We start from the raw sequence: 72,089 nt of genomic DNA on the forward strand, positions 1-72,089 counted from the left end.
TGTAATTCATTGGCCAACAGGCTGCCTCTCCCATGAAAGCTCTGGTAATTAATGCAAACACACCATACGCCTCAGATCTTTCCTGTAGTGAAGCTTGATGGTTATGGGAATATTCGCATCCCAAAACAGCGCTTCTCTACTGCTTCTTCCAGGCTGCAGACAGGACAGAAGCAAAGAAACATCTCTGTGCAGCACAATCTTGAGAGTAACATCTTTAGTAGAAAAGGGTGGGAGAACAGAAGCTGGAGATAAGGATCAACATGAAATAAATAGCTGAGCACCTGCATTCATACACCAGTGGTAGTATGGGGTATTTCTGAGGGTCTTCAAAAGTAAGAGGAAGGTCTGGCCTTTAGGGTAACTGGGTGGAGTATCTCAGATACTTAGACTTGTCTTTTTAGTTCAGGAGACAAGGGCACTGTGGTTTGATATTGGTAGTAAATCCATTCCACAAATTCCTTATAATCCCTATGAAAAGCAATGACAGAAAAGAAACAGATTTTGAAAGTAATAAAAGAAATTCCGAGGTTTTAATTGCTTTTTGAGGTATGTGAGCTTTGTGTGAGCCACCAGAACATCCAAGGACAATGCCATATGGGAATGATGTCTGGGATGCAAAGCTAAACATGCTGCTCTGCAAAAACATGTTCCAAAGAACAGTATCTGTTACTGCAAAGACTTGTGCAGTTTCAAATGAGTATGTGGGATGTAAAATATTTGCATTAGGTGCTGAGAGGATCTGGTGAAGTCCTGGTCACATCTGTCTCAGACATAAATTTGGGTAGCAAGATCACAGGAAGGGTTTGTTACTGTAAAGTAAGATGTTGATAGATCAGATAGTTTCAAGGTAAATGCTTGTATGGTGGTAAGTCAATGGACAGAGTTCCCTTCCAGGTGGGGCAGAGGAAAAATCAAGTGGATTTAGTGCTGAAACAGGATCCAACAGCAACACTGAGGCTCCCTCTCTGTGGCTCAAGGGGGATATACCACCATAATGGCAGCTTCTTCAGACAAAGACCAATGCAGAAAGCTCCTCTTGAAGACCTTGCTAACTCTGAGGTGTTGAGAGATGTTTAGTTGGTTTTGAGCTTCTGAGGTTACAAAAAACAGAAGCAGATTTAAAGAGGTGGAGGGGAAATTCCATCTTAAATGTGGAGGCTGGAGACTGATCAAAATGACATGCAGAAAAGCACATTTGAAGAGAAGCTGGGAGTGGCTAAGGGGACTAGAATCCCAGTGGCACTGCTGTATGGTTTTGGGCAAGGCAAAATGCCTGATCTTGGCAGATGGCATGCACATACATCCCCAGTAAAGTGCACATTGACACTGTCTAAAAGAATAATCCAGGTTTTCCAATTGCTGTTTTAAGACAAGATCAAAATTTATAAAAATAAGTTATTTTATAACTGTTAATTTAATTTATACAGTTAAAGAGAACAAGTGGCATCACAAGTTTTGAATTACAGTTGCCATTTGAACATTTCTTCTCCAATAAAAAAAATTGTCGCTATTATTTATTTGTGCCATTGCTGGAGATGTACATTGCTATTTGGTATTACAGACAAAAAATCTAAGGGAAGAGAACAATTATTTTCTGAAAAATATTACTTGTATATAGTTTCATATTTATTTCAACACTTTGAATTTTAGAAAATTATAGTGACCAACAGTAGTTTATTTAACGAGCTAATATAAAGTAGTTTTCAGTAGTTAGATGGCTCTTGCTAGTCTGTGAGTCTTTTCATAGTGTATTGCATCAGGAATCAAATCTATTGGATTTTACAGCTGGGGTTGATATGAAAGATCCATCCAAACCTTGCCAGACAGGACTGTGTTGTGAGTGCCTCGTTCCTGATAGTGTTCAAGGCAAGGTTGGATGGGGCACTGAGCAACCTGGTCTAGAGGGAGTTGTCCCTGCCCATGGCAAGGTGGGTTGGAACTAAATAAATCTTTAAGGACCCTTCCAACACCAAGCATTCTATTGCTTCTGTGATTCTATGAATAGGTCAGCCTGAACAGTGAAACTGTGGTCTACATTTTCAGTGCTGTGGGTGGTCTGACTCCATTTGCCCAGTAATGCCAAGCTAAAGTGTCACATATCTTCAAGTGAATACAATTATTTTTCTACTTTGTCTCAGATTTCTACATACTGTTGGTGCAGCCACTGCATCCTACCCCAACACCGGCTTTCCAGCAGGATTCAGTGCAATGTTTCAAGCCCACAGTATGTTCAAGCACTGTGTGTAACCAGAGTTAAAAGTGCCACCTATAACATTACCAGCCTGCCTGCACACCCATGGTAGCCATTCAAGCAATTTTCTTAGACCACTCTTGCTCTTGTTCCCTGAGCTTACAAACCCACTGGATTGCACTTTCCATAAAAATTAAGGAAAGAAACACTATGAACAGCAATTGGCAGAGCTGCTTCTTGTTTTCTAGACTGGTTTGTTCATAAATAACCTGAAATCAGATTCTACTTATTAAAGTGACAGATTTTCCCCTTGCAAACCTCAGAACAGAACGAGCAGAAGGGGTTGCTGTGCCCTGTCTCACCAGGACGCTCCTGCTGCAGATGCTGTAGGAAGCTGCCCACAGAGTGTTTGCAGAGGTTTGCTCCCCACCCCCTGAGGGACTGCAGGGAGTCTGTGTACCCTCTCCTCCTGCGCAGAGATTTTGACTAGCTGAAGAGATGGAGCTGTTGCTCCTGTGTTTCTACAGGGTGCCAGTAGAGGGCAAGGATGGCTTTAGGCTTGATGTGAGCAATCACACAGATTGCCCGGCAGAGCAGACAAATTGCTTGAGCTAAGGGAAAAGGAAAAAGAGTATGGGAGTCTGGGGAAAAGAGTGCCCAGGAACTCCGTCTCAGCTCCATCTCCCGTCTTGTGAGACAGGCAAATGTTGTGGATCGTGGTGGTGAGCCCACGGTGCAACAAGAGCCTTGCAGGACTCAGGCACAGGAGCCTGTCTGTCCTCAGTGGGACAGACGTGCCCCTGCCTGCCTGAGGTGCTGTCGGTCCCCTCCATGCCTAGGGAAGGGACAGGCCTGGCTGCTGTATCTGTTGTGAACAGAACCTGCTCCGTTACACTGGTCCAACCCCCACTCCTTCATCAGCTTTCCCACTGTCTTTCCTGAACTGCTGCCTAACATGAGCTACAAGGAAGAGTCTTCCACTGGTATCATATGGGACCTCATTTCCCTTTTCTTTGCCAGAAGACTTTAAATACAAGGGTAAAGAAGTTTTTTGGCTCTATTCTAGGGAAATAGAATTAGCTGTAGTATAAATAATCTTTAAAGGTTTTGTAATCCAAATAACCCAATAGATTAAGAAAGGCAGCTCTTATTTAGATACTTTCTCAAAGCTGAATAAAACATCATTTATGTCAGTAAGTACTTCAGATAGTCTCTAATATACATTAGTAAAGCATTATTTTCTCTTTTCACTGCAACTTCAAGACCTATATCCAGTTGATTTATAAGTTCATTATAACATGCTTCCCTTCTCTACAAGCAAATCATAAGTGTCGGAAAAGATTGGTAATTCCTCTGCTCCAGAAACAGAAATAGTGTAACGTTTTGTAAATTTGCCTGAGTCAGTGTCAGGAGCTGATGTAAAACCCTTCAAAGGAGAAAAAAACCCCACAAAAACAAAACCAGTGATAAAAATGGAAGAAAATTGTAAGTAAGCTTCTTGCTTTTTTTCCTGAAAGAGCTCTTTTCATAAGACTTCCCAACAGTCAAAGGTTTTGCCAGCTCTCTCACCCATGAAGGGAGTGATGTTCCTCTGAGATACCAGTTGCTGCTTTTTAGCTGTGACTGTGCAAAACATCTGTGCTAGTCTTTTGCTAGAAAGACAAAGCCTTTCACAGAATTTCTTACCTCTTTTTCCATCCCTTCTATCAAGCAGTGAGGTAAATGAACAGGGACTTGTTTTGCAGAAGTGAAAGGCCACCAAATTTAGAATCCAGAGGACTATACTCAAGAGATGACTTTTGTAACTTTACATGCCTGACAACTGATGTACAGAACAAACATTTCATCTGAGTCATATAAATCCATATATGTGGCTGAAAAAGCAATGGAAGATGACTAAGGAGTGTGAGGAAAAGTTAGGCAAGGAGGACATACTGTTCAAGGAGAAGCAGCTTGAAAACAAAAAAAAATCATTCCTTCTTTCAAATGGAAAAGCGGATGGAATACACTGGCATAGACATAGCAGTCTTTGCCTCAGCACTATTATATCCAAAAACTTGACATGGGAGAGTCAGACAATGAACTAGAAGATCCCAACAGCACCTTTTTCCAGTGGCCTTGACAACTAAGGAAGTGCAGGAAACAGAAAGGATATGAAGTCTCCTTGTCTTTTTATTAATTGTTCTCGTTTATGTTAGTACAGTCTAACCATGTTGGGGCAGCCAGTTAAGGAAGTAGAAGAGAATATGTTATTTCTATGATGCATATGAAATACCACATCTGATTTATAGAAGAGTCTCATTAGCCTGTGTAACCCTATACACATAAAAGCAATAATTTAGAGAGTGATAAAAACAGATCAGACCTCTTAGAATGGACACAAACTACAAAAGCATAGATAAACTTAGAATGGACACAAACTACAGTTGAAAGGGACCTCAAGAGATAAGCGAATATGACCTTCTGTACTGGGTGTCTGTACATGTAGCGAGACCATCCCTGACAGTTTAGCTGTTTGTCTAAACCATTTGCAAATCCTCCAAGAATTTAAAGTCCATGACCATCTAGGAGTTTATTGCACTTACAGTTGCAAATCATGTTGTTGTAGCACTAGGCTCTGTCCTGTTTATTGCAATGTTGACAGATTTCTTTATTTTCTCCAAGGCCTACAAAAGAACAGTTTAGCCCCTGCTTAGTTGTCTTCAGCAGTCTTTTACCCATCAGAAGACTTATGTGTACTGGCTCTTTTGTTTTTCTTTTTTAGTCTGAATAAACACATTTTCAGCCTTTTTTAATGACTTTCTCAAATGTCTTTTTTAATGACTTTCTTAAAACATTTTCTTCTTGCTGTAATAGAGACTGTTCTTAGTTTACCTACAGCTTCCTTAAAATCTGATGATCTGATCCCATGCAAGAGTCTGTATTAGCCCCACCATCCTAGGAAGTGGAACAATACTTCTCATCTCTCACACTTTCTAATTTTGCTCATACATCCCAAGAATTGTGGCTTTGGAAGCCATCTGACGTATTTGATGGGGCTTCTTTGACACCTCCCAGATCCTTTCATACAGTAGTAATTCTGATGCTATTCTAGATATTTTATCTGATTTTAATTATCTTTGAAGTGTTTGAAATTACTTTCTTGAAGTGGGAGGATGGGATTTTAAGAATTTCCTGATATGGGCTCTATACTGGTGCATGTTGGTTTCTTTCTCATTAATTCTGTTTTTAGTTTCTTCCTATTTTGCTGCCCAGAGGCCTCTGCACCCAGGACTGTGAAAAATTAATATGAAGATGAGAACAGGAACCAATTATTTCTACTTGCTAATGGGAACATAAAATGATCACAAAATTAAACTTCAGAGAGTTGCATGTTACGCCTAAGAAAAATTACTACATTACCTGAAAAAAGAACCTGCTGAGGGAGGTGGTGGAAACAGCACCAGTAGATCTGGCCAGAGCTGCAACCAGACAGGTATTTGTTGTCAGCACAGCGTCATTTGGGTTTGCTCATATGACTGCAAAGAGTCACACATTAGTGAGGAAAGAGGTCTGCTCACACTCCATGACCTACCAAGGCTTTAATAGCATTGAAAATGGGCAAGAGCAAATGAACCTTGAATGAGGGATTCTGCAAATAAGACCTACCTAGGTTCTGGTCCGATCCTGAGGGAAACAGCACCACTGCCTCCCTTGTGAGAAGATGGGTGAATGTAGAGCAGCAACAGGATGTGAGACACTTCATGGTCTGTAACAACAGGGAACAGGGTAATCGCTCCAAGAATTGTCAGCTGCCCTCCGGGAGAGTCTTCTCAACAAGAGAGGGCTGTATGCTTCTCATGAAGCATATGGACATCATTCTTTGTTTTAATGTCATATAATGGACCCCTTTAGAATAAAGATATAGGTTTACCTCTTTTTTTACCCTTGAAGATCACTGCGGTGATTCAGTGGGAGGGAGAAAAGAACTCTTTCTGTTGAGGTGATGACAATTTTTTCTTCTTCAAAGTCTTTTCCCATCAGGTAGCATATGGTGGCACATGCCCTCCCCTCCTTGCCTGTGGACTTCTGAACAAGTCCCAGCCCAGAGTCCCAGTGCACAGGCATACTTCAGGGCCTTCGGCTGCAACAAGAAACACAAGAGACAGTGTTCTAAAACTGTTGAATTCACCCAAACTCATGTTCTTACCCTTCCCACTCCAAATATTAGCCCAGCCTAAACATAAGACCAAGCGAAGGTCTGTTTGGCAGGACATGGGGATGTAGAAGAATCTTCTTCATCTATAGTTGACGTATGGTTTCTTATTCCCCATCATGCAGAGTACCTGCTGTGTGCAGGTGCTTTGGAGTGAGGGTTGCTCCATTTTCCTCCTCCTTTTTGAAGTTCTAGATGGTGACTGTCTCTGTCTAGTCCTGTTTCTCATTCCTGGGGTTTTGAGTACAATGACTTTGCTGCTGCTAGATATCCCTGATACTTGAGGAAGACTCCTCTTCCTCAGTTCAAGACTAGCCAGCCAAGAGCGATGCAAACTGTATGGATATCTCAAATAATTCTGCCTGGGGCCACTGGCAGCTGCTATTCATAGTCTGTTCCTCTGTGCCTGTAATCGTCAGCTATTTGTCCTGTCTGAAATGGTCCCTCTACGCTCCCTGGCACCATAACACCCTAGAATTCAACTAAGGCACATGGTACCAGCAGCATCCATCCTATGAGCTTGTACTCTCATGCATTATCAGCTTTCTATTGACTCCTTCACAACACAAGTAGCAAATCACATGGGTGGGGGCTTCTGCACAGAGGTGGTGTGAGACCTCATTCCCAGTCCTCCCCTGTCACTGGCATTCTGAGGCCACTTACAGTCAAGTGTTAGACATAAATGGTTCCTGACATTAATCTATGGTATTTTTAAAGTCAAAGCTTTGGCATTTATTTGGAATTACTGTAACTGGGAAAGCAGCACATATGGATTTCTCTACTGCTTAAAGTGATTCCACTGTGGGAGTTTTCTGTACCCTAAAGATTCGATACGTAGGCTGTCTAGATTATATTGGTTGCCATCTGGTTTTCAGTCCCACTCTTTGTTTTCAGTCTCCAGGCCACTATGTCTTTAGTAAATAATCAAACATATTTTGTTCTATTCAATTTCTTTTCTTCTGGTGAATTTTTGATTAGGAGCCAAAGGCATATTTAAACAGGTGATAGCTTTGCTGCTTACTTAGTGCATTGGTAACATGACTTTAGGTCACATCAACAAAGACAAATGTAGTCATGCCAAGAGATCTGAACACACAACAACAAGCTAAAGTGTATCTAAGCCTTCTGAAGAGTTCCAGATTAGAAAGAGCTAAGCTTTATCCTCCCAGTTCAGAGGCTGCAGCAGTAGGGACCACTGTGGTTATGAAATGGGGTGGAGGAGTGAAGGAGTGGTGGTAAATGGGAACTGGAGTGGGAAAAAGGGGAGGAGGAACATGGACCTAGAAAAAGGTACAACTAAAATTAACAATAGGCGTAGCCTCTTTCAAAACTTGTTTTGAACTGGACCCTCACAAACAAGTCCCTGTATTTCAGTAGGCTTGCCAGTCCACTTCATTGCCCCCTAGTGAAGTTCTACACATGCCCTTTACTGAACTACATCCATGCACATCTTAGTCCCCAACAGAAAAAAATAGCATGGCTTGAAGTGTGCAAAATCTTGAGTTTTTCACTGCAAGAAGCCATGACTGCTCAGCTGGGCTCCTTGGTTGTCCAGTGCCTGCCTCCTGTGGCTGAAGCAGTTCAGACTGACATTGTTTGAGTGGAGAAGCCAAGTCTATCTTCAAGCCATCCACCTCAAATGCCAAGAGGCTGCTGTGCCCTGCCTACAGGCAGCTGCGATGTTCCTAGGGGGCATGGGACAGATGCAACACAGCTGAGGGAAGGGGAAATTAAGACATGTAAGCAAGAAGACAAGGGATGGGAACCAGAAGGTATAGACCAAAGGGTTGGAGGTGGTATCCTTCCTTGAAAAACTAGTTTGGTCATTACTGCATAGGTCTGACTAGAATGTGTGTTTGAAACCAGTCACAGTCCTCCCCACCCTGAGTCTTGTTGATACTGCTTTCAAGAATGGTCATTTTACAGTAAATATACTCTGACAACACCAAAGTCTCTTCCCCCGTCTCTGTGCCAGAGTTTATCCCATGTATTTCCAAAACCACATAGCACATGAAGGCACAGTAATATTTGGGGGCAGAAGCTTTTAAATAAGAGCCAGTTAGAGATACAATCCATCTCCACCTCATTTTTATTTTTTTTATTTTCCTTGCATTCTTTGAAAGAATTCTGTCTCAAGCCTACACATTTTAAAAGGCTGCCTGTTCTTTCCTGCAGATTTTGTAGCTTTCAGCTGTTATGCCTCCGTAAGATTATTCTTTGCATCTACTGACAAACATCATAGAATTAAACTCCCCCAGAGACATCAATATCACTCGGCCAGACAACATCTTCAGAAAACTGCTTGAAATTATTTGCCAGAAAACTAATTTCCTAGTGTTTTAGAGCAAATCTCCCCACAATTAATAGATACCTCGGCTACTGTAGTTCTGATTTCTTCCTGTACTTGATACAAATTTTATCTCTCGCCCTAAAAAAAAAAATTTCTTAATTCAGCACTCTGTCCTTTCAACTTTGCCTGACTGACATGCTGGGATTACCAGAGTTGGGGCTAAATGTCAGGCTCTCTCAATTTGAGCAGCTGTGAAGGATAGAGAACTTACACCACAAAACTACAAATAACTTGAAGGTTAAATTTTAAAAACAGGTATTTACTTTACCTTCTTGCCTTCACCTAATCTCTATCATGTATCTCAGAGTCTAGTCTCACAATTTACATCAGTGAATTTCACTTTCTGAAGATAAACAGCACAGAAAAAAACCCTTAAAACTTGAGTCTTCTTCATTGTATGAAAGAAAGCCATCCTTGCAAGCCTTTCTCACTTTAAGCCACACATTTTCTATCATTTATTAAAAACTAACAGCCACAAAAACAGCCAAAGAGTGCAGTGTCCCCCACAGGCATGCAAGGTGTGTTGCTTACTCCTGCTTTTGTATTAATTTCCCATTCTAATCAGCAATTAAAAAGCAGGCCAATTAGCTTGCTGTTTTTCCTTCCTTTCCAGCTGTGCCAGAGATGAGTTGGCAAAAGTCCCAGGATGAGAGGAATAGAGTATATCAACAGAGATTGTCTGCATCTGAAGTGTTAATTTGTTCCTTTACTTTTTGCTAGCTGCCAACAACTCATAAGCCACAAATATGAAAGTTGCAAGAGAAGGACAACAGAGCTTTATGAATAAACACTTATACTTCAGCTTCAGAAGCTTGTGACTTCTATTTCAATGTGAACACAGATTTATTTCACATTGGTATGCACATATTTTGCAGTTCTGCCCAGCAACCAGGAGTATGTAGGAACAAGTGCTCCTCTGCACAGTTTATTTTGATCAGTATGGATAGCGCCCAACCCACAAATCAGCACAGAAGAGGATTTTTGTCTCTGATCTTAGCGGCATTAGGAATTATGGTACTTCCTTATACACGCAAAAGCTTAACCAGATAAACAGAAATGTGATCAACAAGTGCCCAAAGCCAAAAGTCCACAGAACAGGACACAAAGCTGTTGACAGGCCTTAAACAGGAATTTTTTGTTCTTGGTCATTCATACTGAGTACATTAATTCTCCTTACAATTATAGGCATATTATGGTGCCACAATATACTTTTATATCAAGTAAGATTAAAAGTGTGTCTAAGTATTTGCATTTAATTAATAATGCATAGCACTCAGTTGAAAACATTAGTGCTTTTGTTTAGCATATTTAGGAGAGTAGCCGAAAGAATGTTATTAAAAGTGAGCATGGGAAATTTCAAAAAATGTCTATAGGAAAAATAGACTTGTATTATGACATTTTGTGTATTAACCTCCTCACAGAGGAGAAATTCATAGTTTCAGAGACTTTCAATTTTTCAGAATTTTTATTTTCTTTTTTTTTTTCTGCTTTGTCATTTGCAGCCCTACCCCAGTAAGGAGAAAAGAGGGGACAGGGTATGTTTTCCACCATCTCTCCATGTAGGAAACAACATAACCATCAAAATATGGAGACCGAGTTATCACTCTTCTGCTCTTTCCTATGAGCAGCAAGGAGTAACAAGAGGGAGAGAAATTCTGGCATCCCATAAAAAATATTCTAAAAATAGAAGACCAAAACTCTTTGACTTCACAGTTGTTTCAGTTTAACTTGTAAAATACAGACTGCTTATCAGAACATTTTAATCAGAATATTTCTCATATGTTAATATATTTCCCATACATCTACTCATTTTTTTATTACCCAGAAGGAGTTCTGGCTCTGGGCTGTACTCGTAATCTTGGCTATCAGAGGAAGCCCTCCCAACTACAACATGATATCTGCCTTTCAGGGAGCCTCGTGCAGGATAATGCCTCCAGCATCCCAGTCCACATTAACTCTCCCTTTCCAGTGAAGCCCCACTGATGTGAAATAGCAAATTCCCTTGGTCAGTTAGATGAGTATTTGTGGGTGTTCTGCTTTGGACCTCTATGCTCCTATCAGATGTGGCACTACTCCCTGTGCTAGGCTGGCTGTGTAGTCCAAGATAACCAGCGGCTGCTACTTTGCTCACCCCAAGATGCACGACACCTGCTTGGACACCTACTGTCCACAAAACATCAACTCCCCTTGTCCCCCCAAAAACCCCAGCCCCTTATGCACCTGTCTTCTTGGGAACTGGGAATAAAATCAAGGCAGTAAAGGGCAGTCCTGCATCCTTTTTTCCCTAAGTCTTTGCTCTCGTGCCACAAATCAACAGCAGTTGCATCAGCTGCATCACAAAAGCAGGTATTTGCCAAAAACAAAGTGACTATCCCTCACCAACCCCTTCAAGTAAACCAGGCTGTAACAGGGTATGTGGAGGAGGTCCAGTCTGGGTGCAGGTAAAGGGAATCATCAAAAAAAAAAAAAAAAGAAATAAGAATCTAAGGAACGTTGTACTCAGCACAACCTTTTATTCTTATATGTCACAGTATTAATTATCTCTACCAAGAGAAGGTTGAGGTGAAAAATATGTTGAAAAAAAAAAAGTAAAAATCAACCAACCAAAAACCCCCCAAAACCAGCTAACCCTTGCTGACAGGCACAAGGTACAAGTTAAGTAGTTAAAAAGAAAATGTTTTCCTCTTTAAACTATAGGCAATAGAGCTCCACCACCTCCTTGCGTAAGAGTTGAGAGAGGTATTTTATGTATTCTTTAGGACCTGGGTACAGCTACACAAAATTGCCCTGAATGGAGTAGCATTTCCTTCTTTAAAATGGTCCTGAACTGCAACTTGTCCTGCTTTCTTACTGTTTTAATCTCTCAGAATTAAAGGTGTTCTCTGTGATCAGGAGCTGCAGGTTGCTGGTATCGTGTTGCACCAGGCACTGTAAAGGCCTACCATACACATTCAGTGAAAACATTTCAGGCTCTTTAAGTGTCAGCTGGCTGATAAAAATAGATTTTATCTATCTATTAAGCTATTGTGTTCAGAGAACCCGCAACCAGGCATGGACCGTAAGAACAGGCCTGTAACAGATACAGGTTTGTCCTGTTTTCCTACTTCTTGCTACCCTCCCCTCTATAAATTATTGACACTACTAAAATTCCAAGGGCAGAAGGTGAGTAACAGTCTTGAACCTGCTGGGAGCTGATAGAAGTATTACTAGGTGCTTATCAGACTCCATGCCATGTGCTGCCCTCAGCTCCATAAGGAGCTGACACCTCCCTCTTTGGCTCTTTTTGGCATCAGTCACCAGTCAGGCATTTCCTCCTTCACTGCTCCTGTGGTAAGGTTGGAGGAAAAGCAGAGATTGCCTACCCTCACTCAAATCTGACAGCATCCACCCTTTTGCCCCATGCCCATGCATCTCCCCACTTTCCTAGCTCGTGCCTCAGCAATTCCACTCAGAGTTGTCTAAAAGCCAAAGTTCAGTCTCTTCCTCCTCAGGCCGAGGTTATTCCAATTTCTTCAGATGGCTCCATCTCTATCATGGGTATCACCAAGTCACATTTTGCTGCCCATTAAGGCAGGTAGTTAGCTATTTTGCAGCATGTTGCCAAGGAAAGTGCTGGAGTTGTAGGACTACAAATACTTCTAGCCTGAAAAATGGTGAGCACTGCTACTAGAAATATTGTGAAAATTCATAAACAGCCACTCAGATATTTTAGTAGCTCTGGCATGAGATTCAGATACCAGTCATAAATGTGCAGTTTATTTTATCACAGTACTGATTAATTCTAACACTTTCCATCTCTGTGCATCTTCTTTAAAAGCAGCCCACTGATAAAACACAGCCCTTAAAATAAGCTTCAGTTTATTTTTCAACAACTGTCCAAAATCCACATTGAAAAATACTTCGCTATGCTGTATCTAATTGAAGACCAGATGCCGTTGAACTGAAGTCATCAATACCCCATACAAGGCATCTGCTTGCATAAAACAACTTGCTTTTTTGGCTCTTTACTCTCCAGCTCTTTGGGCCAGGACCAGTCTCATCTGTAAGGTGCATTAGAAGTGTAGGTAGCTGTAAAAAGAAATATTCATTGCCATTCTTCTCATGACACAGAGGATAAATTGTAATTTTTTTTATTGCAAAATATTAAAATAAATTACATTTTACAAAGACTTAGCAAATATTTACATACAGTGTGATTCCAGTGACAATCAGCAACAAAGAACAGACAGGCATATTATGGAGTGATAAGAGTCAGAACTGCACAAATGTCAAAAGCCATATGAAAGACAGGCTAATTTTTAGAAGTTAAATCCATCACAAATGGAATGAATCCCATGAGGCACAAAATTTACACGTCTACAAAGTTCTTTTGTTTAGTCAGCAGACATATTGCTTTTTGCACTCCTCGTCTGTCTCTACACACTCTCCCAGATCAACTGGAGGAAAAAGAAAATCTATGCATACACAGCTGTGTCACCATGGATCTGTTATCAGTCTGGTTTTAATTCTGCATGCTGTGTGATATCCATTGCCAGCAACAGAATCACGAATCATTAGTTCAGAAAAATTTAACGCTTCAATTCTGTATTTCCTCAGTGACTTTGTACCAGTGTACCAGATGTGTCAGGCTGCCTGATGTGAGACAGGTACCTGAAAGTGACGCCCTTCTGGTAAAAATTGGCTTCAATAGCATGATACAACCCAAGAAGCATCACAACGATGTCATGAAGAATGGGGTCACAGTCTTACAGCACTTAAAAGGCCTTTTGTAGGAACAGACTTCCATGGTCACATTTCAGGATTTAATTTTTGAAAAAAAGAATAAAACTGAAAATACTGGCTCATCTTGGCAAAATTAGTAAGTGAACCCATCCTTCACGTGATGTGAGTGGAAATAACATCAGCTTGTAGGCATTAACAAGAAAGAAGAGTTTTCATTACTATTCTATCCCTTCCTTACACATGCTTTTAAGCTTTTCTCCTTCTTTAAAAATTCCCCTTTCCTCTCTTTCCAGGAAGAGATCTGTCTCACCTATAAAACCAGTTCCACAGCTTTAAGAAAACTGTTAACATTATTACTTAGCCAAATGAACTCAACTGGCATCCAAAGAAAATGTTTCCAAATTGACCAAATAATTGAAATAACTACAAGACATAACCAGGTGGCACTGGGGAATTCACTCAGAGACACTTTTTGAGCTGAACAGAACAAAATCCAGCCTGACACCCCTCTAAGTCACTACATGTAAATCTGAAGGCAGAAAGACAATTAGTTTTAGATCCCCCAGGCAGTTTCTTTCCTTAAGACATGGAAGACAGGCAGGCAAAAAGCTGTCTTGTTTAGCACTTCGGCACTTTTGAGATGGCACCATAATTTTAAAAACCCTGGGAATGGCTCAGCTTTTTGGAGAGAGCCACTATGAAAGCTATGCACCAACTAAACCCCTGCAAAACTCTGAAACATGTAGGGCTTAACGAGATCAATTCTGTTGGCCCCTGTGTAAAGAGGAATTTTTTCCCAGTGTTAAGATTACATTAAGGCACATGGTGGGATATCTTGAGAACAGTTTTGTGAGGTGTGATCATGTTTCCCTGAAAAACTGGGAATATTGTACTTTGTTTTAATAAATTTAAACTATTACTTTAAATCCCATGATACTTATTATGCAGACTTATAGTCTATGCTGACTACACTGGGAAAGGCCAGAGAGCCACATCTAGCTTGATAATATGAAACAGATCCCATCTATTCTCAGCTCTGGCATACAAGTGCAGTTCACTACACAGAACAGAGTCTGGGTTCCAGTGTGCAACATCCCCTCCCAATCAAAGCAGCCCAGCCAAGTGTCTGGGTTGTATTATTTCGGTATTATAGAGAATTTTTTCCTTCTTTTTTTCTTGTTTTTTTAAAATGAAGATCGGACTTCGCTTTTCCATTTCACGCACTTGCTGAAAGTCTTTTCTCTCCTCGTTGTCCTGTAGCTTTCTACCTGTTATTAGAACTTTGATCTATGCATCAACAATGGAAGACAAGTTGGAGGACAACAAAAGCGAAATGGAGTGCTTTCTCATTTTCTTTTAAGTTAGTGTGGACTTTTTTAAACAAAAAATATTTTTTTAAAAAAAGAGAAGGCTAAACGGACTACAAAAACATCCCGTGCATATGCACATAATCCTACCTAACATTTCTTACAGTTATAAAGTACAGCTGTCAACCACAACTCTTCAGATATAAACACTTGAAGGGCATGGAGTAATTTTAGAAGAGTGGGGATTAAGGTATCTTACTAGAAGTAAGTAAGAATCATCTTGATATGGCCTCTCCCTCTTTCCTGTCATGTGCAAGTCAAATTTGTCCAGCCACCCATGCTCCAAATAGCGTAAAGAGAATAAAATTAGATTACAAATGAGAATCTCTCTTCCACAATACTATCACAGATTTCAGATTAAATACAAATCAAATTATGTTGACTCCACAGTTGTTTAGTATAACAGAAGTGGACAAGATTTGGCCACAATTTGGCCATTGTTTTTACATTCTATTTGAAAAAATGTCATATATGTGGAAAATTCTAGGAAAGAAACAGAATAGTAAAGACAGTCTGTTGCTTCACAGAAGGTAACTTCAAAACTTCCCATCTAAAGGCTATCCAACCAGAGTGCCAGCTTCCCATATATCCTCCTTCTTCGGTGAAACAGGCCAGCAACTGAAGCTGCAGCCAATATTTGTAGTTATCAGAAATAGCCAGTATTTAAAGATTAGCATTGCAAGGTTCCAAAAGGTCTTCTTACAGAGCTAATGAGTCTGCCAGTATTACACTGAAAACGAGACTGAGAAAACTTTCAACTGTTCACTGAACTTTGGAAACTTTCGGACATACCAGAATGGCTTAAATACTACTCTAAAACCAAACAGATCAGCAGAATCTGACATGTTAAGTTTAAAGGTCTTGGCTATTTTCTGTTCCAAGTATACTGGAGAAAACTGAAGTCAGTACCTTTTGGCAACATATAATCAAGAGCCTCATTTGAAAGAGTTGTCAGGGTTAATGCATAGATATAGAAAAAGAAAGAAAAATAAAACCATGGTAAAATTTCTTTGTAGCCAAAACAATTTGGGCATACATGTTATGAACAGACATGCTTCTTTCTAGTGAGTAGCCCATCTCCAAGTCAAAAAATAATACTTTTAGAAGCTTAGAGCCGAAGTTCCTTCTAAAAAAGTGCCTTATGGCCTGAAGTCACTTGATCACATCTCAGTTTGCCCAAGGTTTGATATTGCCCAACCTTCTATCAAGTGGGTTAGAATAACCATTGTATATGCAAATAGGTCAAACTCTAAAAACAACAACAAAAAATATACAAAGTGTAATCAACTGTTTCAAAAATCATCTCCCATTCAAGTCATGTCTGAAGTACCAAGGCAGGGAGGAACATCAAACAACAATACTGACTAACACACTGCCCGTATCAGCAGCAGTGCTACAGGTCCCTTCTGACAGGCATTAGAGCATTTGGAGAGTATCTGTGCTTCCCAAGGTGATTTTTTCCTACGAAGAACAGTGTCAATAAAATTTCACCTGTACACAGATACTGTATAAGGTTCATTCAAGTATTTCCTTTAGGAAATGGACAGTGGAAGGACACTTTCAACACTAAAAAAGTTAATTGCATCCTGCTTGTGCTCATACATGCTTTGATCAATAAGTCTTCTAGTCACTTTACTCTTTGACAGTTCTGGGGCTGATGTGCAGCTCAGCAGCCCAACTGGCGAGCTTCATCCCAGATGATTTTTCCTTGTTAGAGGGCTCCTTCTTGATCCATTCCGTTGGAGCTCTTAATTTTAATATTTTATTTATGGAATTAGAATTCACTATAATTTGACAAGCACTGACGTATTCTACAGAGATGTTTCAGAAGCTTCCTTCTCAGTTTACCAGCACACCTCAACTCAGATCTCTGTGTCCTGGCATTCCATCCAAAGTTTCTCTTTAAGTACAGCGTGCTAGTGCCATATTTTTGGCAGTAGCAACTCAACAATGGGCAACCCCCTTGATTACATTTGTGATAAAAGCAGGATTCAAATCCAGGTTTTCAGAAGTGAAAGGCTAATGGAGTAACCGAACACATTTGATGCCCAAAACAGTCTTGCAACAGTATAGTTACACTCCCAAACTATTTCCTCAATGAAATGCATGAACTCAGAGCAGATCCAGTGTATTAACTAGTCTTTTCTATTTTGTTCAAGAACCATAAAATCTAAAGAAGGAGTGGGACTCCAGATTCAACTGTTATTTTACAAGTCTTTCAGAAAAGCAAAGCTGACGGGCTCAGAAGCCAACTTAGGATGGCAAAAGGAGACTGGAGTTTCTTGGTTTGGGGCTTGCTTTTGTTTTCAAAGAGACAGGAGAAGCTGCAAACATACTTTTCTCCTTGCTCTATGTTCAATATGCACTGACCACTTTCAGAAAACCATTGTCTAGCATGCTTCACGTGGCAGCCTTCACATTGCTTACTGTATTATATTCATTCATCAGTTGTTCATAAGGCACAGAAAGTTCTAGCTCATTATTGGTAAAGGTAGATTCATCAGAGGATGGGAATTTAACCAATTTTTTTGCAGTTTCAGATTCCTCTGCAAGATTATCATCCATAGAGGATTTTGACGTTTCCTCATCATCTGAGACATCTTCCTCTTCATCCTCATCTTCATTTACAAATGTTATATTGGCATTCTCAAATATTAAGGGTCGATAGTCTCTGGAATCCCACACTTCACCTTCTTCTTCACTAATCCTGTCCAGCTGGTTCACAAACATGGTTCCTTCTAGAGGGCTGCTGTCTCCAATACGTTTGTCATGGAGGGGCCTCAGTACGTGACCATTTTGAATGTCCAGGGAAGCCTCATCATACTCAAATGACTCTGTCTTTTTGTAAGTCACCTGAACATCTATACTGGCATTCATTTGTTTGCCATTTTCCACTATAATCATTTTGTCATTGCTTGTCTTCAGGGCCTTCTTCCCAATTTGCTTTATAAGGTCATTGTAGGTCTCTTCCTTCTTTGAAAGAAAGCTGAAAATGTTGACATCCTTTGAGTTACCCATTTGAAGGGGTTTTTTAGACCGAGGATGGTTGTCAAACGACTCTTTTCTTTTTTTCCTCCGTTTCTTGATTGCTTTGTGCACTTCCACAAACATACTGACCTTCCAGTTAACAAAGAGTGAGAGCCAAGCCAGTCCCAGATAGATCCATAACTCCACAAAGTATCTGTAGAGTGCATGATAGTTTGCATCTGGATTTACACCTACAGGAAATTAAAAACAAAAACATTACTGAAAGAAGACTTACAGCTGGTAAATCTTTGAAGATATGACCCTGAGAACTGCTCTCTTCCTGACTAAAAGAGCCTTGTTATTTGAACACTGGTCAGAGAGGTAGCAAGTGGGGAAATGAACAAAAAAATTGATCCCACATCTTCCACTTCTTGGCCACATGTATTTTGACCACTGAACTAACAAAATAAAAATGAAGCATATTTATCCTCTCCTTACAAGATATAAAAGTGAACATTTTCCTGTTTGAAAATTACCAGTCTTCCTCCTGCCACTGAAGTATGTACATATAGGTACCTCTCTTGAGAAAAAGATTCAGAATTCCACTTATGAGAACCAATGGGCTGAACAAAGAAGTGGATTTTAGAGAAAGACGACGTTTAGGAGGGAGAGAGGAATATGCTCAGCATTCCCCATTGACTAGTTCTAAGCAGGTGTAGAAAGCGTTGCCCAGTGCCTGGACATCCTGCTTAGTATACAGGATCTCATTCAAAGGTGCACAACTGCCATGGTGGGCAGGGTAGCTCCTTGCCTGAAATACAGACCTGGGGCACCAGAAGGACTTATGAACTCCAGAACTTGGATGTGAGATCAACCCAATAAAGGCCTTAGGTGTCTACACCAACAATGAAGAGTCAGATGTAGTGCATTGGATCAGTACCCAGCCTTAAGGGAATGTTCTATCCTGCAAAATGTGCTGGAAAAGCTTAGAAAACATATCTTCAAATTAAGAGTTTGGAAGTAGAATTGCCACACTATGCATGTAATGAAATAATACATAAAATACAATTACTGACCAGCAACAAAATCTCCAAATCCTATGGTGGTGATAGTGATGAATGAGAAATAGAGGCCTTCAATGTAATTCCATCCTTCAGTCATCATGAAGACAAAGGGAGGAATAACCAGATGGACCAAGACACCCCAAACAATGAAAATAGCTGTGCATGTAATTTGGGCTTTCCTCTGTGAAGAAAAAAGAAAAAGTTAGGGAACGATCTCAATTTTTTTTTTCCCACTCATAGTACCAATAATCATCTGGCAGCACCAGATATTTCAGTTTTATGCTAACAATTTAGCTACCATAATTAGAAATCACTAAAAGTGACTGAAGTAAACACACTTTCTTTTCCCCTTTAGGCAGAACTCCCTATTCTTATAACTATTTGCTCAAAAAGGATTATTTCCTAATAGTTGTCCTTCGCACCCTTGGAATAGTTTAAGGAGTCCCTGATATTTTATAAAATGGCATAGGATATGGACATAGCACTCTAGTCTAAAAAGCCATCAGTACCTCTAACTTTCCTTTTACTCATTTGAATACGGAAGATCAGAAGTGTTTTAAGACTTTTCTCTCCTATTTGTGACTCCTTCCCTTTGCCACTCATGCAACCTTTGTACAAACCTGCACATACACAAGTATTTCACTATTATTTTCTGTACTTTCATCTCAGGTGCAAAACCAAGGAAGTTCTTGCTTGCTCTGTTTCTGAAACCAGGACCTAAAGCAGCCCCTGTGCCCTCCAGGCATTGACTCTGCATTGCCTCTCATCTCTGTGCTGAGCTAGAACTGAGAATTCACTTGCAGTGGGGAAGGGAGGGAGAAGAAGAAAGAAACCCAAACAAACCATCACCAAAAAACCAAAATGCCACAAACCAAAAACCGCAAGCCAGTAACTCAGAACAAAATATTATTTTGCAGTAGGTGCACCGCACATTTGCAGCAGTGAACACGCAGGCAGGTGGGAGCCAAGCAGAACAGTGTATTTTCATTTCTGTGCCTGAGGAGCTTGAATGAAACGTCTGTGAAATGGAGCCTCATGTACGTTTGTCCTAAAGGTCGTTAATGTAAGAAGTAGTACCAAAGGTTTTTATGAGATCTCATTTCGCTAAATTTCTTGCACATCCATCTTTCAGTTGTTTCAATGCAACACCATTTGGGAAAATCCGTATTTGTGCAAGTGTTCATTTACTATGAGATAAGCAGGCAAGTTAAGAAGTGCAAGCTTAATTCATGCATCAAAACGACACAGTTCAAGGGTAAACAAGTAAGGGCTTACCAGGCTTACTCCTCTTTTTGTCAGAAACTGGCCCAGCCTCTTGGCACGTCCTCCAAAGAACTTCCCCAGAGCACTGATCCACGTCAAGCAGAGAGGGACGCCAAAAAGCCCATAAAATATGCAGAAGAGACGCCCAGCGTGTGTCTTTGGGGAAACATTTCCGTAACCTGAAAGAGACAAGTATGTCCTCCTTCTGTTCTTGTTGAAGAGAATTCAAGGCAATTCTACCTGTGCACAAAACAACACTGTGTGGGCTCCTACTATGTCGGGCACTCCTTACTTCACCATCTAAATGGGATTTAGTTCACTCCAGCTGCTCATCTTCTGAACCTGGGTGCCTTCCAATTCTACTCGAGCAAACACGCAAAAAACCCACACTATAGTGTTCCCTAGACTTTGTTCATCTTTTTCTGGACAAGATGGGGTAAATAGAAAATAAAGCTCATCTCAAAACTTCTAATATGATGTCCCAGTCTTAAGCAGCACTGTTAAAACTTGACTGATTCAATTTTACAGAATGAAACTGAAAATTCATCCTGAAGCTAGCTCCCAGGTGAAAGATCCACTCTACACATTTAACTTGTGACCTGGTACCTTTGCAGGGTAAGAGTTTGTGAGTTAAGTGCAAGGCAGGTAAGTGCAAGGCACTTCAAATTAATTTAGCTCTTTGCTGGTCACAGAATGCAACAGGACATCACAGATTCAGGCTCTAAATTCAGCAGCCTATTTTCTGAACTTCTGACAGAGTTTTCTTGTTTAGGTGTGTTATTGACTTCAACTTTTGCATAAGTTATAATATAAGCTGGGTATTGTGAATTTTAAATAATAAAGAAAACCACAATACTGCATATGGTTTTACAGTACAACTCTACATTCAGTCCTCTCTGGTTATTTTCCATTCCTTTTTTTTTTTTTTAATTGTAGGTTCAACAAGTGGTAACAACACTAGGTAGCAAAGATTTTTCTGTAAAAGCAGAAGGCAAATGATGTTGAGTTCTGAAAACCTATATATCACAGGAGGAAGAAGTCTTCCAGTGCAGAGGGTCTTACAAGTACAAATCAGTAGTAATATTTGAAAAGCAATCATTGTTCTGCTTCACCTTCAAGAGGTAGATAAAAATCTAGTTAGTTCTGCAAGTCAGGAACACTGATAATTTAGTGGAGGACACGTGTGTGTAACAAGACAGCAATACAAAAACCTCATATGCACTTGCTTTAGGTATTAGTTTAATGGAATGCTTTGTTATGTTTTTATTTTGGAATTTTATGATTTGGAAATTTAAGTGCATGAATCAGTGGAACTGGAATGACACCAGCCATCCCCAACAGCACCTTTAATCCATTACTTATTGGAAAGGCACATTTTCTCTTCTGTACACACATGGAGAGTGCCAAATCCCTCAGTCTTTTCCTCTATGAATCTGGAGGTGAACACATACTCTAGGCAGCTCCAGCCATGGGGACTTTATTTGGTGGCTACCTTGACACAGAAATGGGAGAGCACAAACACACTAGAGCCTGCAGAAAACTACAGCTAGGGAAGTTGACATAGTAAATATTTACCGATTGTAGTGATCACAGTAGCAGCAAAGATCACAGCGTTCGGCCAATTCCAGTTGTTGAAAGTGTTGTTCCCAGTGATGGCAACCCCCTGACCAGCAGCATCTGACACAATCTGTAAGGAAAAAGTAACAATCAATCCTGTAAAATCCTGGCAGCCTAAACAAGAAATTTATCTGTCCCTCTCAGGTTTTCTCCCTTAGCTGATACTTTCAAAATTATCTCTGAGTTTTTTGTGAAGGCTGGCCTAGTATATTCACTAACAACTATTTTATGAAATACTCAAAACTTGCTTCACAGAAGAAAAATTTATGCAGGTGCTCTGACATTTCAATAGGGAGTTTTAATTAGATAAACTTTTACTTGACTTACAAGTTTAAACCAAATGGATCTCATCCAGAGAGCAAATAACACTCCTGCAGACTGAACTAGCACTTAACCTCCAATGCAGATCTTGAATTTGGTTTAATATTAGGAACTTCTTCAGAACTACTATCCATTTCAAAACACTGTTTCATGCCTCAGCTTGACTTGGGTATGAATGACATAGAATCCTTGGCAAAGCTCATGTGATTATGTTAATTCACCTGCTGTCTCTACCAAAGTCAAACCATCTATAAGCAAACAGTAAAACTGTACTTTTCAAAGACAGAGAAATTAACATTTTTTTCCACAGCAACAGGAAACAGGATTCATGCAACAGGATTCCAGTCATTGCCCTTGAATCAGGCCCTTTTCTTCTCCCACACTGGAATCTGGTATGCCACAATGAATGCAAAGCACAAATTACTATGCAGTGCAGAAAGTGAAAGTTTCAGATCAAAACCATGCATCTTGCTGATTCTGGAGTGCACTTCTACTTCCCCAAAGTAAAAGGAAAAAACCAACCAGATATACTACATTCTCTCTGGGAAATCTCTAGTTATTTAAATCTTAGCCCTGTCACATCATGATGCAGTTAAAAGCCTTACCAGGTTACTCTGCTTTTCCCTTCAGCATAAACACTCAACAAAACTGAGGCTACACTCATATACAGAAAAGGTGAAGATATCTCCAAATGTTGATTTATAATGTTACCCACTGTCTGCATTTCTCCCTCAATAAGTGTTGAATTTAGAAATCATCTGCAGCTAAGTATCTAAAAAGTTGGAAGCAATAAACTTTTAAATTTATTTTTTTTAGAAATCAATATGACAGGTGATGTTTATTTTAAACTGGCAAGAACTTATAAAGGTAACTACAACCAACTCTTCCTTACCCCATCACCCCTTCCTTGCTTCCTTCCTTTCTACTTGATTAAGATCTGATCTTGGACCCAGCAGAGACTCAACACAAAGTTCAATCACTACTGAAAACATACGCAAGTTAACACAGGTTTTAATTATTCTTGAGACTTATTACATATCACCACCCTCTTACTGTAATAAAAATGCCCTCAAAGTGAATGTATTGTACATATACAAGATGCAAACTATTTAATTAAAAATGCACTTTCAACACACAGGCTGCTCCAGAGGATAAAAGGAGATACACTGAAAGTGAATAAAGGTAAAGAACTAGATTTTTTTTCTCTTGGTAAACTCAAAGTGTGTGTAAAACTGGATGCAGTGTCTTTCCATAGCCTACAGGCTCCGGATAGAAAAGGACAGAGTTCTCACCAAGGCACTCCTTTATCATGAGAAAGTGGTGTACAAATGCGAAGCAGCCCTAAAACACGCAGGTTAAGAGCAGGCAAGTGAAACACACAGCGTCACCCCCTTTCCGGAAAAAAAAAAAATGGATCACAAGAGCTCATCTGAGAAGAAACCAATCAAAGTACAATCACTCATTTCTGCCATGGTCTGCAAAGGAACTTCCTGAAAGTCCCAAAGCACATCCAAACCAGGTAAAAAACACAATCTGTTATCTCTTATTCTTGAAAAGATGCTTTCACTTCTTCCACTGCCTAAATGTTACATTGAGCACCAGTTTTCTAGTCATTTTCCATTCCATAAGCAGACTTGGATTTATTTTAGTTGTTTCCTCACAGAGCAAGTGCTCTCCAAGAGACACAGTGAACTATCCACTCCCATTGTCACAGGCCATTATCTCATTGCATTAATCCACCTTGGCCTGACCTCATGAGCTCAGTTTCCCAGTACATACAATTACATCAAGACCTGCCAGGATTTGAGTTCTGGAGGTCTAAAGAAGGCCCAGATCTGAGGGGAAGAAGCCGCTGGACTGAGTGGCACACAGCTGCCCCTCACACCCAGGCAGCTAACATTTTGGGAGAGATCGCCAACTCTACCAGTTAAATGAACCCTTGGTATGGTGAACCACATATAATTCTCCAGACACAGCTGACACCTTCTTCCTGTCCCTATTTGCACACAGCTATTGGCTATTAGCACACAATTATCTGTGATCTACAGTCTAGTCTTTCGAGTTATTTTATGCCTGCAATAAGTCTGAATGCACTATATGCATCCCAGCTGCAGGAACAAAGATGGTCACAAAACATGCTTAGATAGCCTTGGTGCTATGGGAAATATGTAGCTGCTTTTCAAGCAGCATAACTTTTGCCCATACTGAAATAATTAAAGATTTTGGTTTAAAACAAAAAAAGTGTGAGTGGACACTATACAACTGAACCAGCAAACATGGTTGTTGTTGTTTTTTGTTTTTTGGGTCTTTTTGCTTGGCAAATCTATTAGGCTCTAATGTCAGAGATGCCTTTGTTTTCATATGCTAGGATATAGAATGGCCCAAGTTAGCAGTGCTTGATTTCTTAAACTACAGAAAACTTCCTCCAAAAAGTCTCTGGATTGTAAAATAGGAGGCAATGAAGAAGAGGAAGAAGAGAGTAGATGGTGCAAGTGTTCTTAGTAGCTTGAAAGATGTAATTTAAAAATACCTTTTCAAGTATGCCCAAATGCAAAAGCTGAAAATAACTAACTCACAATTTATACATCACCTTAGGTCTCACCTCAAGACAGTTCATACTGATAAAGGCAGGACTGTATTTTCAGTCAAATGTCTTTTGCCTCACAGAATCAAAACCCCTCTTCTCCCTAACTCCCTACAAATCCAGTTCTGCTTCTTGGCAAAGGAAAAAGGGGAAGAAGTTTTAGAGACTGGTGTTATTGTTGAAAGTTAAACAGACTTAGACTACCTCTTCTGGTGACACTAACACAAGTAGAAAAAGGGATGTAATTTGAAAGTAATCAAGCAGACAATATGCTCCATTTGCAAGGTACCTTCCCACTTCCCCACAAACCCCAGCACTGCTCCAATAAAGCCTTGTGTTTCCTGGCTGTAGTGGCATTTTTATTAACCCTCTGATGACCAGGGGAACTCCAGATTCACCAGATATCACAGGAAATAGTTGTTAAATCTCCTCTATCTTGGACCAAGAAGAGGAATTTCTCTCAAATGTTTTAGGCACCTGGCACTTGAATCCCCCCTACATGAGTAAGAGTAGGGCTGGAAACTTCTCAAAACAAATTTAAAAATAGCAAGGCAAAGTCTTGGCCCATACAGGTCACACACCATTACTGACTTTATTCTAAGAGTTAAGGAGTGCAAGAAAATTTTAAGATACTATAGTAAGGAACAGCTGAGTCTGATGACAATAAGAAATAGGAAGAAAAAAAGGACTTCTGGGGTACCTGTGGCCAGATAGACAGATACACCAGGCTGAAGACAGAAGACAATAAACCAGCTTTATGTAAACTAGAGCAACAGATCCTGCCCCACAGGCACCCTATTACATACAGGAAGAACAGCCAGATATTGCTCAGAGCCAGGTCTCTTTTGAAGAGGCTAAAGCCTCCCATGTTATTCAAAGCATTCCCTGGGGATTTGAGGTATAGATCTAATGGCAGCTTTAAGGTTCTCTCAGTGGTGTGAACAACCGTCTTTTGAAATGCTGTTTTTCCACAAGAAAGGAGATGTAATTGAACTATTAAGGCTGAAATTAGACCCAATGGCTTTCATTCTACTCTCAACAGTATTACAGTGTAATGGACAATCACAGCTCAGCTACTAGATCCAAAAGCTGAATCCATTAAAGCAATAACTGACATCCTTTGAGGACTCCTAGGCTTTGTCCTCACCTCTGACTCCAAAAGAACACAGGAGTAATTTTGCTTCTTTCTCAAGTTCTTTTATCTTTTATCAAGGACATAATGATTTAGTGCATTGAAAAACACTGAATTTCAAACCTATCAAGTATATTAGAGACTCTTCTACAAGGAATAACAGCTTTAACAACAATCATTTTTTCACATTGACATCTAAATCTTTTATACAATTTGAAGAAGCCAGAAAAGCGCAGTAGTTATCTAATCATAGGTATATAAAATACTGACAACTTAGTCAATCACAATAAAATTGTCCAGGGTAATAAATTTTAAATTTAAACTATCAGATGAACAGTATACTGCTGTTCCTCTTTTACCAGATTTCAGTTTTAACCAAATCCAGTAGCAGCAGGGCTAAACAGATAGGTGAAGTGGTACAAGCAGTTGTATGAACAAAAAGCCTAAAAGACCTCTAAGTGACTTTAAAACTACATAAAGAGTTAAAATCCATGCCATGCAAATTGCACACCCTTTTACTTGTCCCACATGGGTTTTACAGTGATTTAGGTTTTCTGGCTCCAGATATAAAGTTACAGTAGCAGCTAGCTGTTTATAATAATCATATTTTTAAATGCAATAAAAACATGTTTAACTGTTAATGAATACCTTTCCAATAATAAAAAACATGATTCACATGTTAAGACTCCCAGGTCAGATATACATTACAAAGTTCTGCTGACCTGGATAAAACTGTCTCAGGATTGACTACATGTATGTAAAGAGAAAAGAAACCCTCTCAGCCTGTAACCCTTTTTGAAGGAAAAATGCCTGTGGGTGGTCACAGCTAGATTGACAGGACAGCTTCCTCAGACTCATTATATAGACAGGCAGCACCGTGGCCATGGCCAGAAGTTTCCTGTCCTGTTGGCATATTGCACTTTGATGTCTGCTTAAACATTAAAAGCAGCAGAACCTATTTCACAGGCACAGTGTGAATTTTGTAAGTACTTTATAGCTAGATCAAGTTGCACACTCACGAACTAGAATATATTAATCCTGGCTTACTGCTGTCATAGCTCAACTACTAAGTAAGTTCGTGTGTTTAGCCGTTAAACAACAAACATATATCTAATTGAATACTGAACACCATAATCTATTTTTTTGAGTTATAGTCACTGGAGAAAGAGAAAAAAACAAACAAGGTAGATATTGAAGGTGATTGGCTTTCACTCTGCACCCCCTATGTGCCCCAACTGAACGGAAGACACTGTCCATCAGAGAAAAAATTTTTCCTCTCTGGAATACCTTGGCAGCTTGGGTTTTGAGTAAGGGAGGGGAAAGTGAAGCCAACTATGCAACTAATGATTTTACCAATGAATAAAAAACTCTTTCTCCCCAATTACTTTTCATGTCTAGATACATGAGGTGTACACAAGTAATGTTTTATTAGAATTTCCTGTCAGAGTTCTTCAAAGACTTCATGTTAACCTATGTATTTTTTCACCTCTTTTCCGAACCTCAGAGACAGATGCAGTACTGCTAAGAAAAGCTTGTTGTGCCACTCTGCTTACTTTGGTAGCCAGAGACACAACGTGGCAGAGCTGCAGAAAGCTGAGAGAATTCACATATGGTGAAATTATTTCATTGAGGCAGCAGAAAGATCAGCTATTCCCATGTCATCTTTAGAACGGCTGCTATACACGTGTCCGTGCACAGAAGTGGAAGCTCATCACTTCTGATGGAATGGAAAAAAAGAAATTTAAGGATGAGAATACAAAAAACCAACCTAGCCTGGAATATGAAACAGCGGCAGCCTATCTGGACACGCATGTTTCGGCCACTTGGCACCTGGCACCTTTAATATGTGATCTGCTCAAGGCAATCATCCTCCCCTTCTGAACAGCTCAAAGCCACCAGAAAAGCATACAATTGTGGTTCCTGCCATCTTTTTTCACTCCCATCTCTAGTGTAATGACAGACTTACCCTAACTGCTCGCTTGGACTCAAGAGTTCCCAGCTGAATCAGGCCGGCAACGTGACCAGGGCGAGCACACGGGGCCAAGTGGACAAGCCTTTGAGGCTGCCTTTGCCACTTGACAGTCTCTGCAGGATTACACGAATGAACAGGACTTAGGGTAGCTGACCTCCCATTTCCCTCCCAGCATTATCTGTGTGTGCAGTATGAATTTCATGTTTGTCAGGGCAAGAACCATGCCAGATGTAAAAAGAAGTCTTTTAGCTGAGTCCTGAATTTCCTACTTCTCTTCTGTGGGGAATGGTTTGCGACCTTTTTTGAGAAAGAAAAATAAGACAAATGAACCACATTGTCTCAGTCTGACAGGCAACACCCTTGTGCCTTGGTAACCTGTGAAAGTTTTACTGTCCTTTACTGACCTATGCGAAGAGTTGAGCTGGAAGGTGGTTGGGGCAAGAGGTGCAGGATATGAGTCAGCAGCACCTGCATTATAGAAGGATGGTGGGAATTAATAAATTCCACATTAAGTGAAGAGGACATCAGTTGACTACACAAGTCTCATTCCGGATCAACCAAGCATAAAGGAGTGAATCCCCAGCTGGCCTATATTAAACTAGGTTCTGCAAGACTCTTGATAATCCTACAACTTATACAGTCTGTTTTAACAAACAAAATCCAAAGCAGAAACAGCTTGTTTCTAACAGGACAATGGGGTTGTGGACAGTAGCCACTTACCACAAGGTCAAAGTTGAAACTAAAGCAAAAAAAATAGGAAGTAGTCATTGAGGGAAAAATGTTAACATTCGCTTCTAGAAGAACAGAAATTCCACAAGCTTCATGCTTGATGTTGACAGATGTAAATAACACACATAACCAGAAGAATACATGAAAATTATGCAAAAACCTGGAGACATCACTATGAGTATACAGGATTCTTTCCCCTTTATCTATGAATTGAAATAGAAAAAAGAAATAAAAACAAATCCTGGAAAGCAAGTGTTATTCCCCAGGTTTACATTCCTATGTAGATCAACTACAAATAGCAGGGGATAAGTTTTTCCCTTGCTGTCATAACCAATCACTTTATAAATGCAGTGCAAGTGCTATTATAAGTACATACATATTTCGCATTTTTCAATCAACAGTTTAGTCTTAAAATATAGTTCTCTTATCAAAGGACAAAGTTTTGAAAATTCCCAGTAGGGGAAAAAAATCCTGGCAAAATATGGATTAACATACTTCAAGGGAGGAGCGTTTTCCAACAACAGCAAGATTTAATCCAGAATGAGATGGTATTTTCACACTACTATCAATACAGCATATAAAATATTATCTTCTCACTTTTCCACAATCTTCAGAGAAAGAAGAACTCAAAGAAGTATTTTTAACTGCTTCAACATCTCAGTGGTTCGTGTTTGTTTGTGGGTTTAAATAAGGCAATTATAAAAGGTATTTAAATTTGCTACAAGTGACTTTAGATGATCCACCAGTATTTTACAGCATACAAAATAGAAAGGTATATGTAGAGTTCAAATGCATTGTATATAACACACTTTATCCCAAAGGTTATATAACAAGATTGAACTTGCCCTGCAGAATGTTTGACTAATCTTGTTGATTTTTCATTTTTCCAGCCAACTTCTTAGTTTTTCATTCTGTTCATGCAACAGTGCTTCTCAATGCATAAATGAATTACAGAACCAAGACCCTCTATTGGTTTCCCTTCATTACGCTTTACTTTGGTCTATCAGGAACTTGTGCCTTCACCTAAGCAGAATTCTTCTTACCTAATTGAGCCTCCAGCACATGCCACTTCATACAAAGCTGTCCCTACATCTAAGCCTGATATTTAAAGAATGCATGTAAACACATGCCTGGTTTTCACTCTGCATAGTTTTGTGATACAACAGACAGCAAACTAGACATCATTTTTGGCTGTTAGTTTAGAACACAGAACACCCAGAAGGTTTCATTACATGCCTTGTTCTTGATTTCTTATTTAAGTGATTTTGTCACAATTTGTTATTGATTTATGTCTAAGCAGGAAAACTCCTGAGACTTCAATGTGGCTGGCACTTCTTTTCTTTTAAAGCATTTTTAAAGTCTCGTTAGTTTTCTTGCGATATTTTATTATCTCCATTTAGATGGAGAAAGCAGAGGGTGGGATACCTTGTCCTTTACTGGACTTTGAAAGCAGATTCCAGTGAAAGTAATTAAGTACATGCTATAAAGAAAACTGTGGATTAGAGCTCAACATCCCTTTTAATTTATTAATTAACCAGCACAGAACAGGCAGTCCAGTAAGAACACCAAAGAGGAGAAACTACCAAACAAGATACTACCAAACACAGAGAAACACAGAAATGGTCTTTACCAGAGAGAAAATACTGTTGACTAAATTGCATCACTGTGCTGTAAAGAAGCTCTGTGTACATCCTTCAAAGGGCATAACTGAGTTTTGAAGAGGGATTAGAAAACACTCACATCTTAATTCCACACACATACCTTTACTTGAGAATATTCACTATTTAGTATAATTCTGAGGAAGCTTCTATAAGGTTTTTTGAGGTGCTCAGAACTGAGGAAGTACACTGACATACACCAAAGCGAACTGGAACAGGTCACCATGAGTTCCAAAATCTCACTGCAAAAGAGTTTGTTGGATATGCCAGTGAATTCCTGTTCGCATCTGAAGTTCTATCACATTAGCTGTTCTTAAAATTCACACTACCCATTCCCAGAATCACCTGTAAATACAGAGAATTTAAACAACAGCATCCTTGCCATGGGTTAGCGAATCTATTGTGTTTGTGTGGCCACGCTACGGTAGCTGGGGGCACTACAGGGGTGGCTTCTGTGAGAATCCGCTTGAAGCTTCCTCCATATCCAGCAGAGCCAGTGCCAGCCAGGTCCAAGACAGACGTGCCAAGGCTGGGCCTATCAGAAATGATGGCAACACCTCTATGATAACGTAGTTAAGGGAAAAAAGTTATTGCTCAAATGTAACTGCAGCCAGAGCAGAAAGGAGTGAGAATGTGAGAGGAACAGCCCTGCAGACACCAAGGTGAGTGCAGAAAGAGGGGCAGGAGATGCTCCAGGCTCTGGAGCTGAGATTCCCCTGCGGCCCATGGTGCAGACCATGGAGAGGCAGCTGTGCCCTCAGCCCATGGAAGTCCCTAGGGCGCAGAGATCCACCTTCAGCCTGTGAAGGAGCCCCACACCAGAGCAGGTGGGTGCCTGAGAGGAGGCTGTGACCCCCTGGGAGGCCTGTGCTGGAGCAGGGTCCTGGCAGGAACACACAGATCCATGGAGAGAGCTCACTCTGGAGCAGGTTTCCTGGTAGGACTTGTGATCCCATGGAGGACCCACATCGGAGCAGGCTGTGCCTGAAGGACTGAACCCCATGGAAGAGTGACCCACACTGCAGCAGTTCAGAGAGAACTGCTGCCCATGAGACAGACTCATGTTGGAGAAGTTCATGGAGAGCCATCTCCTGTGGGAGCGAGTCCATGGCAGAGCAGGAGAACAATTCCTCTCCCTGAGCAGTGGCAGGAACAATGTGTGATGTGACCATAAACCCTCATTCCCTGTCTCCCTGAGCCACTGAGTGGGAGGAGGTAGAGCCTGTGGAGGAGGGAGGGGTGAGGGAAAGGTGTTTTTAAGATTTATTTGTTCTTGTCATCATCCTGCTCTGATTTTGTTAGTAATAAATCCAATTAATATCCCCAAGTTGAAACTGTTTTACCTGGGATGGTAATTGGTGAGTAATCTCTTCCTGTCTTTGTGTCAGCTCAGAAACCTTTCTGTATTTTCTCTCTCCTGTCCACTTGTGGAGGGGAGTGATAGAGAGACTTTGGTGAGTGCCTGGCATCCAGTCAGTGTCAACCCACCACATTTTACTACTGCATGCAGTCTCAAGGACCTTCCAAAAAAATGTGTGAGTGAAGTTTTTCAAAAGCATTTGTGTTCAGATACAATGCCATTATAAATAAAACATAAGAGATAACACTGTCACAGCTCCCTACCTTTATTAAGGCTAGCAGCTTCAAAATCTGTCCTACCTTTGCAGAACATGTCTGCTTTCTAGCTATTCCACCAAGTGGAAAAGAATTTTCCACACCTTCTCCCAGGCACTGATGATAGATAGATAGCACTTTTCCACCCTTTCTCTTCGGCATCATCATTAACACAACACCAATTACACATGTTAAACAATGGAGAAAGTTCTTCAGTGGACTGAGTCTCAAAAGGAACAGTGACAAATTTCAATCTGGGTGTTTCAGGGTTTCTTCTCCTGGGTTTTGTTTAATGCTATTGCAAGTGCAGAGTGTCTGTGGGAACAATCCTAAAATGATAAATTTGTAACAGCGACTAAGCACTGAGCTTCATTAATCCATAACTGCTGACAGTGACAACCCAGTGAAGAGAGGAAATAATTGATTTAACATGCAAAGGGCAGTCTCATTAAAGACAGTAGTACATGCACAAGCACCTCTTTTTGTCTCTGTGTCCTCTCACTCTATATGCTTCCTAGTTGGCAAAATGAATAAGGGTAGAGAATACACATTTGTCACAGATAGAAACACTCCTTATTTCAGTCTTTTAAGTGGTCATCTGTTTTCTTGTTTTTCAATTAAAATTTAATCAGACTAAGTGTTCCTTTAGCAAGGCAATCTGTTAATTAACCCATATTAGACAGCAGAAATCAGGCTCTTCAAGCATAATCTCAATTTATTACCCAGAAATAGCTCTCATTAGTCAGAGACAAGAAGGAAGGGAAAGTTTTCACATACAAATTTAGAAGATATATGCTCTACTCTGGTTTTAGCTTGTTATCTGAAGGCCATGCAATAAATCATGAATTTAGAGAAGATGTAAAGAACCATCTTTTTACATGTCTGAACCTGAAAGACACATAAAACTCTAATTGTGGTTTAAATATAATATTTATGAGTCTGGAAACTTCAGGACACAGTCCAGTGGAAACAATTTGTGAGCTTACAGGCAAATTAATTCCACATCATTGTTTGGAAACAGAAAAGGTAAATAATTTTGCCAGCTATTCCTTGCTTGAATAGATGATCAAAATACTTAAGACTTGGGGATAAAAATTTTATGGCACTCTATCGTGCGAGCATTTGCTATATTGAATATCGTTTTCTCCTACTTTCCCCTTTGCACACTCCACCCACCACCTCCTACCCCCCAGTTAAAACCAGACATTAATGTGTTGGGCATTTTAGTAATTCATATAGACTACTCATATAGTAACTCCTTAGGGTTGCTTCTACTTGGAGAAACAGTGTTAGTACTGTGTAATGTTCTGCAAGATTAGCTGCTTAATCAGTGCTGGTAACTAGCACCACCACCTTTTCCTTCCCTCCAAGGCAGACACAAACATCACAAAGTGTATTGATATCCTTGAGTTTTGCAGGGAAAGTTACAGCTGAGTAATAAACCTAATCAAGAGAGCTTTCCTGAGGATATGATGCTTCCCAAGATGCAAGTGCACATTCTTTATGTGTCACTTGGCATGGAGAACAAAGACAGAGAGTTTTAAAGTTAGTGGAAAATATCCTGGGAAATAATCCCCATTGAAATGATGAGCGAATTATCTCCTGTGGGACAAGCAAATGGGTGGAGATCAAACTTAACTCTCCTAGCTCCCCAACTTTTGCAATATCTGAAAATTAATAGAAAAACAGTAGTTCCAGGAAAGGCTCTTGATTTAATAACAGAAAGTGCCTGCCTGTAGAAGAGAACCACTGAAAAACCATTTGACTTTAGTTTGATTATAAAGTGAACAGACTAGCAAAATACAGTTTAAAATTCATCTAGTTTCTTTAATTTCCTGCTTCAGTCTATGCTGTGAACTTAAATTCTCCTTGAATTAGCCTGCAGTAAGAGAAGAGTTCCAAAACTTCCGGATCTTGAAACTGGACCTCATTGCCCTTGAGAACAACATAGGTTTTGTCATCAATTTTATTTAAAGAAGATAAGCAAGTTGCACTGCAAAAATAAAGGTGAGAGGAGATAGCATTGCTTTCTTTGTACTGTATCAGAAACTATAATGCGAGACCACAAACAAAAGCCATTTAAACAAAAAGTCAGTTCAGTATAAGAATAAACAACAAAAAAATAAGGCTGAGTGAAACTAAGCTGCAAATTAAAACAGGCTCTCAACCAGACAATAGCTGTTAATCAAAGCATTCAGCATGGCAGCGTACAAGAACCTCCCTGCCTAAACCAAGATCCAGATTAACAGTGATTAGTTTTGCTAATGTAAATATTTCTGCAATACGGTGTTAGAGGTAAGATTTTGGACCTGGAATCCTTAGTACTACTATAGTACGCTGGGGAGCATATTTTTGTCCTCTAGTAAAACCCTCTTAGTAAGAGAGAAGGATTTCTTCAGAGAGACGTTGGGAGAAAGTGTTTACTCTTTTACCATTTTCTGTGGCTCTGTTCAAAGGCAGGCAGGAGCTCTTCCTCAAGGATGGACACAATGCCAAGTGTCAAGAGATAAATGGTTAAGGGCAAACCAAATGATTTGGAAAGAAACAACTCTACTGATGAATAGAAGACTAATATGTTTTGCAGCACAAGCTTGATTTATTTTTTTCTCTTGACAGACTTCTAACAAGAAGGTCTCTAAGTAAGGTTTGAGCCATATAGAATACATATAATTTCCTTTACTGAATATACCAGCGGTTCTACAAGGTGGATGCATTTCCCTACTGACTTTGTGAAGCCTTATCTTAAGACCACAGGGAAAAGAAGTCCAAGTCAAGATTACTGATTTTGTAATGATAATCTGTACTCCTTATTTGTACCAAGTGCTATTCTACTGAAGGTTTACAGATGGCTGTTACGTCTACAGCTACAGACATAACACAAGAGCCGGCCTCTTTGGATTAAGCAAATTTTGCATGAAAATATTCTATCTGACAATGGAAACAGAACACAAATCTGAGCAACATGGTCTAGTGAAAGGTGTCCCTGCCCATAGCAAGGGGGCTGGAACTGGATGATGTTTAAGGATCCTTCTAACCCAAACCATTCTATAATTTTGCTCTTTTGTTTTGTAAGAAGCAACAAAAGAGTTATATTTGTCTTTGCAGCTTTCCACCATAAGCATCTATTTTACAAAATAGTGTTTTAAAAATAGGCAGTATAAGACATTTTCAGTCAAAACACACGTGTGTTTTCTAAAAAGTCCTCACACTGTGTACATGAGTGTTTGTGGAAACCTGTTGTAGTCTGCCCAGACATGATTTGGATAATGCTTATTTATTTCATGGTCTGCAACAAGTTCTATGTTTTGCCTTTCTTCATCCTCATGGAAAGCATCCTCATTACTTTCCCAAACTACCCTTACTGAAAGGAATGTCCCAAATTAAGGCTTCATTTTTCATGCAGTAAAATTCAAGAATAAAATCAGAAGGATGTTCAGCCCAAACAGGGTTGGACCTAAGCACACTTACTCACTATGGCAAATTGAGGCCAAGCCAGCATTGCTCACGTGAATTGACAGAAAAACAGAGTAGTCAGGTCTTTGGAAATATTTGTTGCTCTTTCTGTACCATGAAATCAAGCATGCAATCAAGCCATGAAGAGAAAGTGAACTTAACGCCACTGATCACAAACTGAGCAGTTGTAAGATGCTACATGGTGAATTTTGAGGGGTTTTGGCAAATTGAACTATTACAGTTGAAGGAATAAAGCTTTCCCTCACTACCAACCAGTGCTGTCCTGCTGCTAATTTCCTCTCTGACATAACGACAAGCTAGCAACATGCTTGATTAGGGACCTCCTGGACCAGATGTGTAAAAAAGAAAACAAGGGCTAAACTACTGTAATGAATTAATTAATTCTGCAATAACCCCCCAAGTTTTGGAGTAGTTTCTGGTTTTAGAGTGAAACATGAAGCCATTGAGATTTAGGTGGTAAGAGTCCATGAAAAACATTTTCAACAACTGGAGTTCTATTATGAAGTACAAAAAGGTGTTACTGTTTCCTCTGGAAAAAAAGGTCGAATCTGTAGGGAAATTAACCTCCTGGAGGCATGTCAATATTTTTACAGCGTACACTGTTTAAGACTTGCTTGTGTACGATGTATAGCATGGACATTTAATTTTCCTATAAGTCATAATTCATAGGACAAACAATGTGAGGGATATTAATGGAAAGAGATCAACAAGGTTATTTCCTTTTTGTGACTTTCTGCAGAGTTAAATAATAAGTAAAACTCTTAATTCAGCAAATAAGTTAACTGGAACTATTCTGTCATTGCAGAATTGAATACTGAAGCTTCCCTATTTGTGATACTTGCAGATCCTATGCTTCAGCAAACTAATGTTGCTTAATTTTATTTCTCCTTTCGATTTATGTGCAATGGATATAAATACCAACAGTTTTGAAGAGGTATCTGGTTTTTTTGGTAGATCATGACTACAGAATTTAGCAGTTTATAAGGATTTTTTCCTATTAATTTCAGGACTAGACTCCAGTTTTATGAACTACTTAATAAACTATTTTGATGAAAAGCATATTCAGAGCTTTACCAGCATTCTCTTGCTCTTTTGATTAATGCAGTAATAGAAATGTTTCCTTTTCACTTTCCCAAGTTCCACATAGACATGTTTTGAAGACAAATTAGCTAAAGGTTATTGCTGCATGAGAACTGCAGCTGTTCTGCAGATGCTGAGTGTCCCTGCTTTTCATTGGCCCACAATCATTCTCATTCAGGAATAAAACCTATCAGACTATGTCATAGCTTTCATTGGTATAGCTTAATTTTGTGGGCTTCTGTTCCAATATGCTTATAATACACTTTGCCTTGGATGGGGAAAAGAAAAAAAAGTATTTCAACAACTTTTATGTTGCATCAGCTGAAATTAAGACATTGGAATAATCTATAATACCAGATCTGGCTTCCTTCCTATCTGAATACATGCATGGTGACTAATGTAGCCAACTCCCCTTTAGAAGGGCTTTGGAAAACGCTGTTGTCCCCATTTCAGAGATAAGAAAGTGGAAGCAGAAGAGTCAAGAGTTTAATCAAGCCCTCACACCAGCTGGTGACCTATGTTAGGCAGGGTTAGAACCAGACAGTGTTTGCATGAGACTCTTGCAACAGAGCTGGTACTGATTGCATAAGCAGATGGTAACCCATGCAGCAGTCTGTTTCCAAAATAATACATTTCAGTTCAGTTGCAATTGATTTAACTAGATTTAAATGAAACCAAAACAGACCTATTGTCAATAAAAACACAGTTTATTCAGGTGAATTTACTAGATGCAGAGGGGTTGGACAGAAAATGTTGATATTACACAGGAGAAGTGGAAGAGGAAACTGAGTTTAAAATGAAGCTTCTCGCCACCCCCCCCCCCCAACCCGCCATGCTCTCAGTGTATAAGAATAGTTAATTAGGACAAGTCAAAACACAAGTAATCCAAGCTTGACAGCTTTGCTTACAGAGGCCCAATAAGATTTTCAACTCAGTGGCTGAATTGAAGCATAAAGTAACACTCCATACTACATTCTCTCCCATTTATAGCCATGCATTAAAATATGCTTCAGGTTAAGAAATTTACAGAAAGCTACTTGTTCAGAACACTCTAAACACTTCTGTTTCTTAGGCACTAGGAGGAAAATGTCATACACTTTTGGTTTCACAAGCATTTTGTATTTCACCTCCAAATTTCAATACAACTTTAAAGATCTTGTTTCTCTGAACACATGGTAGAAGCTGCTGCCAAAGCATGCTAATAGCATCACACGCCTCATTTCCAATTTAACAACCTATCTTAGGGAGAAACAGGTGTGAAAAAAAAAAAAGGCACATCCGTGTAAAACAACTTACTTCTCTGACAATTCAGTGAGCTTACACATGCTAGAATAAAAATCTTGCTCGTCCCAACAGCCTCAAAAAAAAAAACCAAAACAAACAAACAAACAAAAAAAAAAACCACCAAAAATGACAGACTTGGGTGGAGCAGAGTACTACTTGTAACAGCAATTTTAATCAGGTAGACTTTTGAACTACAGAACAGGAACTAGAAAAAGACACACTGTTGGCTATTAACTCTTGAGGGTTGTACCTTCACTATCCAACCTTGTTAAGCCAAACAAGCAAGCAGGTTTCCAGGGTCAACCAAAAACTTTACATAACCCCAACCACACCAGTCTATCTCCCTATATCATTCCTGTATCAGGCAGCAGGAGGTGGAGGCAAGGCAAGGCACGCTTCCAATGTCAACCGGGACAGGATGCTTTGTAAGAATAGCAAGGTGATAGGCTTATCTTAAGGGGTCTAACAGGGGCAAAAAAACCTGCCACAGAAAGGCTCTTAGCTTTGAGATTTCTGTTATTATGTATTTAGGGCTTAACCTGAAATAAAATGTTTTTGTGTTACTTACTACAAATCTCTTCAACACTAGATTAACTCAAGACTGATCTTTGAGGAGGACTGGGGAAAGAGTGGAGGCTGTTCTGTATGTTTTCAAATACAGAGATCTGGTGGCACAGTTGCAGCAGGCTAGGATGAAGTGTGATCAGTAACTGAGATAACACACTAGGAAACAGTCTGACCTAGACACTCTCAGACTTGTAGTAGCTTGGTTTACCTAGTCTATTTCTTCTGCTGGGTGAGTGAACTAGACTGCCAATAACAACAGTTTGCTGCTAAGAGCTGGCTGTGCATTAGAGTATTTCTTAAACCCATTTGTGTCAGCATATATACACCCCCCCCCTTTTTTTTTTGCAGGAATTGTATAACATTAAAAACCACACACATAACACATGCACTGGAATACAATCTTCTGCTATTTTAATACATTCGGCATTATATTAATAAGTACACAGAAGGGGCTTTCTTACCAAGGGTGCTTCCAACCACTAACTAACAGAAAGCAGAACAAATACGCTTTAATAATTCTCCAATAGTCTTTTCAGTCCTGTACCACATCTAGTTCCTGGTCAATCCCCATTGGTAAAGTTGAAATTGCATATATCCTGTAGAAAGGATTTTAAGTAAGTGAAAAAGTAAGCTTAGTAAACTGAAAAATCTCTCCACTTATGGACTACCCAACCACGCACACTTTCAGATTCACAAAATTTCCCATACATTTGCAGGTTTCCCCTGAACAGCTAACACAAGACAAACAGGCAAAGAGTAATGTACAGCATCGATGTGTGGCAGGTAATTAACAGACTCTGTGCCCCATCCCTGAGGATGTATGAAAGACAAACCACTTTGTCATCTTCTTGTTTCTGTAGTAAAGGCAAGACTATCCACTCAACTGGCAGAAGTACCATAGTTATTGCCTTCTGTTACTCTTTTCCTTCCTAACCCGGATTTCCTGCAACTGACATCTGTGTGTGTTCAACAGCATCTGTTACCTTCTCAGAAGCTGAGAGGAAGCATTCGTACATTTCAAAGTATAGAACCCTCAAGCTTAAAAGCTGCTCATACAAGACACTCAAGGAGTCAACAAAACCACAGAAAAGCTGCAGTTACCTCAAATAAGTGAGACGGTTTTTCTAAGATGCACAGAATTCAGCTGAAAGCACCAAGTGTGTGACTACTTTATGACAGTGTTTCTCCGCTAGGAGACAAGAAGCAGTCAGCTGTGAGGACATCTGTCCAAATAATCAAATGTCTAACTGTAGCAGAGCTGAACAAGCATTATTAAAAAATGCAAATAAAGCCAAGGCACTCTCAAAGTTTGACCTATATTTTACTTCCCCAAAATATAAGATAAAGACATCTATTCTCATTTCATTAATCAAGTTGACAGCTTTAGCACCTTGCAGAGACTATGTAACAATTTCATGAAAAAAGCACTGCTATCCTATAGTCACAATCCACTTAAAACACTACCTGAAAATCTACTATTACTGTAACAAATAACATAGAGACACAATAAAGATGGCTACTTTGTTTCCTGCTAAACAGAAGCAACTTCAAATTTTTTTGCCCTCTCTCCTTTCCCTTGCCTTCCACCTGAAAAGCCATTTAAAAAGTTGGAAGCAAGAAAGCCACATTTTAAAAGGACAATTGATAGCAACACAAGTCAAAAACTTTCAGAGTGCACTGATAAAAACGTAAGAAAGAGTGAAGCATAAACTCCAGCGCCCTTCAAAAACCCCTGTGCCAACAAGGCAAGTGTTGACTGCCCTCTGGTCATTCTACAGTCACGTACACACCACTTAGACAGGCCTGAAGCCTTAACTGGTAAGTTATCACAGATCAACTATTTAACTTGATTTTAACATATTTGCATTACAGTCTGTAGCTGGTTAACAGCAACTGTAAGAGCTGAGCATGTGGCACGTTGAGCGTTCCAGCCAGACTACTGCAAGAGAGGCTAAGGGAGAAGTTGGTATTAGACCCCTTCTCTTTGTACAGCTACTTAGCTCCAAAGACCTCTCCTGTATTTTTGGTGCCTGGAGGACACTCATCAACCTCACTTCCATTACAGGTCAGAACTAACCTATTTACAAACTGCTATTTCTCTAGTGGGGGACCAAACATGATTCTTGAGCAACTTTCCTCCAAAGCTTTTTTACTCCTTTGGAGTAGGCTGGGAGTAGCAAAGAGGAGCAGCAATATGAGCATTTGGGAGGTCACACAAAGAAATCATCACTGATAATTTGATATTTTAGCCAGGCCATCAAAAATGCTGCATCATATCTGACTATGTGTTCTACCTTGGGACCTTCACAACCCTTTGCAGAATTATTTTCAAGTTCCATCATCTATTACTCACATGCTGCCATTATCTGACAATCTTATGACTTACTTTACAGTCCAAATGAATGGTAACTGTCACTGTTTTTAGTAAGTATCAGAATTCAGAGACCTGTGATAGGTCCAGCTTGGGACATTTTTGCACCTCTTGCAAACTCAAAGAGACACACAGGTCTGGGTCTTGTTTTTCGGCAATTGGAAACTGCTTACGCAGAATTTGCAAGATGCTGACACAGAAGAAAGTCAGTTTAGTATTTGCCAGTTTGCTCAGCCACAAACTGTGCCTACCTTTTCATTAAGGCAGCAATATAGTCCTACAGACTGGCTGATCTGTAGCTATTGATCCCACAACAGAGGTTAAAAAAACTAAGTCCATTGCAAGAAACACTACAGAAACACATATGGTTAGAAAAGGAAACACAACCTATTATTTGTTTCCTACTTCCTTTTTATCACTCACATTTCTTTCTCTTAAGAAAATCAGTGTATGAGGTTTGATTTTAAAACATTTCAGGAGCTATTCTGCACCCAAGAGTGTCTTTGATCCACTTGAGTTCACACAACACAATGCAAGGAAAAAAAAATTTTAAAAAAAAGAGAATAACTTCCTTACTGATTTAACTGTAAATAGAGCTACTAGGGCAATACATGTCTAGGAACAATCGCTCCCGCCTACAATTCAAGTGTTGGTAAGTACATAACTAACAGAGTAAAATCTAAAAACTCCAATATAAACTCCATGATAACATAAGATGGGAGGACACAGAAAACAAACAGCCAGTCTGAAGTTCCCTGCTAAAGAACCTGTTTTTTTAAAGAAAAGATCTAGTAATGCTAGAACCAGCAGTGCTGATGAGGGACCTGACAGAATCAAGACAGAAAATAAAAAAAAAAATCTCCTTCAAGCCCAAGGCACACCCTCAGCAGACAAGAGATAGCAAAAATGCAGAGTACATATTGCATGCTTATTTTAAAAGTTCAATCTGCCTCAAAGTGTCGCTCCCCTGAGGATGTCTGTAGCCCCACAGGTGCTTCAGGCGTGACCACAAGTGGGATTTTAATTTAACTGAGGAATTCAACTTTTCCACTTCTCCTGCTACCACATTCTGTTACATATTAGAGCAGACTCAGTTTGTGATCTGAGCTCAGTATGGACTAAACAAAGCCCAAAGACAGACTACTCCAACCTACTCCTGGAAGAAATTTAACTACGCAATTACATGTATTCAATCCATAGAATCAAACAAATGCCAGGACAAAATAAAACCTCTGCAAATCACAGGCACTGTGATCAGCAGATCCACAGCACCAAAGTGCAAAAGCATTCTCCTTTGCTCCCCAGCTGATCAGATTATTTACTGTCATTTGTAATCCAGCTTGTTTCTGGGTTGTATATTACTGTGTTGACATCTACTCGCACTACCAGCAAGGAATACAACGGTTCTGAAAGTCAACAGCATTCAGAGAAAAGCAAAACAATTCATTGTGTTTAATTAGTACTAATAGCAAAAACAACAATTTGTTTTTAAAAAAGGAAATCAGTACAACATCATCATTAACTGTATCGTCACTGGCTACAGAAGGTATCTTGCAAAAACCATATAATCAGTATGAACCAAAGCATAGAACAAGTTGTTGATAACTTGAAGAACTACTTTCATGCCACGGTCTCTAGAGCAGAGCTTGCCAAAAACACACCTAGTAGCAGAAGGTAACATGTAAGGTAACACAAACATTCAGTTCTAAGGTAACAGAAAGACAGCATGCTAGGAACACTCAAAGACTGAGTTCGTAATGGGAAAAAGGAAAAGCCCACAGCAGAAAAATTATAGCTTCTGATCGATTGCTATTGCTCCATCAGCAGAGTTGCAGTGTATGCACTATCAGCTTTGTTTAACTATGGTCCAAGAAAGTTCAAACAATTTAATGGTTAAACAGGGAAAAGAGAAAAAACAAAACACAACAGAAAAGCATGCCTGCTTACATTTGGTTTTATGCGTAGAAACACCCAGAGAAAAGCTGTGGGGCAATGCAGCTGGGCATCGGGAGGAATTTCTTGGCAGAAAGGGTTGTTAAGCATGGGAATGGACTATCCAGGAAGGTGGTGGAATCACCATCCCTGGAGGCATTCAAGAAACAACTGAACATGGCACTCAGTTCCAGGGTCCACTTGACAAGTTGGTGTTTGGTCAAAGGTTGGCCTCTATGATCTCACAGGCCTTTTCCAACCTAAATGATTCTGTGCTGACTGTCCTCAATTATTTTCTAATGTTGCAGTGGCAATATCCATAACTCACACTCTGAGGCATCTTAGTCAGCTGTGGACAATGGTCCTACATTTTCATCTTAGTTTATGCCTGCTTAATTTAGAGGATGCATAATTAAAAGATATAAAAATTTTAAAATCTAGGAATACCTATTTCACAGGTATAAGCCTTAATTTACACTGTCAAGTTTTGATATGAAAGATATTAGAAGCTAAAAAACTTCGTTTTATTGGCAGTCACTTGTCTGAAAGATGCTCAGCTTTGCTTTGTTCAGCCTATGAAAAACGCTTAGTCCTGAAAGAGACAAGTCAACTGGCATTCCAGATAATTAATTCAGTCCCCTATTTATCCACCCCACCTTCAATATCTTCAACAGAAGGGACCAGGAAGGTAAAGAGCAAACAAACAAACCCAAGTAAGTCTAGAATTTCATTTATGCATCTCCTGAAGAGCACAAAAAAGGGGAAATATTATGAAAAGGTTGTCCCTATTAACTTTACACTGAAAACCAAATCACTCTACAAAGCTTAAGCAAAAGCCCATACCTCTGTTAAATGTTGAACAAAGCACTGAAAATCTAGTTCAAGTTTTTAAGAAAACTAGTTTACAGACTCTCTCAAAACTATTGGACATAGATTTAAACCTTGAAGGAGCAGCTTGAAAGTAAAGCAATGTGGGAAATAATGTTCAGAATCAGAGAATGTTCTTAATTTTTCACAATTTAAGATAAATTCCAAGAATATTCGAAGCTAGAAGCAAGATTCACCATCTTCAAACACAAGTCAAAACTGTGGAAATGCACCTGTAGGAACTTGTGGAAAGTGAAGAAACTTCAAAAAAACCGGGAGAAACTACTATTAATACATTTAACTGGTATTTCCTTTACCATAAGCCATGTGCCACGTATATTCCAGCAGCTAACCCTTGTAAGTCTTCTAAAATGTTTGTTCACAGCAGTGGGCTTTAATTCTAAACATTTAGGTTTCTTAAGTTATATCTCAGGACTGTTTAGAGTCTTGTATGCTTTTCAAATGAAGACATCAACTATTTGTTCTCATAGTCAGTATGTTTGACTACTTCCCCTAAACACAGCCAGCAGTTTCTCTTTTCATTTTATTGCTGTTTTGAAAGTGACCATTTTCACTCATCTGCCAATGGTTCCCTTTCTTTCCACTAGCCCTGATGTTTATCAATGGGAAGCGTATCATTTTTCAATGACTGGTGGGCAAGCAAAAGATTTCCCAGTAAATAAGATGTGGTTCAGGGTAGGCAAACCTTTGCTCATGTGAACAGACACGAGGGTCAAGAGGGCACCTCCTTGCATGAATAGCTCCTTTATCATTAAGCTGATGTTTCACAACCACAATGGAGCAATAAAGAGTAAAAGTAAGGAACTGGAAAAAGAGGGAAATGACTGAATCACCTTGTATTTGGTTCAATCTTCCAAACTCCCTCCCACAGTAGGGTAGATAAAGGTGTCATCACTGGATCCCTGTTTTGCTGCCCTTCCTAAAGAGTCCCAGGACTTAAGACCACTGAAACAAGTGGCAATGACAAGCCATAGACTTGTATCAACAGACAAAGCTGTTACACTACTTTTAAGATGCTACAATGAAGATAAATATGGTATAGTGACATTAATACTAACAATGTTGATTTCTGCATATATTCCAAAGAATTATGAGACATTTCTCTTCCAGAGTAATTGTACGTAGAGGTGGGAGATTACACAGTTCCTTGTGTCAGTACACAGTTGTGGTTAAGGGTCTTTGGAGGCTTAAATAATGTGGCATCTCAACCACATTTACATTTGAGCAGTCAGCTCTACCCAGAAGAACATGGACAGGCAGAAACCAGCCTACACACTGCCCAGGGTGAGTCACCTTTAAAATCAGGGTCTATGTAGCGTTATTCCAAAAAGTGTGTAAGTACTTTCTTTACCTCTTACAGTTATGATATGTAATATGGTACTCTTGACAATAAAAAGGAAATGGATTATTCACAAGAGAGACGCTTCTTAAAAGTCACTTTTAAGCAAGTTTATTTTTAGGCATTTCTCAGGATGGAGGAAAAAGGCTTTCTTTTTAGCATATCCTACAATACTCAGCTTGTAAATTTCCACAAGTGTGTTAAACAAATTTCAATAAACATTTATTGTTGTGTATTTCTACTGTAATACATTGTGAAATTTTTATTACAGAAAATAAACTTTAGACAGTATTTGACCAAGTACAGCCCACTTAATAATCAGTTGAACTGTTGGTACAGGGATACTGGTCTGTACGTGAGCTGAGAATCTGTGCTGATAACCTACTTGTCTTTTGAAGCTACAGATCTAGCTTAGTAGTCATTCCACACAGTTTCCATTGCACTTACAGCTAGCATTAGGCTCAAAGGAACACACGAGCTAACCTGGGTGGGGAACAAGGGCAGCAGAGAGACCGGTCTCTGAATAAGTCAGTCCTTGTCACCTTTCAGGCTGCTTCTGGAAACAAAATTGGTATTGTTAGTTCAACTTGAACATTTCTTGGCATCCTTTCGTTTTACTAACACCCATTTAAAATTCTACAGTTGGTGATATTTGCTGAAGAACTTTATCCAGTATGTTTTATACAGGGGTCTTAAATAGAACATCACAGAAGTAACAGCAAAGCTCAACATGGCTCTGTAAAGTCACATGAGTATCAGTGGGGACCAAAAACTACGAAAGAAAAGGCTTCAAGATGAAATCACATTTTTAAAACAGAGACAACAGTGGAAAAATGAGTAAAACCACGCAAAATCCCAAAACAAATTTAGGGAGTCTGTGGAAGAAGCTGGAAGAAGAGGCTTAGAGGAACAAGAGAGAAGAGGGGATGAGGATGGGTGGGGAGGTGTTAAAAGCCCATTTTTCAAATCAACAAGGTTCTGGATTTATTACAAGAGAATAAATTTGGAGGTTTAGTAAGAGAGGAGGATGATCAGGATTTGTGAAAGAGATGCTAGCAATGCTTTAAAGATTCGGTAGAACCCAACAGAAGCAGCAGTGAGTGGCTGAGAAAGGACAACTACAAAGACTATCTCTGATACACTTTACAGCTTACTCAGGACAGAATCCTGATGTCCTTACACGATTCCCCCTTCACAGTTAGCTTCAGCTAGGTTAGATTTCACCCTGCCATCGTCCTCTGTCAGATGCAACACACTCCCCTCTTTCCCATCACTTCTTACATAGAAAAAGAATATGAACAGGCACAAAACTACATGTCTAAAAGAAAGCAGACAGTAAAGTTTGCAGTTACCAGTAACAGTGGAATAAAGGCATTTACATTTCAGCTAACCTAGGCTTAAGATGACAACAGAATATCTCTGGGGGCTCATCAGACCAGCAAGACTGGACATGGAAAGTAGGATTGACTAGAAGAAGTGCAGAGGGAAACGTCAAACCACGTACGAGAGACTATCACCAGGGGCTAATGCATTGTAGAGGGAAAGCCCTCCACTTTTTTTTTACCGTCATCTTGTATTTTAAGAAAAAAACCTCAAAACCAAAAAGCCTCCAACTTTCTGCTGCTTCAGGATTCATTGTGATATGCATCATGGGGTAAAACAAACAAACATAAAACCCCCTAATGATTCCCTCATTTCAACATAATTTTCATCCTAAATTGAGGCAGAATGTGGACTCTGCATAATGTCTACAGAGAGTTAAGCATGTCAGGCACATCCCAATCCAAACAACGGGGGTTTTTTTGAGGACATTAAAATAGGTTTGGGATATAATCTTGAATAAGATTTCATTAAGACTCCAAACACATAGCATGTCTTTCATTTTCCAACATCTCTTTATAGTTTCAAGCCTCCATCCACCTGTTCCACTAAATACCACAAAGACACTTAACAGGACACTAAGATGGTAAGGACACTGCCACCACAAAGCTCTGCTATCTGAAGCAGACAGAAGGAAGTTACCAACTGAAGAAAGGGAACTTAAACCATAAACTTTTAGGATAAAGAACCTATACTCTTCTAAGCTTGCAGTTATAGTTTACACCAAGAAACTAATGAGCCACTTTGCCATTCTTCTGTATTTGAGCATTTTAATAGACTTTTAGTGAATTTGAAAAATAAAATAATTTTCAAAAAATCCAAAACATAATGAACAGAAGATCTACTCAGTATAAACATTTATGAAAAAAAAGTCCCAAACGGCTCGTTTCCCACCACTGGAGCCCCACATATCTGGGCAGTCTGTGTTTCATACTTCACTATTGCTTACCACGACGAATTTTTTTTTACGGATTCTACATCCATAAGGCACTAACTATTGCTCTCGGATTTAATACACGCTATCGATTAGTTTTAATAATAATTAGTTTTGAAGAGGCATTCTGCCAGATGAGCGAGACAGGACGATTATCAACTCCTTATGGCTTGGAAAAAAGTCAGTCTCCTAGAGTATAACAGCGCAAGAGTTGCGAGCATCCCTCCGTGCGAGCCGTGCACTCTTTCCCCCAGTTACCCCGACTGACCTCCGGGACCCCCAGGCACCTCTCCAGCATTTAGTAAAGGAAGAAATAAAAAAAGAGCAAGGGAAGAAAATCAGACCAAACACAGGAGAATCGAGACACTTGGCTTCACCTTCCCTTACTCTTAACACAACATCTTTTGAGGCAGAAGGAGCCACCCCGGGTGCTAGAACAAGAGCCGCATTCACAGCGCAGGGTTGAGCAGCGGGCGGGAGCACGCTCCGGGCGGCACCTCTGGGCCGGCCAGCTAACGCTGAAATCAACCCCCAGCTCCCCTAGGACTCGGAGGGAAAGAGAAGGCAACGCGGACCCATTTAAAGGCTCTATCATTAAGTAGTTAGAAACGATTAAGAGGTTTCCCTACGCTCCCGCTCGAGGGACAGTCTTTCGGCATCGGGCTTTGTGAAGGCACAGACACGGTCGGGCTGTGCCGGGTCCCGGCTGGCTCCCCAGCCTGCCCGCCCACGGGCGCGGGGGTTTCCGCTCCAGGGCGGCCGGCAGCACCTGCTGCTGCTGCCGCCGGCACCCCCCGGCCCCAGCCCCGGCGGCGCCCACTGTACCTGCAGGATCCTGTCCAGCCCCTCTTGGCCCAGGCAAGGGAACTGCTTGAGTAGCTCCGTCTTCTGCCGCTTATAGTTGTCGGTAGCCGAGCGCCAGTGGGGCTCCTCCAGCACCTCGAAGATCGCCGCTCCAATGGACAGGTAGAAGATGATGGCCGAGGTCAGCAAGGGGCCCCTGTCCACCATGGTGCCGGCGGTAGGCAAGGCAGGCGGGCGGGCGGGTGGAGCGCGGCGGGTGGGCGAGCCTGGGCGGGTGCCCGGCGCTGCGGCCGTGGGTGCCCAAAGCCGCCCTGTCCTTCCCCTGACACCCCTGCCTGCCCTAGCCGTCTGCCGTGCCTCCTCTCCCGGCTTCTGCCGCGTTCCCTTAGAGTCTTCCACACTCCCCTCCCACTCTCTCCTCCTCCCTCCTCCGCACCGCTCCACTCCCCCCGGGCTCTCTCCTTCCCCCAGTTTTCTCCCCTCCCTCCAAAGCAGCGATTTGAATCTGGTGCTCTCCCGCTTCCTCTCTTTCCCCCCCCCGCCCGCGCATGCGGCGCTGCCGCCGGGGAGAGGCCGGCGGGGCGCGCCGGGACCCGGCCCGCGGCCCGGCCAGGGGCGGGCGGTCCCCGCGGGGCGGGAGGGCGGCGATGGGCTCGGGCCGTCGCCATCGCCCGCCCCCGAGGGGCCGCCTGGGGGAAGGGGAGCGGGGCTGCGATCTCCGTTCTTGCCGCCCTGGCTGCCAGGAGCCGGTGTGGGGCCGAGAGGGCAGCCCGGCCCCGGCCTCTTTCCCACTGAGCGCGGCTCGTCCCTGCGCCCGCAGCCGTCCGTGCGTTCCTCTCCGTGTTTCCCCAAAGTCAGGGTAAGTGGGGGTCGCGTCGCTCAATTTTATTTTACTTGTGGTATTTTACTTTGTTTTACTTTTTCTCATGCCGGCAGGTTCAGCGGAATTCCTCGTTTTCGATGCCGAGAGGTTGCGAAACGTGGTCTGTGGCTTTGCTGGATGCGTGGAAGCCTGAGGGGAAGGTGAGCAGGAGCTCTGAGGAGAAAAGAAGGTGCCCGTCCGCAGAATTCACCTCTTCCCTGAGACGTCCACACGTGGGCATTACAGATCATTAGGAGCAGAAACTCCATTTCTTTCATGCCTTTGGTACTTTCAATAAATATCGCTATGTATGCTGTCTGTGAGTTTGGGAGGGGAGGGAGAGACACCGGGTAGTGATTTTCCATAAGATGCTCCAAACGTCTTCCAGGTTAAAGCTCTCTTGAAGCTCACTCTGTGAAACCTTCCCCAGGAGCCGCTTAGAGCTACACACCAGCCCTCGCCCCTCCGTGTTCGAATGGGGCTGGAAATGGGGTTAAGTGGGTCAGGGAGAGATAATAATGATGTTTTATGTACGCTGGCAAAGTGCTTCAGGTGTGGACACAGTTCATCTTACAAACATCGTTTTTGTGGGGGTAACTTGTTTTCTTCCTCCTCCAGCCCCCACAACAGGAAGTGAACACTCAAGAAGTGAAGTAGTTCATATCAGCTGCATCAACACTAAGAGATTTGAGCTGTATAGGTACTTAATTGGAGTACACAAACTAAAAGGCTAAGATAAGCCCCTGCAGACATAGTTGAATTGGGAAGAGGGAGAATGGAGGAGAATGGGAAAGACAAAGGAGAGAGGTAGAAAATATGCAAGAGAGCATGTAAAACAAAAAGGAGAGCACAAGTAAGGCAGGGGAACATGCATTGGTTAGAAGGTATACGGAGATACCTTTGAATATATGAATACCTTTGAGTATAAATTTTGAGTCATGCCCAATGGATGCTCGTGTGAGATTGCCCCCAGGAAATCACATGATCCTTAAGCAGTCCTTCTTACTAATGTATACAGTGCTCAATAAAAATACATCTGCAAGAGGTTCCTAGCAGCTTAAAAGCAGGACTGGAGAAACCACAAAATCCACAAACACATTAAGTGATCAGTCTTTGCATGGGATTTCCCAGTTATTTAAAGGAAACATTAAAAAGCAAAAAGGATTTTCAAACTGCAGTAGTTAAAAAAATTATATATACTAGAGGAAATAGCAAGAAAAAAGCATCATAATAAACATTTTTTAAATGTCATAAAGAAACTATGCTAATCTTTTTCATTTAGGCAAAAATGGGGCATGCTTCATGAAGTTTAAAGGCTGTAATTTTCTTTTAATTAAAAGGAAGAATTTCATGATGCACAATTACCCCATGAAAATTATTCCCAGGTGTTATCACTTGGCCCAAGACCTTTGCAAAACTTGAAAAGCCATTGGCCAAATAAATTAATAATGTAAGCATCTGTCATTGTCTCACTTGCTGATATAAAAGTAAAGTTAAAAATTGTATATAAGTACTTACAGCAAGTGACTGAATGTATTGAAGAACTTTCAGTAGGCAAATTATTATATAATTTTTCTTTTGGTATTCTTGCACCTTCTTCTGAGTCACCTGCAAGTGGTTAGGTTATTCTGACAGCAGCAGCGGTAGCTGACACATTACAGCAATGCTGCACTTGTGTGTTCCTGACCCTGAACATCTGTGCTTTGTAACTGGAAGGTATTTGATTAAATTTTGAAACTTTTCTCCATCTGTCTTTAAGTCTCTAAAGGCCCATTTATACATTGAAACAGTATCTTAAAGGCACTAGAAATGACACCAATGACCCTCAACCCACTGCAGTTACAGAGCACGAAACAAGAGCAAAAACACTTTCAGGCATTTTACAGAATTTTTGTGATTTTGATTCAACATTCCTACTTTACACTCTAAACTCCCCGTCACTCATTGCATAATTAGTACTCTCAGTAACTGAGTCAGTCGGTATTTAAAAAATAAACACGTACTATAAATCACATTCAATTTTTTCCCTGTGTTGAAATGCTATCGCACTTGTTAGACTATCTCCTTGTGTTTCTCTGGGTTTAAAAGAGGTGAGCCTGGTAAGGAGCAACATCCAGAATAATAGTTTATTCCCCAAGGAACGATAACCAGCTACTCCTGCAAGTAGAGGTGATCCACTGAGTATCAACAAACTTCAGGCACTTAGATATTTCACTTTGATTCCATTGTCTTTTGCAGAACAAATTACAAGCTATACTTTCATGCTGCTGTCCAAGTAGTGTGGCAAGAAGGAATGTAGCTGGCCTCTCTTTGCACCTCCTGATCTAATATGCTTCTCCTGACCTCAGAAAAGATCCCATATCCTTTTATTCATGGCCCTTTTCTCCTCTTTGTTTCCCTTGGAATAAACAGTACCCCTATTGTCAACCCACAGCACCTGCCACATAGGCCCCACAGCTTTTCATGTTAGCTAAGTTAATCAAAAGGCTGGGGTTATTCACTCACAGGCTTTTAAATCTCATTAAAAATCAAGGGACAAACAGCAGAAAGCACTGTGGTGAGCAGTACCATAAGTATCAATCGTTTGTATTATTTGCATAGGACGTTATTTCAGGCTGTCCAGTCCAAAAGGAAATCTCTTTCATCCAAGCTGTATGTCTAAGACACATTTGCTGTACAGATGTTTCCTAGGACAGTCTGGAATGAATGAATACATGTCAGAAAATGTTTTAGATGGAGCAAGTAAAAGACATTTTTTGGGCAAAAGAAGCCTGTCAGATAGTGGCATAGGCTGCGTGTTATACCAAGTATGAACTATAGGCCTCTCTTCAAGTCTCTGCCATTTTTCACTTAGAAGTCTGTTTTTGGCTGGTTGGTGACTGTTCTCAATGCCTGTCAACTCCACATCTTTTTTTTTTTTTTTTTTAACTGTTGAAATTTAGACACCTCCAACATTGCCTTCAAGTGTTATGCATCCAGCGCATCCAGCCATAACTAAGTTGAGCAGTGCACTGTCATGACTATCGTGAGCAGTTTTGTTTCTTTGATTCAGTCCAGTGCACACAGAGAGGGTAAGGATGGTCTGCAGATGATGCAGAATTTTATATGAGGCAGAATTTTATATGCACTTGAGGAAAGTTCAAAAATTCTCCCTGGGACTGTTCATACCTTTCAGCTGAAGTATTTACAAAAGCACATTTTATGCTCTGTACTGTAACACATAGTAAATCATTATAAAAATAATAAAAACCTTTACCAAAACAACCTGCATACCACTGCAACAGACTTCTTCACCCATGGACAGATAATGAGTGAACAAACACCACATGACAGATGTTAGTCATGCTGCTTAATGAATAACTGGTGATGAGTACAATACCTGTGTGGAATGGCTGTAATATGCTCAAGGAAAAATACGCATTTGGATCATCTGTTTTTCACTGAGGTACCTTGCAGTGCTCGAAAGAAATGTCTTCATCAGGAAGAAGCCTAAGTATTTCAACAGTTTTTCTGCATCTGTTTCCTTGACTGCCTTGTTCCGCAGCCGTCCATAGCAGTCACTGGATGATGAAACATTTTTCCTTCAAAATATTTTAAAAAGAAATACTCTGGCCTTCTCTTTCTGTTCCACCATGACCCTAATGGTAGTGCCAGAAGCTTTATGGCAGTCCTTCATGCTGACATTCATGTCAGTGATCTAAGCATTTCAGAATACAGCTCTACAAAAAAAGACCGACTCGTACAATGTCAGTCCTGGACTGGCTTTTACCACCATGATACCCAGAGGACATTACTCTTCTAGATAATATGCTCAAGGATAGCTGAGCACCATGGTAACAGAGTCAGTGAATATGCAACAATCTGTTATTTTGTTACATAAAACATCACTGTCAAGTCTTACTTTTGTGTCATTAGGAAGGAATTAAATGTTGTTTGTGTATAGTAATATGGATGAATGTTTGTTTGCACATTGTCCTGAAACTTGTTCCCCAAACCAGTTTAATTTAACTTTTATCAGTCTGGTGTCATGCAGTGCATATCTTCCCCAGTGTTACTTCCTGAATGTGACAGTGCTGGATTACAGGGGGGAATTCAAGGAGCTGTGAGCCTCCCCCGTCTGTCTCCCAGCTGGGTTGCACAGCTGTGCGTCTGTGTGCCAGGTTGTGCAATGAAGGGCCTTGTATGTGACTGGGCAGCTCCCAAATCCAAACTGGGCTCTCTTCCATGCACGGTGTGTAGCACTCACGTTTTGTTAATCAAGGTGCCGGAAGAGCTGTTCCCACCTAACTCTTCCCTTTATAGAAAAAAAGTTAGCCCATTAATTTTGGCAGTGGGAAAGCAGAGGGAAGGTTGATGGCTTTTTTTTTTTTTTCGCCCTCTTGGGTGGATAGATAAAATTAGTGGATAAAAAATGAAAACAGCTATACACCAAAAAAACATTGAAAGGATCATATTTTTATCATCTGTTCTCCTGTTCCAAACCCTGCAGCAACAGCCTGTGAGGTTAGATTGGGTCTTATTTAGGGAAAGAAAAGATTGAGTAAGTGAGAGAGTTAGCTACATGCAGTTAAAGGAGTATGGATTTTTAAGATTTTTGTTTCCTATGGACATGAGTTGCTCTTGTGCTTGGTGTCCTGGAATGAAAGAAGGCTCATGGCCCACGTAGTCTCTATGCATGTGCCTCTGTGCTATGTGTTTAAAGGATTTTTGGAAGAAGACAAGGGTTCCTGGTGCAGTCAATCTCCACAGCCCCTTAGCCTGTCACATGGTTCTTTGAGATCCCTCCTTCATCACATGTGGGATTGGGAAAGAAGACAGCAAAGGCTGAGCACTATCACCCACAGCTGTTCTGCAAGTGAAAGGCTTGCAAAGCTGTAAGTGGCTTTTAACTTACACTTTGTACTCTCCTAGGCCATTGTCAAGAGGGGCGTTAAGAGAGTTTGGAGGAACTTGGATTTCAGTGTTACTGCCTCCCAGTGGTGCCTCCCACATGCCAAAACTCAATGTAAAAGTAGCAAGCAAATCCAGGTGACTTGCAGATATGACTCTTGGGAGGTAACTTGGCACAAAAGTGACTGGGTTAGAGCATCAGATAAGAGTCCACCTGGTCTGGTGCTTTGGTCAGCAGCAGGACTGTTGTCATTGCTCTTAAGCATAGAAGTTGCCTGCAAGTCCTAACTTCCAGGTCTCATGGTAAACACCATGCTCTTGGCTGTCAGTGACTTTGTAGGGATGTGTGTGTGCATGGTCAGTCAATTGCAAGATAACCCATGACTTAGGTGGAAAAGCAAGTCAGATGCTGGATATTTTCCCCCTGTTGTGTAGCACCTCAGCAGTGCTCTGTTCATCATTCTGTCTCACAACTGGAACACAGTCCTGGGAAAGTGAAGAAGCAGTGAGTGAATGGAAGCAGACTCAAATTGCCCATGTTGCTGCTCTCCTTTGGGAGCTCATGGGGAAGTCCTGGTAACTCAGGTCAGACTCAAAATGATGCAAACAATGAGGTGTGGGGGAGGCCTGACGGGAAGCAGAGTTGAGGGAAGGCAGAGAGTATAGGAATAAACAACTCCTAATGCACAATACCTGTCCATCTGCAAAAATCTCTGAAGCAATTGGGAGAGAGAGAGAGAATATGGGGGAGAGAACACTGATACCATCAAGATGAAGGGCTGTGGTGCTCTCTAAGGGCAATCCAAACAGAAATGAACATCCAAAGCTTTTTTTTTCATTCAAGACGACCATCTGAGGCTGAACATCCCCAGGGAATACTGCATTGCCTGCATGGGTTACAGAAACTAATGGTTAGCAGCCTGTTAGAGGTTTCACAACTCATTTCCTTTGAATATTAGTTATTTCTTTTGCCAAAGCGAGGCGAAAAAGGGAGGAGGAGGAGGAGGAGGAAAGAAAGACTAAACGGGCTAGTTCATTTAATTTATAAGATCAAGTCAATAAGCAGATGGGTGGACTCTGCAGATGGCACTGCTTCAGTCAAGACAGAAAATTCAGTGCTTTCCCTGCATGTGCTTTTTTGCAAGATTTTTTTGGAACAAGGAAGTGTATGCAAATAATGGAACCAATCTGCAAACGCTCATTCAGCTCAGCAGCCATGAACTCTCACTGACTGTGGGTACTTGTAACAACAAAGACTCCAGGCTGGGGAGCCAGGCTCTTAGGTCTGCTTCATGTTCTACCCTTGCTTCACTACTCCCTACTCTCACCCGCAATGTTTTGCAATTCAGTGACAATCAGAGTTAATAAAGGTGTGTCTGTGATCCTATAAAGCAATTTGCATCATCACTTTTGTGATGACATTTCACAGGGGAAGGAGGAGCAGCAGCATTTTGTCCAAGTAAAGGTTGCCCTGGCAATATACCAAAAAGCCTGAAGTCCTTAATTTTCCTAAGAGAGATTTGATTACTGCAGCCTGTATCTGAATGCAGAAATGTGTCCTGCAGAAACCACACTCCCCCATCCCTTCACTCCCCTTTTTCCAAGATAAGTCTAAAAGTAGTCTGGAGCTTACAATCTTGCATTACTGCCGCTGTGTCACAAGCACATGAACAAGCTTGGACTGCCTTGCTGAAATTATTGTACCAAGTCTACAACAGATCACACGACATCTGCCTCTGCCCTACCAAAACCGTCATTTTCCATAGTTGGGTTGAAGAAACTGTGCTGCTTTCACTAGACAGAAGTGGGCAGAACCTGCCAGTTGACATTAACTGTGTTGTATGTTTTTTCAATGTGTGTCTATTATAAACAAATGACAATGCAACTTCCATTTTGACTAAAGGAACTGATAATCGACACAGAGCTATTAAGACATGACAAATAAGTATTGTCTAAGCCAGATAAATAAATGAGCTGTTGGAGAACTCTTTCTTCTGCTGTGCTGCCTAGTGCAAATACAGCAGCCTTACTTAATAAAGGCGGCCTCATTTAGTTCTGGGCTTGTCTCAACACTAGTCTTTTACAATCACTTTGGACAAGATCATTAATCCTGCATGTATCAACTGAAGACATGCCTCCCAATTTCCTTCTAATGCTGAGAAAAGCCCTAGTTACACAATTATACTTTAACTGACAAATATCTATTCTCAGCAGAGGGAAGTGAGTTATTTTGCAGCTGTCAGAATGTACAAATGCCTTGTATGACATTTAGAGAGATTAAATTCCTTTGCCTCTCTTTATACCTGGACTGCTTGTAGGGCATGCTGCTTAGTAAACATGAGAAGATTACAATTGGGCCATCTATTATCGTGATAATGTGTGGTAATCTGCCAGCTGTTAACAGAGCAGTGTGGTAAGGACATTGCTGGGATTCATAGGTAAAGAAGGGAGGGGATTTTGGTATCTGTCATTAGTACAGAACAGCAGGAGAAGCTGCTGTGCTGCCTTACTGGCAACACACAGAGGGGAGGCTGCCAGTGCCATAAGCTGGGCACTGGAAGAAAGGGTGGGATGGAGCCTACAGGAAGAGTTGTGCAGGCTGCCTGCAATGGGTGGCCTTTGCTGGCTGCATTGTGGGCAGCAGGGCCACACTGATGCTCCAGCAACACTTACTCCAGCTATCATTTTTATTTTACAGAAAAAAGTTGGCTTTCCTGTCTGGGGTGACTAAACTAAACTGTTTTTTCTACATTTAACCCTGATGGAAACTCATCTGTTTTTGAACAGAGATTGCAAGTTTTAAGATCCAATTCAAATCTGAACCTTTCCTTATGGTCCCCACTGTGTGCAGAATTCCTCTGAGTCTGGCAGTTTTCCATATTAGAAATCTAATATAGTTTACACTGATTGTGGTTTAGACATAAAGCTTGAATTCAGTCCTATGTGGATAGAAAGATTGAATATCTTCAAACAGTAGTGCAGAGAGAGAAAGAAAGGAAAAAGTAAAAAGGCCTTAAATAATATAAAAGATGAGATCTAGCACTGATAATCTTGTGATCTTTTCATATGTGACTTTTACAGTTCAAAATAGGCTTTTCAGGACAGTTGAGTATACCCAGCTCAGGACCAGAGAGCAGGAATAGGGAAGTGCTCATAGCAGCACCTTGACAGCTTGCCAAAGCACACACAAGCAATATGCACCTTTCAGTTAGTCCCTGCAGTGAATTATGTTTTCAGTTGTACCTTGCAGAGTGAATAGCAAATAACTTTAGACCGTAACACTGTCCAATCTGTTCCCCCATATGCACTCGTTTTCCAAAGAATACACTGTACTGTGCAGTAATGAGTGCGTTCAAATAACAATGGAAAGAATGACTCTGATACTCTTCTGAACTAATTTCAAAGCTGCATATCCAGTTCTCTGCCTTTTTTGGTCAGTCTCTTTACACCATTTCTGCCTGCTTTTAAGCAGACTGGGAAGTAGAAGAGATTCTAGCACACCTGATCCAACTTTTAAATTCAGTTCCAGAGAAAGGCAGATATTACACAGCCTTTGAGTCAGAAAGTCAGTAGAACTTTCCCTCCTCCAAGTACATTTTTTATTTCTTAAAACTATGCAAATTCTGTGTGGGTAAGGTAGGTAAAACTGACTGTGGGAGGTTACACATGAATGGGAATGCACAGCACAAAAAGTTGTATTTTTCTCTAAGTATTGTCTCACATGTGGGTGGCAATATATCAGAACTCACAAATCCTCTTTTAGGCACCTGTAAAAAACCACCAAAGCCAACATGGGCCACCTGTGACATGCAAAGCCCTCAGCTGAAACAGTCACATCCACAAAGCTGAGCTATGAAGTCCTCTGTAATAGAAAGTCCTCCAAACTCGAAAGATTTATTATTCTTCTGGGGGCAGTTTTAGGCACATAACTTATTGAGCTCTGGCAGTTTGTCATACCTTGGTTTTTCTCCCAGTATCTTCTCTATGGCTAGTCCTGCAGCCAGCTTGTTTTCTAGCTGGATAAGCTGACTCTGCTGTAATACAAACACTTACTGGGTAAATGGAAGACAGTGGAATCAGATACATACATATATATAGGATAACAACAGTAATACTGTATATTCGTTATTCCTTGAATAAAGACTTTCAGAATTCCAGACTTTCTCCCTGAAGGACTGTGCACAGCACAATACTGAGTGAATTTCAACCCTGTGTACAGGACCAGCACATGGTTTCTACAACACCTGACTTCTACTTAATGCTCAGGTTGGCTCTAAGCGAGAAGTAATTCTTGTTACACTTCTGCACATAGGCTAATTTTGCTTAAAGACAATGAAAGATTATTTGGGAAGAATGAGGGTATTTTTTTTTCTTTTTCTCATTCTGGAAAGGACCATTGGAGCCCTTCTGCCTACTGAACTATAAAGACAAAGAATAAAGGTTGCAACTGATATGAGGGAAAGGGAAAGGTTTTACACCACTGCTCTGTCCTGTTTGAGTGGTCCACCTCCATACATTGCTCATGCTTGGACAGTGCAGTTTCTATTCAGAAATATTCCTGCTTGAGTGTCTGCCTTGCTTACAGAGGGTTGTGTCATAGATGGTGCCTGGCACAGGGCAATGCTGTGCTGTGAAAGGGCTCAGCTGAGCACGGGGGCTGTGAGGGCATGGGTGAAGGCTCCCCAGTGCACTTGCTGAACCAAATACATTTCTTAAAAAATAGTGTCTTGGAATAAGATAAAAAGCAACAAGTCTCTGATTGGAAAAGAGATTTTCCAGCCCAATTATTCTTTCAGAAATTCCATTTATGTAGGAGATGGGTAGAGGCCCTCCATACCTCTAAAATCATCCAACTCTTGCAGACAGGCAGGTCTCCTTTTAGCCATTGTCCCAGATGTATTTCAGCCACAATAAAAAACAAGTCTGGCTCAACCCTTTGCAGACCTCTGAACTGTCAAAAGCCTGGAACAGCAAGACTCCAGCGATTGCATCACGTGAGAGGGGAGGAGGTCAGAGGGAATCATCACTTGAGAATGCATGCCCACATCTCAGCCCCTAATCCTGATCTGTCACTGGGCATGTCGGATCACGCACGGAGGAGATGCACAGGGCATGCCACTGCTGGCAGGTGCGTGCTGCCTAACAAGGCTGCTTTGAATGCTGGCCCCTGCAGGTTCTCCTCCACCTGCTCCAGCCCCAGGCTGGAGAGCTTCCTCTCCACAGCCACAGTGCTGGCAATGGCTCCTACCTTGGGGATAGCTACTGACAGGGATGGGCACAGGAGGATGGTGCTACTGCATAGATGGGAGCAGGAGGATGCTACTGGAAGTGGAGGAGTGGTAACAGAGGGAATCTCACTCAAACTGCCTCAGGTTCAGCAGGACTTCTCTCAGCATTACCAAAGGATCATGCCACTGCTTTCATAACTGCAGAGATACTGAACAAGGCTAACTTCCTTTTAAAAATAGAAAACTTTCATCCAGTGAACTATGTATTTCTTGGATGTTATTTGGTTTGCCAGATGGCTGTAACCTGTCAGCCTTCAGTTTCTTCCTACTAGGTCAGCCCAAGGCCTAAAAATGCTGTGTCTTGTATCTTATTGCTGAAAGATTAGTTTGTGCATGCTTGATTAGAGAGGTTCTGTTAAGAGAATATGTTATATAGAGGTTACTAAGCTCCTTGTAGCTTCCTCACAAAGCAAATATGTCCTTTCCCCTAGAAAAACATTGAAATTATCAAGGGATTAGCATATGTTAAGGAACGAAAAAAAAAAAAGAATTATAGCAAGAAGGTCAGAGAATACACACGTTCTTTGGGTTCCTGTGTTTTGCAAAGTTCTGAAAAGCACATCTGCTCAAGGACAGAAACTGTGGCTCTGTACTCTCAGAAGAGTGTCAGCAATTGCAGAAGTGTGGAAGAGGAGAGGAAGCTGAGGGAAGGAGCAGCAGTGGAGTGCCCCTTCAACCAGCAAGGAAAAGAGGAACCACCAACTCTGTCTCTAAACCACCCAGTCTCTTTTCTGTGCTAGCAGGATGCTCCTCCCTGCTTCAATTTAAAATTGTCTTTCAGGGGAGTAAATGCAAATGCCTCAGGTGAGAACTAATTGGTATCACAGAAAATGAATGGAACCCATGGAGTCAGGAAAAAAATTATTTTAAAATGGGCTGAGTTTCATTGCACTCGAACTTGCTGAAGTTCAGATACACTCATAACTGAAGTTTTGAATCAGACCCATCTCTGTTGTCAACTCACTTATCCTCTGTTGTTGTGGATTGTTTTTTACAAAATAGTGTGTTCAAGATATCACTCTAGGTGAAAATGTAGAAAAAAAAACTTCTGAGTGCAGTGGTTGTAATAATTTTTGTTTAAAAGGCTTTAAATAATATGCTTAAGAAAGCTGAGGATGAATATGTGTGAAGATATACTGCTTAAAATACTGAACTTTAGCCTTGTAGGTCTGCACATTTATACAGATAATCACAACATAAACTCAAGCACTCCTGAGTTCAACTAGCTGGATTCATCAGGAAGTCTTCAGCTGTGGACAGAATACATTTCATGAAGCTGGAAGTAGTACAAAATAATCATAGACTGAAAAGGCTTTTGCTGTGTTCTGAGATGCAGAGCAGGATTTGGCCCAAAAATACATTATCGTAATCTCTTTGAATTCATGCAATAATAGAATATGGTGCTTTTATTTCTTTTACCTAATAGTCTCCAAATCACTTTTAAGTATTATTTAGCATTAGCTGTGGCTCTCTGTTGTGGAATGTGTTTTCACATTCAGCTGTGATATGGTTTTGTGATTTACCCTGATTCACAAAATTTAAAAACAACAAAAAACAATGAGTAAACAAAAGGAACCGGACAGGGAAGCAAGAAAAGGGCCAGGGAATCAATCCAGATTGGAATGAAAGTTTTGCTTCCTATTCCTGCTGGACAATATTCTCTGTCACCATCATTCTCACTAATTTATCTACCAGTGGGATGTCAAGTTACACACTGTCATGATTCTATGCAATGTTGTTTTTGACATTTTTTATTTACTTCCTTTTTGACCACTTACCAGGCGTCCTCAGGGAGGGATAATAACATCTACCCTCAGTGAAGCCCAAACTGTATTACTGTACTCCCGGAACAGTTTCTCAACCCAGTTGCTCCTCAAACATTAGAACAGGTTGTATCTATCAAGCCATCCCTTTTAATTTTCCCAAACATTGGATGTTTGTGCAGTGCTTTATGTGCATATAATTGTCAATGACACAATTGAAATACGCTTTAAAAGACAGTTTTATATGTCTCTGTGTTGTTACTCAAGTGAGGTTACTTCAGTTTCTGACTTGTCACAAGAACCAGCCATATAGGAAAGGTATTGGCCTTTTCACATGAGAGAAAATTAATACTGGGAACTTTGTAACAAAGAAGATGTTGAGAGATGTGCACTAATTAAAATCTCTGTCTAACAAACCAGGGAAATTATGGCAGACCACTGGTTACTGTGAGAAAGATGCTCTTGCAGTTTCCCCACCTAGGAAAGGCTTGGTCTAAATGTTTGTTGTCAGTTGCTAGAGAGCCTGTAACTTGACAGAAGCAGTGCTGATGTCAGGGCTTCAGTACTAATACTCAGCTAAGATCTTGTCAGCATTTATAGTTAACCTTTTTATTACAGATGGATGGCACAAAGCAAACTTAAGTCAATGTTTACCTCTACTGTTAAAAGCAAGGAGAAGGGAAGAGAACAGTTAGTGGCTTCAGGAGGGCTTGATAGCCAAAGACTAGTGTCCTTGTAAATCTGATAAATAACAGACAGTCCAATTTTTTGTAAAAGCTCCAAGGTTTCCTGTGGGATTCCTTTAGATAAGAATTTGAAGGGTGTTGGTTACTTCTGAAGGTATGTTCTTCTCTCAAGGTCCAGCATATGGGGAGAAACAAATTTACAATAGAAAGAAGGAACATATAGGGAGAAGCAGCTTTAGAAAAACCCTGTAAACCCAACAAACCAACTAGAATTTCTTTGCACAGAGATTGACTGGCTCTTAGAAGAAGACTGCAGTCAGTGGATGTGTAAAGCAAGAGGGCCAATTAGATAAGACAGTGGTGAGCAGAAACGCAAAATGCAATGGAAACAAAAACCAAACAAACCCTGCCATATGTAATCTTCGGAGTCAGGGTCATGCCCTAAATACACAGTAGTGTCTGAAAGTAGTGCATGCTGTATTTAAGTACCTAAATACAGTCTTAGTGCATACCTGTAAAATATTTTCCAGATCCAGCATAATATCCTTTCATGAACAGTATGTTCCTTTGATAAGGAAGAGATGGCAATCTTGAACCTGCAGTCAGAGGTGCTTGTCTTAAAGAAGGTTCCTGGAACCATCTCGGCTCAGGTTCAAAGGCTGCTCAGATGTTTAAGCTCAAACTAAACAAATTAAGTATGTTCTTGACAGATTATGTTCCCCCTTTTGTAGGTCCCCCCTGAGGGATATTAGTCATAAACTCAGCAGAACGCCTACACTGCATCCACACAATTTGAGGTAGATGTTAAAGTAATCCCCCACTTGAGCACACAAGTCTGGTAACTGTTCAACCAGTTATGCAATTTGCATATATAAATGAATTTAGCGTTCATAGATGGATTCCTATGTGTATTATGGATAGTTAGGAGTGGAATCTGAAAACTTTTCTATAGTATTTATTTCCCCTAATGGGACTTTATCATATCAAAATATAAATCTATTTGTTGAGATATATCTATATATAAAGATGCACAGAACATACCTGCATGTGATCACTTCTGGAGCTGTAGCAGTGCTTAGCCAATTGAGAATGTGATGGTAGAGCTCCATACAAGGCCATCTTTGCTTGTCACATTTTGGGAAAGTGAGAAGGAGAGCAAGACTGGCAATTTTTTTTCCAACTGTAGTGGCCTCTGAGAATAGCTGATTTCATGCGCCCTGGATGTTTGGATTTCAGTTTTAGATCATTTCAACTCTTGCTCTATTTTTTGGAATACAAATCTCCAGGTTATGCAATGTACTGTTCACATTCTTTATTGTCAGTACTCAGAAAGGAAGTGTGTCACCAGTCCCACTGGCTACTTACTGGCACCAAGTTGTTAGCAAAGTGTTGTATGAGTGCCCAGTTTCTGGCACTGACCTTTTTTAATATTTTTTTTCTTTAGGGAATAGAAAAACACAGTTCTGACCTACGCAAATGAATGTAGAAAAATAAGCTGGTTTAAGGTTTAAGACTGCCAGTTCTGTCAGTATTATCAATTTCTGTAGTATAATACAAAATGAAAGTATTTTTTTGCATGATCAGTCCAGGAAAGAATTGAGTGGTTAAAATGATCAGTGCTTCACCTAACTTTAGAGAATTCAATTTTCATCAATTTCTGATGAAAACAGAAATATCTTCCAGATGTTCATTTGTTAAAAATACATTTCTCATTCACATATTTACAAAACGGTTTCCAAATATGATTTTTAGTTTTTAAATGGGTAACAATTCCAAGTAAGGTAATTTTAGAAGTTGTCCTACACTTTGTGTTTAGGGATCAGATTAAAGTTTGGGTAACAGTAATGGCACATTTAGATTTTTTCAAATTCCTCATAGGAACCACAGAGCTACTACTAAGAGCCAAGAATGGGACTGCCTGTATGCCTGTAGGCATAAATTTATATTAGAGTATTATAGGTTTGTATATTGAATATTCCCTTTCAGATAAAAGAACATAAATCAGTGTAAGATGTTAGGAATTGATAAATCTCTTGGCTAATCCTCTGGGAACATCTCCCTCATACTGATCTGCTTTTGGATTAAATGAAATATGTTTACCTTAAATCCTATTCCATAACACCGTTAAAGTCTTAATCTCAAAGATTCCCAGGAAATTTTGGAAAACAAAGGAAAAAAAAAAAAGCAAACAACCCAAAACCTGCAATACTCTTCTTAAGTCATAACACACAAAAAAATATATCAGCAGTTTTTCCTCTTGGAAAAAAAAGAGTCAAAAGATACCTTTGAATACTTGGATTCTCTACTTTGTTGGTTTAGTTTTTAGGAATAAAATACTAATAGAAATTTAAGAATGATAAAAAATTTAGAAGAAGTATCGTACCAGTGAGCAAACACTGGTATAGGACGTTAACAAATTAGGAAAATGAAGATGATCATCTGAAGTGATAGGGGCTGTTTTCTGCCTACTTAAAACTCAGTTTCTACTATGCAAATATACAATTCTAATGTCCCATAAAGACTTATTAGGCAAAAAAAGTCTTTGCTAAAGATGTCATGTTTCCTTCTTTCCTATGCTCTCATATTATTTAATCAGCCACTGATGACAGCAATTCAAATAGAAATAAAAAGGTTGTTTTAAAACATCCAGAGAGTCCTTTAGGTAAACTGGTGTTAAAAAAAATAGCACTGAGAAATCCCCCCAGTTCCAGAGCCTCATGAGAACTAGAAAAACTTATTTTCTCTTTGTAAATCACTTTAACATCAGGGTATGTTACTTGAAAATTTCAACCCTAAAAAAGAAATTGTCCAAAATAATATTAATCCCGTCCACTAACTTGAACTTGCAGCAGATGTGCTGTTACAGACATTCTCTGTGCTTTGCTGCATTTTAGCTGCTGCCCTTGTTTTCACCTGCTGCTGGAATATAGCTTTATCATATGAGGCTGCTGTGTCACAGTGCTGCTTCCTACCAGTGTCTTCCTGTTTCATTTCTTTAATTACTGTCTACTGTTCATGCCATTTGCAACATGTGAATGAAAACAGAAACCAAGGCATGAAAGAAATTGACAATATAGATTAAGTTATAAATCTTTAACCTCTTTTAGTGTCCTACTTCAGACTTTACTATCCTCATATGTATTTTGTCTTGTTACAGTAATATGCTGAGTTTGTCTTTACCCCCTTAAAAAGCCTTATCAGTTGGGAACCCTTTGGTTAACTAAATAGTAGAATCACTTTTTCAGGCACAGCAAGTATTTTTCCATCCAGCTCTATTTTCACAAACTCAAGATGTCTTTGACAGATAAGGTCATTCATTTCTTTGTCATTTCCAGTGTGGTCTGTTTAGCATTTTAGTATGAAGTATGACTTTTATTGTTATAGAATAACTATATAGCTAAAACCTGTAGGAAAAATGCAGCTGAAAAGAGCAGATACAGTGTTCTGCTTCTCATAAGGTAGTTAACTGCTCTCCTATAAACACTTGACTCTCAATATATCTTCGTCCTCAATTTAGAACATAGTTGGAACAGTACAGTTTCTGGGTGGAAACATGGCCCAAAGGACTTCCATGGTTCTCTTTAAACCCAGTTGGCTGTCCTAATTAATGTGGAGCTATAATTCAGTTTGTTAATGGATGCATTTAGTTTAGTGTTTTCTTGGGAAAAAAAATGTTTTTAAAACTTTCAGTTGATCTAAGATTAAATGCTTTGTTGCACAGGAATTTAGGTAAGTGCTTAAGAATTCTGATGAATCAGAACCTAGCGAGTTAATGAATAGCTACATGATTTTTAGAAGTTCTTCATTTAGATTACACATTCTCAAGCTCAAGAACTACTGCTATTTCAGCACAATGATTATTATACTGTATTTTTTTTTGCCAGAAAATATGTTAAATGTTACCACACAAATGTAAAATATAAACTGTTTTAAAAGTTTATTATATTAATAATGTATTGTGCTATTATTACTCTATTCCCTCATATGTTAGATGAACAGAATTCATAAAAAGAATATGCTTGTTCTGGAAAAGCAATTGTCTAAATACAGAAAGAAAACAAGAAATATGAAGAGAGAAATATTATATTTTAATCATAAAATCACTGTGAGGTGATGTGATGCTGAAGAAAAGAGTGTCATTAACATACATAATTTTATCTACTTAGGCCTCAAAAGAAGAATATTTGTGAAGGTTACTTCTCATTTTTTCTTGTCATTTTTCCTTGCAAATGAATTTTTAGATCGTCTCCAAACACTATCAGAGTCAAATGAATCAAATATGTTGGGACAAACTGTGTGAATATGACAAAAGGGGATTGTGAAAATGTAACAGTTGAGACTAATGAGAAATTTGCAATGTAAAACGGTTTTATTAAAAAATATATACACTCATAAACCCCCAAATGTTCCACCAGAATATTTTCAGTGCACTTCTGATAAAATGCAAGCTGGATCCACTGGGGATGTGCAGCTTGTTCTGAGTCCAGCCATTAGGTCTCGACATAACCAAGAACTTGAGCTTCCAAGTCCATAGCTCTCTGTCAGTGTCACACTCCTGACTTGGTCTCTCACATTTATCTTCTAAGGCACCCAAATCCTCTGCCACCAGCCCTGTCTTGCCATGTGGGTTGTTTCAAAATCAGTCAACAAATGTTTCCTTGCTCCTATCTCTGAGTGCCATTGCTGAGAATGTGGGAGTCTGCGTGAAATGAGGTCTCTCTGGTGGGAACAAGTTCAGGATACCCAGAAGTGATGGGTGATTATCTTGTACCACATCAGTATTCTCATCTAAATGCATGATACCAAATCACTATTTAATTTAGGGTGCAGTATGGCATTACAGCAATGATGTCACTGAAAGACACGTTCATGCTTCTCAGAGCAGTTCCTTGTGTAAAGTTGCACTCACACAGCCATAAAGGTATTAGGCAAGTAAGTCTTATATTTGTATAGAAACTGATGTTAACCTGATATAATCTGAGTGGACATAGTATTCTCTGTGTTGGTTTAGCTTTAGTTAATTGCCTACTGACTTAAGCTAAATCCTTAAATCTACTCATAACTTCCTATGTATCAGGATGTATTCTGTCTAATCATTATAGTTTTCTTTTCTGTAAAGTGACTTATACGTTCAAGACTCCTTTTAGAAATTACCTGCATGTTCAGGAACCTCAGACTTTTTGTAAGACACTAAAACTTAAGCTTATCTTGAAAATTGTATCAGTGGTCTTTAAAATGGCAAGAGTCTTCACCTGCATCGTGCAGCATAAAGCCCTAGATTAGAAAACAAGTCTAAAATAAATATTTAATTGAGGATAAACAATTAACAATTCAGAGAGATCAAAGAGAGAACTCACACTTCTGACCAGGACTGTTTAAGCTTGCCCAGTTGCAGGTTAGGAGCAGTGATCGCTTTGAGGTTACCTTCACACTCAGAAATGACAGGAACTTCAACATTTAAGCCATCTCAGGTCTCCAGGCATAAGTTCTTTGGAGAGCCCTGAACTCTAAGCTAGCTACACTTTTTCCATGCCTGAGGATTTCACATGTCTCATTTAATAATGATCTCCAATCATGAAAGCCAGTGGTGATCACAAGCTCTTAAACTGTCAGTTATCTGGTATTTGCATCTCTTACTGAGGGGAATGAGCAGGGCGTGGAAGGGAGAAAGACAGCATGCAAAGTGAAACTGAAGTCAGAGAGAGAACTGCAAACATGCAGGCTGAAAAACACAGCTGTTAAACTATCCTATAATATGTGGACTCATAAAAAGTTAGGAATGAGGATGTAGCTTCTGGCAGTGTCAATACACCAAGTAAGCAAAACGTTAGCATGGCTTAAGACAGCTTCATGATCGTAATTTTCCTTCCCTGCCTCTTTCATCAATCTGATAATTTAATATAACCAAGGAGATTGAATACTTAAATCTTCTACCTCCTTTGGGCATGGTGGCATAGTTTCCAAATCCGAGACACTAAGGTATATCATCATCATCATCATCATCATCATCATCATCATCTATTCTTGGCTAAACTTGAAGACCTCGCCTTGTAATGTGAGTAACAACAGTTTTAGCATTAATCCTAGCTTTCAAGAAGCAAGTTTTTTCCATGAGGAGGGAAGATGATTCAAACAGAAAAACATCTAAATGTCTACATAAGAAACTCATAGAATAACCTCTTTCTGTGTCTTGCTAGGGGAAGGTAGCCAAATGTTTCAGGGCTTGCAGATGAACCTAGAGGCCTGACTTCACCAGCCCTTTATATCTGCCTCTGAAGTTTTGGGATTCTGTTCCAGGCTCTGGGGCAGCTGGACAATGCTTCTCTGGTCAATATTCCTCACCAGTGCACCACCTTGAAAACACAAACAACAACAACCTACTTCCCTGTCAATAAAAAAGTGCTATCATGCAATAAAATGACCAAGATGAAGGTACAGAAGGACTTTAATGTAGTTGAAAACAAAGACTAACCTGTGTGTGAAACAGTGTGTAAAACAGAGAATTGAATTTTTTAATAGATCAAAATGGCAGAGTTGGGCCTCCAAAATCATGATTTAAAACAAACAAACAAAAAATCTTTGTTTCTTGTGCACATTGCACAGCCTAATTCCCAAACTCACTTGCCCAGCAGATGTGCCAGCAGGAATGAGATGACGGGATAGACAACTCCCAGGTGTACCTAAGATTATGAAGTCCTACTGTACTAAGGTTCTAACCCACAGCCAGCATCTCTCTCCTGTCCCACTGCAACTGTTCTTGTGGCTGAAGGTATTCTTTACCTTTCCTTTTATCTTCTGCAAGCTGATGTACATCAGCTACCCCAAGGTTTAAAAAAAAACAACAGATAGAAAAAGCAGAGTTCAGCACTGAAGACAAGCCCTAAGGAGATATTGACAAGCAATCCGTCTTGAGGGGGTAATTTCCAGATGGATCTGGTGCAGAAACCACATTCCTGAAACTAATAGATGAAAGCATGGCAGCTGATACAGCTTGAATTTGTGACTCAGGCACATCTGTGTTTACCCAGATAGGATTAATACTGATACCAGCCAGAACTTCAGTCTGTTAGTGCCAGCAGTAAGGGTTTAGGGATTGTCCATCTAAAATAGCTACTTTCTCTACTGACTGCCATGAATACACCATTGATTTCTTCATGTATTTGAAAAATAGCAAAACAAACATTCCCAATACAATCTGGGCTTTCATTTGCAGGAAGGCTGAGCTGGTTCAGGCAGGTTGTAGTAATTTGTCTGTTGACATTCTTCTGATGGACAAAACACCTACTATAAATAGGTTTGTTGCTTCTCCTGCTCTGGTGGCCTCTCTCCAAAAGCATGGTCTGATCCTGGCTATAGGAGTTGGCTCTGCAGATACACTGCTCCCATATGCAGTGCAGCTCCAAACACTAAGAGAAAATAATTTAGATATACTAGTAAGGGAATTTTAAAAGGTTAAATCTTCCCACAGCTGAGTGGAAGAGATGAGAGGCACGTATCTGTCTGTGGCTGGTGAATTCAAAGCCTATGAAGCTTTTACATTCCATTTATCATGGGAAAAGGGTGTAAATGGTCCACAGGCTTGCAAGTGGCTATGGCAATTTAAAAAAAACCCAAAAAACCTTCAAAAAGTCATCCTCGCTAAACCAGATCATCTCAAAGGGATCCTGTAAAACAGATGGGAATAAACACTCTACCAGGGCCTGTTGTAATAGGAAAAAGGGTCCTGGTTTTAAACTGAAGGAGAGTCAATTTAGATTAGATATGTGGAAGAAGTTATTTACAATGACAGTGGCGAAAGATTGGAACAGGTTGCCTGGAAATGTAGTAGACGCCCCATTCCTGGAAGCATTCAAGAGCTGAAACTCTAAGCAACCTGATCTCACTGAAGATGTCCCTGCCCATTGCAGGGGTTTGGACTAGATGCCCTTTAAAGGTCCCTGCCAGCCCAAACCATTTGGTGATCTCACAAATCAGATCGTATTGCAGACATATAAATATTAGATTTAGCACAAGGAAGAAGGAAGGAATATGAGTCTGGAAAGGAGAGAAAGGAGAAGGTGAGATTAAGACTGCCCAGATTTAAACCAGCTCAAGGTGCCTGGAACCCTACCTAGGATTTCAGCATATGCCTTTCAAGACATGTATTTGCTTTGAGACCAATGCAAAATGAACTGAAATTGTACATGCTTGTTGAGCTGATCTGTCTGCAATTCTAGTAACTATATCAGTCAAACCTCATTCATTTCCCTGGGTCCCAGCACCCTTCAATGCACACTTTACTCAAATTAGTGATCCATCACTAATGTGTACTTTACTAAAAAACCCATTACACATTTAACTACAAACAGTTCTCAGGTTCAAAGCTTGCAGCAACAAGATCACACATGGTGACAAAAAGGGGCTGAGAAATTCCACGTCTCTTTCTGACCTCTCTGCTTACCAGTGGGAATCAAGAATGGAGATTTCCATTTTTGATGGACAGATGGATTTCCATCTGTCTGGCCACAGTCTCAGGTAGGCTTGGACTAGCTGGATTCAGCCTGATTTCTTATGGAAATTCTGTATTCCTCTAATTGAACAAGGTTCTCAATTCAAAATTCAAGTGTGATTGCTGCGGTGCTATTTAAACACAGGTTTAAGTGCTTTGCTAAATCAGTTTATGTTGCTCCTTTTTCGAGCACTGCAGGAATTGTACCGCTCTGAGGAGCCGACTTCTGATCACTCTGGATGCAGGCACATGACTGTTAGCTCTGCTGGGGTGATAAGCACATGTTAATCACTTGGGTGGATGTTTGCTTAAAACCATCTGCTCAGCTAATCTGTGTAACTATCTGAAACAATTCCTGAGGTCAGTCTTTTAAACAAGGACATTGGACACATGGTCAGCTTTACAATGTCGGTGGAGCACCATAGGTTTGAGGAAGCAGAAATCATTCCAACAGAAGCTTGAATTACCCACTTTTCTTGCAGTTGTTGGATTGATAAAGCTGTTGTCTCCAGCCAGTGCTCCTGGTGATGTGACCATATTAATTCCTGCTGCTAGTACAATATAGAATTTGAGACTCATCGTTAGGGTACATGCATTTGTACAATAGTTTCACTGCTCAGCTTCCAACTATCACCCCACAAACAGCAGCTGCTGCCCATTCAGCTGAAAAAGTACAACTATTTGAGTGTGGACAGCTTTAGATACCTTCTAGAAAATATCTAGACTTTTCTCCTTAGTTTTCAGTGCTGTGACCGTGACCGTGATCAGTTACTGTCCCTTATGTGTACCTTACCTAACTCCTTCAATTCACTAAAGATAAGACAACCTCACCCGAAACCCTTCTGGGTGCTTTGCCTGGGTAAAGTCAAGCCAACAATCTGCCTACCTGTGTCTCATTTTCTGTACTTAAAAAATAAAGGGATAGCACATATTTTGCTCCTCAGTGGTGTGTGCAACACAATGAGAAAATAAATACATTTTTAGAAAATATCCATAAAAACACGGATTGTTCTCCTCATAGGTCTTTCAAGGATACCACATATTGAGCATGGAAATCCTCACAGAAAAGAATAAGCTGTTTGGACTTTTTAGTTGTCCTTGAAAACCTTACAGAAATGGGGGAGCCAAAGGGAAGGTAAATGGTTAAAATATTTGCTTAGCAATGAGGTTATCGTAAACACAGAAAATTATGTTTACATAAACACAGAAAATGTTTAGTAAAATTTGTTCTGAGCAATTTCATCAGACACATCTACCAGATGGCTGTCAAATAATTGATTTTTTACCTTGGAAGACAAATAAAAAGTGGAAATTCAGAATCTGAATCCTCTTGCCAAACAAATTATTAGAAATGTATTTAATTTGACATGTCATGTTTTGGCTAATACAAAATATTTCATTTCAAGAATTTTTACAGAATGTAAATATAAACATATAGAGCAGCAGTAGTTCTCAGGACTCCTCTGGGGGAGACAGTTGCCGCTTCATTCAGTACCTCAAGGGCTCTGGCCCTTGCAAAGGACTATCCAAATTCAACTCTATTCTCTGTTTCCATTGTTCACCTTTCAGAAAATTTACATAATCAGCATGTGTGGTCAAAGAGCCACTCTCCAGTTATCTGCGGATGCACTTTCACTTTGGACAAACATTTGTAGCCCCAGCCCTCCAGGGAGTTCCTCACACAACAGGTGGAGGCTCATTCCTGGACACTTTTCTGTGGTCTTTCTTTTGTAATACTGGAATGTGGAGTTGTGGTGCTAACCCAGGCTGTCTCACAGCCCAAGAAAGCACTTGACTTCTAGGCTGTCACATAAATCCAGTATCTGTCACATTCACCTTTGTCTTTGTGGTAAAAGAAGAGAAAGACCAGGATCTAGACAAAGGTATCTACTGAATTTGAATTGGATTTATAAATAACACTGGGACAAATAATGCAAACAAACTTGGCTCAAAATTTGTCTAGCTCCAATCATTTCTTTGCAAACTCTTAACGATGAAGTGCCTGTTTTATATACTTTGTGTGACCTGAGAAAACTCAGAGGATCCAAGAAGATGGATTGTGGTCCAAAGGTTTAATTGTAATTGCACTGAATGTGTGCAGTATGCAATAGTCTTAGTCTGCATGGATATATGAGAGTTACACTAATGAGATACAAAAGACATTCCTGGGCTGGGCTGGACAAGACAAATTGAATACAAAATGTGTATGAAACTGGCTGCCATGAAATATTTTTACACTTTAGACCTCCTGAAAATATATGCATACAAATTTGTTGGAAACGTAGTCATCCTAGGTAGTCTCTGAAAACATGA

At 40.2% G+C, this 72,089-nt stretch overlaps 1 protein-coding gene and 1 long non-coding RNA gene across 2 annotated transcripts; one reads left to right on the forward strand and one right to left on the reverse strand.

Annotated features, from left to right (window-relative positions):
* Positions 1-12,854: 12,854 nt before the first annotated feature.
* Positions 12,855-48,225, reverse strand: KCNK5 (potassium two pore domain channel subfamily K member 5). The gene is made up of 5 exons (XM_066178430.1): positions 47,821-48,225; positions 21,695-21,806; positions 20,132-20,298; positions 18,869-19,037; positions 12,855-18,043 (listed from the first exon to the last, which is right to left on the reverse strand). Exons 1-5 carry the CDS (start codon positions 48,004-48,006, stop codon positions 17,226-17,228), a joined length of 1,452 nt encoding a protein of 483 aa, XP_066034527.1. The 5' UTR covers positions 48,007-48,225; the 3' UTR covers positions 12,855-17,225.
* Positions 48,226-48,298: 73 nt separating this feature from the next.
* Positions 48,299-48,972, forward strand: LOC136286638 (uncharacterized). The gene is made up of 2 exons (XR_010719967.1): positions 48,299-48,658; positions 48,736-48,972. It is a non-coding gene; the product is annotated as an uncharacterized lncRNA (long non-coding RNA).
* Positions 48,973-72,089: the final 23,117 nt, after the last annotated feature.

This window comes from Chamaea fasciata, unplaced genomic scaffold (genome assembly GCF_029207755.1).
Source record: "Chamaea fasciata isolate MVZ Bird 193981 ecotype frontalis unplaced genomic scaffold, bChaFas1.0.hap1 SCAF_3, whole genome shotgun sequence".
Taxonomy (NCBI): Eukaryota; Metazoa; Chordata; class Aves; order Passeriformes; family Sylviidae; genus Chamaea; species Chamaea fasciata.

What these genes read in the sequence shown, in the direction of transcription:
- KCNK5 (XM_066178430.1), bottom strand. Translation starts at nt 48,006, where the DNA reads ATGGTGGACAGGGGCCCCTTGCTGACCTCGGCCATCATCTTCTACCTG. An exon ending in GGCTGGACAGGATCCTGCAG is followed by an intron (nt 21,807 to 47,820) that starts GTACAGTGGGCG and finishes TTTTCCTTACAG; the next exon opens with ATTGTGTCAGATGCTGCTGG. An exon ending in TACTGTGATCACTACAATCG is followed by an intron (nt 20,299 to 21,694) that starts GTAAATATTTAC and finishes TGTCTCTTTCAG; the next exon opens with GTTACGGAAATGTTTCCCCA.